The sequence below is a fragment of the Phalangium opilio genome, unplaced genomic scaffold (assembly GCF_054372755.1).
Source record: "Phalangium opilio isolate 3A_F unplaced genomic scaffold, DU_Popi_V2 ptg000009l_1, whole genome shotgun sequence".
Lineage (NCBI taxonomy): Eukaryota > Metazoa > Arthropoda > Arachnida > Opiliones > Phalangiidae > Phalangium > Phalangium opilio.
In genome coordinates, this window is record NW_028324146.1 from 8,350,718 (window position 1) to 8,422,806 (window position 72,089).

At 37.8% G+C, this 72,089-nt stretch overlaps 1 protein-coding gene and 3 long non-coding RNA genes across 11 annotated transcripts; 1 reads left to right on the forward strand and 3 right to left on the reverse strand.

Annotated features, from left to right (window-relative positions):
• Nucleotides 1-3,880: 3,880 nt before the first annotated feature.
• On the reverse strand, nt 3,881-4,777 carry LOC149713669 (uncharacterized). Of its 8 annotated transcripts, XR_016371478.1 has the most exons (4): nt 4,608-4,777; nt 4,358-4,529; nt 4,195-4,247; nt 3,881-4,109 (listed from the first exon to the last, which is right to left on the reverse strand). It is a non-coding gene; the product is annotated as an uncharacterized LOC149713669 (long non-coding RNA). The 8 variants fall into 8 exon arrangements; XR_016371481.1 differs by having other exon boundaries at nt 4,207-4,247; nt 4,358-4,777; XR_016371484.1 differs by having other exon boundaries at nt 3,881-4,112; nt 4,207-4,247; nt 4,358-4,777.
• Nucleotides 4,778-16,709: 11,932 nt separating this feature from the next.
• Nucleotides 16,710-17,308, reverse strand: LOC149713670 (uncharacterized). Its single transcript, XR_016371485.1, has 2 exons — nt 17,029-17,308; nt 16,710-16,960 (listed from the first exon to the last, which is right to left on the reverse strand). It is a non-coding gene; the product is annotated as an uncharacterized LOC149713670 (long non-coding RNA).
• A 6,593-nt stretch (nt 17,309-23,901) lies between these two features.
• LOC149713671 (uncharacterized) lies at nt 23,902-24,353 on the reverse strand. Its single transcript, XR_016371486.1, has 2 exons — nt 24,181-24,353; nt 23,902-24,115 (listed from the first exon to the last, which is right to left on the reverse strand). It is a non-coding gene; the product is annotated as an uncharacterized LOC149713671 (long non-coding RNA).
• A 16,337-nt stretch (nt 24,354-40,690) lies between these two features.
• On the forward strand, nt 40,691-41,149 carry LOC149713672 (uncharacterized). The gene has a single exon (XM_089844110.1). The coding sequence runs from the start codon at nt 40,691-40,693 to the stop codon at nt 41,147-41,149; it is 459 nt and encodes a 152-aa protein (XP_089700236.1).
• The last annotated feature ends 30,940 nt before the right edge of the window (nt 41,150-72,089 follow it).

The following is a 72,089-nucleotide window of genomic DNA, read 5'->3' on the forward strand; positions in this document are numbered from 1 at the left end:
GGGAGCATCTAATGGCGCTTTTTTAATCTAAACCCCACCAGTTATTTGCTTTTCAATCTAAGAAAAATTAATTATGTTAGGAAGGAAATGATTAACGCAAGTTGATAAAAAAAAGATAATCGTTTAATAGATAGTTTTCACACATGGAGGATTCATACCATGAACACCAGGAGGCCGGGCTATTTGGCGGACAAAAACCCGTCTGCTTTTGTCCTTCAGATAGCCCGGCTTCCTGGTGTAAATGGTATGAATCCTCCATGTGTGAAAACTATCTATAGATAATATCGGTAGAATATAATACTTTTATTTTTCAAGTATATTAGTTGTTTTTAGTTTAAGCAGATTAGTTGTTTTTAGTTTGGGTCTAAAAAGGTCGTGGAAAAACTAAGAAAAAGGTCAGGGAAAACCTGGAACGGTCAGGGAATTTGGTTCTGAAAAATCCGTGGCAACCCTGTTAAGTAAAAATTCCAATTAAATGGAAATGAAAGACACCCAAACATATTGACATTATGGAATGCTAGTAAATACTAAAGGAAAGTGTTAGAAATTAGAAGATAGGAAACTTCAACGTTGGCATCTTTACACTTTTTAAGGATTAACAAATTTTAAAAGTCAAGCCAGATGTTTACACAAAATTGATGTTCTTAATATTGATAAACGCACTTTTGCTGGCTATTTTTATGCAATAAAACTTAGCCCTATTCTTGCTTTATTGATAAAAAACTCCCAACTTCTACAATAATTATTAAAAATACGATTCAAGTTCAAAAAAAAAATTTATTTCAGAACTTAAATCATTCAGTTTATTATTAATAAAAAATGTCTTCGTGGACAAAGACTTGAAAAAGTAAATGATAAGAGAACAAAATGGAATGACCGAAGTAACAGATATTAAACTTTTTCTTTAAAGACATGATTATAAAACATCAATAATTTGAAAAAAAATACTTATCTTCGTTTTTTTCACCAGAATTACATTTGCATTGTTTTCGAAAGACAGATTATTCATTCTATATATCCTTTGTGGTATTTACAGTTTTCGAATGAAAAGGATTAGAATAAATATCCGAGTATGGATATGGGTTATTTTTAAAGGTTTCTCTTTTCGAACTATAAGGCAAAACGTTGTTTAAAACGACTAAATTCAACCGAAGGAAGAAATTTTATCTTTCATCATGATTGACATTTTAAACGTCGCTTTAGGGTGCTTTGGTTTTGCGCCTGCATTTATACGACCACGATTCAATTTGGGTCCCATTTTTTGGGTCGATGATTTAAAATGTTTTATAAATCAATCATTAAAATTTGGATAAAAGATATTATTAACAAAAAAACGTTTGGTATATTATTGAGTGCGTGAGAACTGTTTTAAAAGTTGTGATTGAATTAGTTTGGTATGACTTCGACTTGCTATTTATGAGCAAACGTATAACACGAAACACGTAAATGGACACCGACAAATGGTGGGCTGTGTATTTATTTCACTATTGGGCTTAGTTCCAGTATTATAACGTATTGTAGTTCAAATTAAAAGCTGCAATCCTTTTAAATATCACTAACGAGGAACTGATTCTATCATGGTCTACACTGGAAATCTAGCTGTAAATATAAACGATATCGCATGTTTCTGTTATATAGTAAATCTTTGACACGAACCATTTTGAAAAGAATGGAAAATTTAATGATACAAAATTTTTGGGCAAATGTAATTTTGGTGAAAAAAACGAAGATAAGTATTTTTTTTTCAAATAATTGATGTTTTATAATCATGTCTTTAAAGAAAAAGTTTAATATCTGTTACTTCGGTCATTCCATTTTGTTCTCTTATCATTTACTTTTTCAAGTCTTTGTCCACGAAGACATTTTTTATTAATATCTGTTCCTTCAGTCTTCATTTTAATTAAGATTGTTAAGAAACTGTGGCATTTTTAAAATCTGCACTAAGCACAAACATAAATATAGGGGAGCGTAAGCATAAGGGACCTAATATTGCTAGTTAGTTACTAATGCTTTCAGGTACCAGTTAATCAGTTATCACCAATGAGATTAATTTATCACTGAAAACATCAAATTTTCATAATAAAATTATTTTGGCCTTTCCTTATCCCCTGGCTTTGAGCATTAAAATATTTAAAATAACTCTGAGGATTATCTAGAATCATTTTTACTGATATTTCAAATTCAGAAGAATCAGAGTCATCGTTTTGAGTCTTTCAGATGACTGGCTTGGACTTATGTTGCTGGTATTTGGTTTTCGTTGTAGCAGTGTAACCAGGGATAAGGGAATTGAGATGGATTGCAAATGAAGATGGGCGACCTACGGCACCGTATCTCTCCCAATGTACCTCGCGCACGCCCCTACCCTTCAGTAGGCGATTGCTAAGTGCTGCCGCGTAGCGCCATTTTATTTGTATGAGAGCTAGCTTCTAATTTTAAGATAGAGGGGGCGCCCTTTACAATTTCATCCAGTACGACCCTACCTAACCGCTGAGGATGCTGGGAGGACTACGGTGCCGTAGGCGGGGGTACACAGGCAACGCTATAGGTATGGGGGTTTCCAATACAAGGTGTAACCAAAGAGAATATAGGGGAGGAGTGGAAAGAGGGGAAAATCTTGTTGCTCTTTTCTACCGCGCATCTTCAATGCGCAGTACCGAGGCATTTCCGTTTGAGACAATTAACGGTATCGTAGGTGGCGCGACTGAGCCGGAAACTCCCTCGTACCTCTAGTATAATTTAGGGGCAACAATGTAATTTAGCCTTGTGGAGCGGGGGATCTTCAACTCCTCCCCTATATTCTCTTTGGTGTAACTGAGACAAGTTTCTTCCTGGAAGCATAGCCCACTCGATCCGCGCTCATGGACGCAAGCTGCTCGCGCTATATAATAATATTTGACCACGTCGTCTGCTAAACTTAGGAATTGAACAATTAAACTTTTTGAGTTAATGTCTGGACTCTGGTTACCTTTGCATTTTCTTTGTGGTCCCATGGTTTTATTTTTAAACAAGTCATTTGCCCTGTATCATTATTGTGTAAGAGACAGCCTGGCAGCCCCGTATTTGTTTACCCTTCCCATAGCCCACTCGAACACGCGTAACACTACGCAAGATGCAGAGCAGCGTCCGTGAGCATGGATCGAGTGGGCTATGCCCTGCCTGGCCAAGTCAGCTGACTTAGGTGAAATATTCATTACTTCTATGCGACTTATTTCTAGACATTCTTGAACGAATCATCTTGTGAAAATTTTATAAGCCAGGCTTCTGGCGCTGGGTTTTTTCCGAGCCAAATTTGCTTTTTAAATTTAAAAAAATTAATTTCAACCTTTTTTCCTCTCTTCAGAAATTTAATAATGATAGTGTGTTACATATTTATCCAATATTTATATTAATTAATTAACACACTGTAATTTGTAATTTCGCGCTTGGAAGAGCCTGAATTAAAAATATTGATTTGGAGACAGGGATTAGTGATAGTGTGATTGAATTGAATCTATCATTTATTTTACCAGCAAAAAACATATCTTCGTAGCGGTAACCCTTGTCTAGAAACCAGGGAATGAACTCTTCTGCGTAGTTTGAATTAATCTACTTTAAACAACAAAAATGTATCTAATTTAAACAAAAAGGTTTATTCCAAATAGCGGTTATAAATAGTACTTAAAAACGCAACTGTTACCTAATAAAAATGATTGCAAGAGCCGGGATAAAAAACATTGGTTGGTTTGTTGACAGGGTTTAGTGATCGTGTGTTTTATTATTCAATTATATTACCATTAATTTAAACCAATAAAATGATCTACATAGTGGTTATCGGTGGCACCAAATATAATCTGCACAGTTATCGTTGGAAAAATGGCCATTGTTTACTGTTTTCAGGTTATGTTAGAATAAGCACTAAATAATTAAAATTTAAATTGTTAACCTATAAGAATTATTGGAAAAGCGTCATTTAAAAATATTGTATGATTTGGTGACAGGGTTTAGTGATAGTGTGATTGAATCTATCATTTATTTTACCAGTAAAAAAGGTATGTTCGTAGCGGTAACTGTTGGCTGGTGGCAACAGTCAAAAACCAGGGAACGAACCCTTGTGCGTCTTTTGCATTAATCTACTTTAAACAACAAAAATTGATTTAATTTAAGCAAATTACCTAATTAGCGGCTATCGTGGGCCGATGGCACCAGGTGAAACACCTTAAAACGTACGCTACACGGCCAATTGGTCTCTAGTCTCTACATACAATCAGCTGTATTTAAATTTTGACCGAGGCTTAGTGAAATCAGTCAATTTAAAAATTATCGGCTAAATCCTAAATTTAAATTCTTTTGTATTAAATTATAATAACGTTTAACTTACGAAATTAAAATAAAATGAGGACGAACTAACCCCTTCTTTTATGTGAAAAGTTAAAAAATTCGCCTTAAGCTCGGCATAGCCACACGCGTTGTCTAAACAAAAATCTTCGCTCAGTCGCTCTATTAGCGGTAAAACAGCGTAAGTCCAACAGTACGTTTCTCTATGATTTTAGCTAGGATTAAACCACGTAAGTCCAACAGAATAAAAGGTCGTAAGTTTAAGTATGTGCTTAAAATACAAAAAGTAATACTTAATATTAATTGTTTTCAATAAAACTTCGAAAGGCACCAGAAAAATGTTCAACCTTTCATTTAAAACCATTTTCAGACCTATCGAATAAATAGTCTTCAAAAAATGCTCGAGTCAATTTGGCCATCACAGCAAACATTTCCCATGTTATTCCTATGGGAAAATTTCCCTTTTTTTGCCAACATGTCTTAATTTTTTTATGGAAATGAAAACCACCCTTAGCAACTTTATTTTCTATGAAGAAAACTAATAGAGGGATCTCTTTGAAATTTTAACCACATATTAAGGGTCCGAATTTTAGTTCAGTGGAATTTTTTCAAAGCAGTAACCATGATAGGAAAAAAGTTACATCGAATCAAAAAACCACCCTTATACATTAAACGCAGTATGAGGTCTTATCTAAGAGAGCAACCGCTCTCTCAGAATATACATTTAAAAAAAAATTAATTGCTAATAAATTACGAATAATTGCTAATTAGTTTTAAAGTTAGAAAATTTTGATGGTAAATAGTTTATAAATTTTAATGTTAAATGATAAATAGCTAATATGAAATTTTGGTAAAATTTAATTAGAAAAGTTAACATATTTTTTAGTAAATTTTGATGATGAAAAGTTAATAACAAGTTTTTTTAGTAAATTTTGATGATGAAAAGTTAACAAGTTTTTTTAGTAAATTTTGATGATACATTTAATTAATTAAAGGATGACTAGTTAATAAAATTTTACGTGGATGACTGTTAGTTTAAATGATGACGTTAAATGATGATGATGCTACATAAAAACCATAGAACAATGTTATATTTACTGGTACTAAAAAATGTTAATTGGAACACAGGAAAGTAATCGATCATATTAATAAAAAAACTGTCAAAAGTTAATATTGGTTGAGTCTCAGTTAAATTTTTAAAAATTTATTTAAATTTAGGAAGGATGATGTCTAACACATTTTAAAGTTAATTCTATTTTCCAGTGTCACAATTTAATATAAGGTTATATTTTAATGATACTTACAATAAATTGTTAAACTGGAATTGTGTCCATTTTTTGGACTACCACTTCTTTAAGTTGGGTTTGATCTTTTTCTTTTTCAACCACAATTGTTTCATCTTCTTTCGGCCCCTGATTTTCTTCCCCTTCAGGAACCTTTTTTCCAACCCCCTCACGCCCTTTTTTATAAAATATCAAAATTATGAAATATTGTCTTATGATTGTGGCTGATCTATTCAAAAGTTAATTAAATGTTGCATTTCAAGTTGATCAAATATCTAATTTAAGCATTATTTGGGTATTAGTTTTATGACAGTGAAATTTATCATTTTCAAGTCTAGAATAGAGATTTTAAATTAAAGGCATACTATTATAAGATAAAAACTTTTTATAAAGGTACATAGAGCTAAAACTATCTTTGTCAAGCTTTTTGGGTCAGCCAACCAGTCTGGGAAATAGCACACTTCCTCTGGTCCAAAACCAGCTTATTAATAGCTTGACCTAGTTTAAAGTAGGGGTTACTGGTCCTCGGGACCAGTTTATTTTTTGCAAATCTACAGGAGAGCAAATGGTGGGAGCATTTTATAGGAATTATATTACCTTTGGGGATCCTGCAATATTAATAAAGTCAACTTGGCTGACTATTTTTATGCAAAAAAAAAAAAAAAAAAAGACAGAAAAAACTTATGCCTAATTTTCCTGTATTGGAAAAAGAACTCCTATTTCTTTTTTGATTCTATAGACTAGTTAGTGTCCCTTGGGATAGGAGTAGACTATATCCATCCCTGTGGGTCTTCTCTTATAAGTGACAAGCTCAGAATAACCTAGAATAGTTAGCAAAAATGCCCATCTCTGTCTAAAAGGTTAGTAATATATGTTTGTTCGTTTTTTTTAAAAAAATTAGGAAATTATATTAAAAAAATCAGCGACTTCAAAAAATACAATCTATTAGCATGGATGAAGAATGCGCGTGAGGAAATTTGTTTTCACGCTACAGGATCGGCAACTCCCCTATCTCGAACGACAGCTTATTCTGTATACACTCTGTTGCAACATCGGTTGTCAGCACGCGCAAAGCTAGGTCTCTATGTAATCTAGCCTTGCGCGTGCTGACAAGAGACAAAAAACTCGCGGATATTAAAATCCTGAAGATCCTGAAGTTTTTTGGTCTCTTGACAGCACGTATAAGGCTACGTTACATAGAGACTTAGCTTTACGCGTGCTGCCAACCGATGCTGTAACAGAGTATATACAGAATAAGCTGTCGTTCAAGATAGGGAGTTGCCAATCCTGTAGAGTGAAAACAAATTTCCTCACGCGCATTCTTCATCCATGCTATTAGCATTAGATAACAAAAAATCCGGGGCAAATTTATTGTACCTTTAAGGTTTGGGCAATCCCGGGCCAGGTGGCCTGGCTTACGGCATTCATAACAGGTCCTTTCATAAGGTTTACCATTCTTCCCGCCTCTCCATAAGCGTCCACCGCGACCGCGACGCCCACCTCGTCCTCGACCGCGACCTCCCTCAATCACGTTAAGAGTAACTTTACCATGAAAATGGGCTCCCTTCAAAGCTTCCATTTTGCTAAGCCTAGGCCAATTAACCAGAAATTTCAATAACTTAGTATATTACCGTTAATTAATTTGCAAACACTCTATTTTTAAACTTGGCAATAAATCAAACTATTGTGTTTTCAAATATATGCCTTTCCCATAAAAATATATGTAAAATTATAAACTTTTCATAAAACTTGGCATAAAACTTACGTGATTTCTTGTTGATGTCAAATGAAATTTGAATTTGACGTTCGACAGTTAAACTTATAACACGGCCAACTTGGGTGAACTTATTTTCCTAAGATCCTAATACAAGTTGGCCGTCTCAAACCCTATACAAAATTTTGCTAAATTTAAGCAGGGTTGCCAACCAAACATTTTCCCGTCCGATCTTTAATTTAAGACCTGGGGTAATTTGCTTTGCGACACTTAATAATAATATTTATTTCGTAACCCAAAGCCACCGGCAACTTAGTATCATTTTCCTTTCTGATTAAACTGGGAAAGGTTTATAAGGTAAATAATAACTATTAACTCATTTCTTTTTACATTTTTTCTTAAATCTTTTATTTCGTTTTCATATCAATTCTATAAACCTACCTTAAGCCTACTTCTTTCAATTCCTTTTAAGTTTATGTTCTCTTTGTTTAAGTGTATTTTTTTCAAACTTTTCTACGTTATTAAAATCTACTTTTGCTTTGAACTACATATATTTTCTGTGTGCACCTTTACAAATACAAAAGTTTCTAAGTGTGCCTTTACAAATACAGAGGGGCTCTGTGTGTACCTTTGCAAATCTAACAGGATCTGTGTGTACCTTTGCAAATCCAACAGGATCTGTGTGTACCTTTGCAAATCCAACAGGATCTGTGTGTACCTTTGCAAATCCAACAGGATCTGTGTGTACCTTTGCAAATCCAACAGGATCTGTGTGTACCTTTGCAAATCCAACAGGATCTGCGTGTACCTTTGCAAATCCAACAGGATCTGCGTGTACCTTTTGCAAGTACAAAGGCGTTCTGTGTATACCTATAACATATACAGTACAAAAGTTCCACTCAATTTTGAAAAATTGAAATGTTTTCTCGAGAAAAACGAAACAAAGTAAATAAACGTTTACTATTGCAAAAAAGAAGAGCGCAAGCCAAGCTAAAATTGCAAGTTCAGAGTAAATCATTGAAACGTGATCAAACTAACAAACTTAAGTGTAAACGGTACTATCTTAAGAACAAGGGGTTCTTTTAAAGAAATAATGCAAAAAACTATGTGGAGCGTAAATCTCTACTTGAGAGAGGGAAAAAAACGAAGAGAACTATTCCGCCAGGTGGAGCTGCTAATTTGCGTTCAAAAAATACAAAACCAAATAGACGAGATAAATTTGTCTTTGCGAAAAAACTCCTCAATGCGGGGATTTTCAAAACGAAAAACAAAAAAATTATAGCCGAAAGCTATAAAAGATTTCTAGTCAAACGCCTCACTGAAAGACTGGCGCCGTCAAAGTCTTTTGACACTGAGACTAAAAATAGACGCACGAAGTCTATCTCTCACAAGCTAAAATGCCAAGTGCTAGCTGGTAGAATATTGCATTTAAAAAGGCAATTGTATTCGGCTTACCACGCCCAACTAACAACTGTTGTTAGTGAATTTAAGGATTTTGTCGAGAAAATCAAAGAAATTGGGTCCATTGATCCTGACAATTTGGCAGAAGTTGTGGGTGGGAAAAGGCTTCACAGTAGCATGAAAGAGGCCTATTTCCATGAAACTTCCTATCATCTGATTGGAAATAATGGAAAAATATTGAAAACTGGCGATGAGTCACATTACGCCAAAATTTTTCAATTGGATTCTAATGGTCGTGTACGAAAAGTTCTGAGAGACCGTGTTACGAGTTCGACTAAAGAATTGTTTGTTGACGAAATGGGAAATTTCGTTGACATAAAAAACAATAACGAGACTAGTAACGTAGAACGAGTTTTGCAAGTTAATGAGTCGGGAATTGTTACAAATCTTTTCAAAATTGTTGAAACTGAAGAGAAGAATCCAAAAGCAAATTTTGTGATCAATGAAGGGGGGTTTATTGAAACCCAAAACAAAACTGTATACTGGGAATGCAGTGACATTTGTAATGTTCGAACTCGAGCCATTGCAAAAGTACTAGCTTTCATAAACACAGTTGCCAATGCTAATGAAAAATCTTTGACTAAAATTTTTGAGTCTGATTTGGACCTTTGCGAACTAAGAAAAGAATTTTGCAAAAAATCAAACGTGTTAATACCACCAGATGGGGACGAAGTAGTGGTGAGAATAGTTCCGTTCCTAGGACACACTGCTTACTGCGCTGATAGCGAAGAGTGCCAAAGTCATTTGCGTGCTTTAGCTGAACTGGCTCCTCACTATTCGGGAATTAGAAATATTCTGAATAATATTTATCACGTCAAAGCGTTACTCAACGCGTTAACTAAAATCTCAACTGAAATTGAAAGTGGTGATTACGAGTCTGTGACGAATGTCATGGCGGAATTAAGGAAAACCCTTGCTACACGTGGGAAAAATTTAAATAACGAACAAAACAATGCTCCCACAGGAAGCATTAACGCTCCTCGGCCGACTCTCGATGAAAGTGAAATCTTGAGTCTTTACGAGAATCAATTCGCTCGGGCAATGCTAAACAGCAACGAGTTTCATGACACGCCCTGCGACTGCTGTTTAAGATTATTGAAAAAATCTGATTTAAGAGCAGTAGAAAAACTGGTAAACAGAGCTGTTTTTGAGAACGAGGCCTATCTGATTTTAAGAGCTGGCTGGATAATGAATAATTCCGACACGAGAGAAGCAGACATGCTACTATGTCGTTACTGCGCTACGGATTTGGGAAAGGGTAAAGTTCCCATCAGATGTTTTCTGAACAACTTGGCGGTTGACAATCCTCCACCAGATGTCACCAGTTTAAACATGTTTGAGAAAGTTTTAATTCAGCTTGTGAAGGCCTTCCACACTGTGGTGCGGTTAGGCACCAAAACCAACTCCAACATGCAGTTTGGCACTGTTAAAGCTTTAAAGGGAAGAGTAATTTATCTTCCAATTCCCGTGGAGAAAAATTTGAAGATGATTCCCAAGACGTTGCCCAAAAATCACGAACTGCATATCTTGGTCAATGGCGTTCCCACAGCGGACAAAAAAGTTTGGCAACAGGTTGTTTGCCTCGAAAAAGTGTTGAAAGCTTTCAGTGTGCTGAAAAGGATAAACCCTTTTTACAAAGACATTGATATTTCGACAATGAATGAGGAATATATTTGTGGCACGCATGAAATTGATGGAAATGAAAATTCATTGACTCCCGAAGAATTACTGAGCGTAACAGATCCACTTGCGTTAATTAATGATGGATCTGATGCGTTGACACGCGCTTCCGCTGCGCTTCAAACAGAAGGGCCAGCGGATAGTAGTCACGACGTCCAAGGTGACCAAAACGCTTCGAACATGCAGGAGCAGGATGAAAATCAGTCTAGGCTTGCACCAGGCAACGCCTACAAAATTTTAACACAGCCCGAGGCTTTGTTGCGAAAACTATCTGAGGGTGAAGCCAATGATCTGTACGATCATTACTCTATTCATCCAGTGAACGTCCAACCGCCGAAGGATTTATTGGGTGCTTACCAAATGAAGCGCGTCGAGGCCGAGCCGGTTAGCACTTGGGACAAAAAACTAGAATACGTGAGCTTCGTTCATTTGTTCCCTCGGGGTCGCTTTGGCAAGCACGATGATAGACCTTTTGGGAAAATAACGGAAACCGAGTATCGTTTATCCCGTATTTTGAACAAAAGTCCCATTTTTAGACGAGATTACGCCTATCTCTTCCACTCTTATCAAGAATGCGAAATGAAAGCGATTTCTAGCAGTTTGAACTACGTTCTTCGTGTTAAGAAACCCATGCCAATTGGTGTTGAAAATTTGCTCAATCGAGTTAAATCTGGCGATAAAGAACTCGAGAGTAATTTAGCTACTTTCTTGGGTCATATTCGAGGAACGAAGGACTACTGGTATAAGGTTCTTAGAAACGTTTTAGCGATGATTCGGGAATTTGGTCCTCCCACCTGGCTTTTAACTTTTAATCCGGCCGAGTACGATGATATGGAACTGCACGATCACTTGAGAAAAGTGAATTCAGACGTTCCAGGAGTAGAGTCGATGAGGGTGGCTGAATTGTTGAATTTCGACCCGCTTAGCGTCAATTTGCACTTTCACAACAAAGTGCGGTCGCTGTTAAACAACTTTGTTTTGTGTAAGCAAAATCCAGTTCTTGGCATGATAGAACATCATTTTTGGCGGGTTGAATACCAATCTCGAGGTTTGCCTCACTACCACATGCTATTGTGGGCCAAGGACGCTCCAAAGATTGGAACTTCTTCGACCGAGACTATTTTGGATTACGTGCAAAAACACGTCACGTGTTCGATGCCAAGAGCATCGGTAAGTCCGGAACTGCACCGGCTGGTAAAAAAATTCCAAACTCACAAATGCACTTCCAGTTGTTATAAGAAGGTGAAAAATTCTAAAAAAGGATTGAAAGTGTGTCGTTACGGTTTCCCTCGAAACGTAACAAACATTGCTACTATGAATTCTGTTAGATCAGTTACTCGTCACCGTAAAATGAACAAGTTGGGAAAGCCAAAATATTACCTCTCCGAGTGGAGATGACTATCACTACCCCTTAAACAACCTAAATATATGCATCTATCGCTTTTTTTAATTCTTTGCAAGCGCAGGAATTGAATTTTAAAATAGTCTATTGTTCAAGCCTTTTCAATATCTCTCAATTGCTGTGGAAACTCTACTCTCTCGCTATACCTCAACCGCATTCTTAGTCTACCAGTATGATTTGTAACATTTGTCCATATCAAAGCTGAATCATACCTCGCCACACAAAAAGCAAATGTGCCCAAATCATGGAAGCCACAACCCAATCACACATAAGCTAGGCTCCCACTTAACCAAAATAATTATTAAACAGTTAAATACTCACAAAGGTTGGCAAAATCAATCTCCTTCAGTAATACGTAAGGCTTAATTATATTATTTGCCGAACAAAATTAATCGAGCAAATCTAACACTTAACTTCTTCCTTCGAAATTCTATCAAAGAATGATTCAACTGTTTAAAAAAAGGTTTTTTTCGCAAATAGGGCGCTATCATATCAACCGCAATTCCGTCATATTTAAAAAATATACATGGCCAACACTTTTTTAGACACAATAGTGGAAGTTTTAGTCTCATTTAAAACATGTAAAACAATTATCTCATCTACAAATAGCTTACACATGTCTTTTTTTACCAATATCTAGCCGTTTGGATTTTTCTAAAGCAATCTTACCACCAAAATATTTTTTGATATAGAATAAATGTTCTATGTTCTTCATTTTTGAAAATATATTTTTTAGCGTTTGTAATGATTACTCTCTACACCTACACTAATCTAACAAGGAGTATAAATCCACTAGTGGAAGCGGTGTTTTTATTGAAAATATATTTTTTAAGCATTAAATCTAACTGGGAGTAATATGAAAGGAGTAGAAGCTTATCTGTCTTAGGAAATATGAAATTTTATCTTAACAGTTCGTTAAATCATAAGTTTATAACGAAAAAACGCGGAAGGGGAAAACGAGCAGACAACAACGATTTTTGGGGGTAGAAGTTTAAGAGCGCCATCTGTCGTCCGTGCCAAAGTTGAACTTCCACTCGAAGGCAATAGGAAAGTGGATAAAATAATGCCATCAGCTATTTAACTGCGTCGATATATTTAACGACTTGACCCATGACATGCCCTTAACACTGGCTTCTATGAATCCTATTTATTCTTGGATGCTAGGAAACTTGGTAGACGTAACAGTCTGTACCAAGTACCCAAGCATCCTTTAATAAACGCCTGGCAACATTGTGGTACGCATGGTACAACTACAAAATAGGATGTGTATTTATCTTTCGACCTACTCCAAGCCTTTAAGCCCTCAATACAGAGGATTTGAAACACTATCGTAATTCCTAGTGTCTCGAATCTCTACGTTCCTGTCCATTATGAACAGTGCTGAGAGGATGATACATCAGAAAGAGCCATTCAAATCGAATTGCCGAAAATATTATCCATATTTTCATTTCATATAACTGAGAAAACAAATTATTATGGTTCTGAGAGGAGCTTCCCATTTTGGTTGTTGTTCTCAAAAATATATCGCAATGCACGGGCCTCGATAGATATTGGAGGCAATGAAGGAAATATATCACAATGCATGGGCGTTGATAGATACAGGAGGCAATGTAGGAAATATAACGCAATGCACGGGCCTTGATAGATATAGGAGGCAATGATTTAACGACTTCGGTACTTGGGTTTATCTTTAATATTTAAATAAATATAATTATTTTTAATTATTTTAATCGCCAGTAAATAACTTTAAAAATAGTTAAATCGTTTAAAATAAAGTTGTTCCTATTATCTTTCGAAACTTTGCTAATATTGACGTTTAAAGTGAAGGGTACCCCTCTTGCCCGCTTTTTTCAAATTTTGGGGTATATATACGTTTCGTTTCCATTATAATCTATATCTATATAAATCAAAGTCCTGACTGACTGACTGACTGACAGACTGACAGATAATCAACGCCCAGCCCAAACCGCTTGCCCTAGAAGGCTGAAAATTTGCAGGAACGTTACTCATAAGTAGTAGGCGCGTACTAAGAAAGATTTTTCCAATCCGCCGCCATCTTAAAAAATGGCGCCCAGAAATGTAAAAAATCTTCTCTATGCAATTAAGTACGCGCGTTTCAACCGATTTCACAAATATTTAGTACACTGGTTTGCTTTAACCTTAAGACGGGGTGAATGGTCTTTCGGGTTCGATTTTTCGCCATCTTTTAAAATGGCGCCCAGAAATGTAAAAAATATTCTCTATGCAATAAAGTCCGCGCGTTCCAACCGATTTCACAAATATTTAGTACAATGGTTTCCTTAAACCTATAGACGGGCTGAATGGTATTTTGGGTTCGATTTGTTGCCATCTTTTTAAATGGCGGCCAAAAACTTAAAAACCCTTAATGTCCGCCTGAAAAGTAATAAAAAATATCCCGACGGGCTGACGGACTGTGCCGAGTGCATTCGCTTCTAGGGTGCCACAAAAATATTAGTCATCAGTAAAATCTACACATTCTTTATATCATTTTAGATGGAAGTTCTTATTACACGCGAGCGACGCCGCGGGTAACGGCTAGTAATAGATAAAAACGCATTCGCGTGAACCGATGGTGGAAGCCCTGCCATTGGGAGGCTAGACGTTTCTCGTAACCCTAGCCGCTCGCCGCGTAAATCTTAAAACCAAATAAAAACGCATTCGCGTGAACCGATGGTGGAAGCCCTGCCATTGGGAGGCTAGACGTTTCTCGTAACCCTAGCCGATCGCCGCGTATATCTTGAAACCAAACGATGACGGAGGAAAAGAAGCCAGAATGTACTGACTGGCGTCCATGTGGAATGGACAAAAGACCTGAAGATGGTGGTGCATTGAAGCTGGTGTCAATGTGGAATTGACGAAGAACAGAAGATGGTGGTGCATAGAAGCTGGTGTCAATGTGGAATTGACGAAGAACAGAAGATGGTGGTGCATAGAAGCTGATGTCAATGTGGAATTGACGAAGAACAGAAGATGGTGGTGCATAGAAGCTGGAGTCAAGGTGAAATTGACGAAGAACAGAAGTTGGTGGTGCTTGGAAGCAAGCACGTACAGACTAGTGTCCATGTGGGATGGACAAAGACTAGCAGATTGTGGTCCTTAGAAGCCAGTTAGTAAAGACTGGTGTTGGTAGATGAATGACCAAATTTCCGTGAACCGCGAACGCGTTCCGGAAATCGGGTATTTGTTTGCTCCGATTTGTAAACTGCGAACGCGGTCACGTGGGGTCTGACAGACAGACACACACACAGACAGACAGACACACACACAGACAGACACGGCCGGTGTAATACCTCTCCGTGACATACGTCACTCGGAGAGGTAAAAAGGTGCAGAAACGACTGTACGACTTGCCGAGAAAACAGCACGAAGTTTTAATCAATGATTACAATCCCACGCTACTTTTGGCTTCCAAAGCCAACATGGATTTGCAATTTGTCGCTGACAAATCGGAAATAGTGGCAAACTATGTCACGGCTTACGTGACAAAGGGAGACCGGGCTGACATGGACCAAACTTTTGCCGAGTTAGGCAACGAAAGTTTGTCCAAAAAATTATTTGCCTATAGATTGAAATCTTTGACGTGCAAGCAAATAGGAATTTATGAAGCTCTCGATATGATGCTGGGCCAAGACCTTTTCAACAAGTCTGACAGCACTAAATTTATAAACACTAACTTGAAAGAAAACCGATCGAGAATTTTGAAAGGTTACAAGGAACTCGCTCGTTTGAGGGAAACTGACCCCGAAAGCAAGGACACTTGCCAAAAAGGGTTCGTCGACGACAAATATCCGAATCGTCCTGACAGCTTGGAAAATATAAGTTTGCGGGAATTTGGTCAGTTTTACGATTATGCGATGCGCTCTGAGGGTGTGGAGAAAAATGCGAATGTAATCCAGTTGAAAAACAATCTGGGTTTCATGAGAAAGAGAATTAAGCCGCACATAATAGAGCACTTTATTCACGACCCGATAGAGGAGAAAGAACAGTATTGTCACGCTCTACTGATCCTCTTCAAACCGTGGCGTGACGAAACTGAGCTATTGGGCGATTTTGAAACATACGCCGATGCTTTCGAAAACTCGCTTTCAGTGTTAAAAGATATGAGAGAATATCACGAGAAACTCTCGGTTTCCAAAGAAGTTGAAAAGAAACGGAAGGCTTCTAAAAAGGCGAAAGAGCCAGAAACCATAGTCTCGGAGACTGAAAGTGACGACGATGAAAATGCGCTGCAAGGGAAGGAAATTGTTATCGAAACCGAACACGCGATGGCTGATGTGGAAGCTGCCATGGAAATGAATTTCGAGACTGATGTTGACAATGTGGCGTTACTAAACTCGGATCAAAGGCGAATTTATGATCACATCATGGATCACTTCTCCCAAGAGGGAGAAAAATCTAGAAACAAGTGCCTTTTTGTGTCGGGACCTGGTGGCACTGGCAAATCGTTTCTTATCGACACTCTCGCCAACGCCGTAAGGCGACACTTTCAAAATCCTGCTAGCGTGGCAATTGCCGCGCCAACGGGTTTGGCAGCGTTGAATGTTAATGGCGTAACATTACACAGATTACTAATGCCAGGGGTAAATAACGAAAGGAGTTAGAGACGCTAGCTTCCGTAGTGTAGAATACAGTGGGACTTTCAAACGTAGACACAGAAAAGAGAAAACGCCTCGGTCGCGCCGTCTATAATTCAAAATAAGTATGATATTTTCCAACCAATAGCGTGGCAGCAAAGTTTCGAAAGTCATGCTGGGATATCGATTTCCTCCTGTCTGCTAGTTTTCGTCTGCTACTTTCGTCTGCTAGTGTTCGTCTGCTTACGACTAAGTGACAATTAGGCTTAGAGTAAAGTTTATTCATTAAGGTGCACTTGAATTAGAAACATGCAATCTTAAAGTTGGTAAATTCCTTTTTCGATAATGAAATGGAATTAAAGTCGTTTTTGCATCCTTCAATACAGTTTTAGTTGTTTTAATTTCTTTAGTCACAGATACAGTCGATGATCCTGATCCCACAGTTCCCACTGGCACTGACTCGGAAAAATCACTAAGCCTTAGCTCACTGGGCCGACTCTGTAACCGCGCACTTACGGCAAAATGTTTGAACACATTTTGAGGATTTCCCCGGCTTCAAATTGCAAATTGTTGACTTACCTTTCTTCTTTAAATCGCTGTTTACTCGCGATTGAATATAATAACTATATTGGGTTGATTTATGAGACGACTTCACAACATCGACACCCGCCATTTTACTTTACCCAGAATACCTTGCGGTGCGAGATTTTAAGGCAAAACTTTTAAGGTTCTGGTCTTATTTACAATACAGTTCCAAAGATGGCACTACGTTAGTTACAAATTCTATGACGTTTCAAGGTCCCACTGTATTCTACACTACGGAAGCTAGCGTCTCTAACTCCTTTCGTTATTTACCCCTGCTAATGCTGCCGGTAGATCATGGGCGTATTGCCGAATACCATTCCCTAAGTTCTGACAATATGAGCATTATGAAAGAAACTTTGGGTAATTTAAAACTGTTAATTATTGATGAAATTTCTATGGTCTCATCGGTTTTACTGACACACGTTCACTTGAGGCTGAACGAATTTTGGGAAATGAACCAACCATTTGGTGGAGTTGTATTTATTCTTGTTTTGGGAGACTTTTTCCAATTGCCTCCGGTTCAAGGAAATCCCGCGTTCATCAAAATCACTTCCGAAGAAGCCAGACTTAGATTCAATTGCATCGGAGGTAGTGATCTTTGGAAGTTTTTTAAATACGATGAATTAACGCAAAATGTTAGACAAGCCAACGACCGAAGTTACGGCGACATTTTAAGCAGAGTTAGAATTGGAAATATTTCCAAAGCTGATGTTGTAACCTTAGAAAGTAGATTGGTTGCTGGAGGAGAAAACATCAAGGTGGCTATGGACCTTTTCATTAAGCTGTCCAATGAAGGGTTTCACCCAATTTGTTTGATGCCTAAATTAGCCATGTGCGAAAAATTCAACGGCGAAATGTTGCGAAAAAACGGCGAGAAAGTTGAAGTCATTCCTTGCCAGGATAGACTCGCTGACTATGGCAAAAAAATGAATAAAAACATTTTGAGGAGACTTCAAAGTCTAAAAAACGAACCGTCCAAAACGGGCGGTTTGGAGAGCGAGTTAATTCTTTGCGTTGGCTGCCGTATAATGGTCAGAAGGAATATCAGTTTTGAAAAAGGCGTTGTAAATGGTACGATGGGTTTCGTAACTGGATTCAAGAAGGACGAACAAGGAAACGTTGTTGGTATTTTTCTCAGAGTAGATCGCGAACCGAATAACGACAACGACAACGACAACGCTAACACTGACTTTTTAGTTGAGAAAATTTGCGTCAAATTTTTGCTCATGACAAACATTTACGTTAAGCGCTCCCAGTTTCCCGTCATCCTGGCATACGCAATTACGATACACAAAAGCCAAGGCATGAGTTTAAAATGCGCCATTATGGATTTGGGTCCGAATTTATTTGGAACGGGCATGGCGTACGTCGCTTTATCGAGAGTGACGTCCTTAGCCGGACTCCATCTATTACAGTTCGATCCGACTAAAATTAAGGCGGATGGACGAGCCATAATGGAATATAACAGGCTTCGCATAAAATATAGGCCAGATCTGCCTCTTTTGGAAATAACGGAGTCGAAAGAAAGTAGAGGTGGGAAAAGAAGTGCGCCTACACTATCTAAAAGCCTTTTAGAAGGCGAGGAAGTGAGATGTGAAGAAACACCGAAGAAGAAAAGGAAAGCCCAACAGAGTTTGGATAGTTTTCCCTTGAAAGGTTTAGCTAACGATGATCAAGTAACGTGCTATTCTAATAGCGTTTTGCAACTACTCTTATTAGTGCCGGAATTAAGGGAATTGGTTAAATCTTACAATGGATCATTCGTTGAAAAACCAGTTTTACGTTGCCTCCATGACACAATAAACGACATCGAGAGTTCTCAAGGAAGTTTCAGTCGTAAAGGGTTGGAACTGAGAATGGCTGTCGGAAATCATTTTACGCAAAACGTTCAACAAGACGCCAGTGAATTTTTGATGGTACTCTTGACGACACTAAGCCAAGAAATGGAAGGCGATTACTCTAAGGCTCTAAAAGATCTTTTTTGGTCAAAGTCGCGAAATGTTACCAAATGCCCCAAATGTCAAGTTGAACAAAATTCGGAAAATATTGTTGAAAGCAACATTTTCAATCTTCCACTAGAAAACCGAGATAAAATTGATTGGAAATCTCTAGAAAAAAGGATGAGATTAACAGAGGTGCCATGCGTATTTTGTAACAACCCAAAAATACAAGAGCGTGATGTATTGATATCCAGCGGGAAGTACGTATTTTTGTGTCTTCTCCGTGGCGATTACAAAGATGGTCGTCCCGTTAAGATTTCGACCAAAATATCAAGTTTTGAAAATCAAAATGTCACTTTGAGCAAGATGCTTTTTAAAACTAAAGGGGTGATTATTCACAAAGGTCAATCGTTGGCCGAGGGACATTATGTGAACTTTGTGAGAAAAGACAACGGCTGGTACGAGGTCAGTGATGCAATGCTCAGAAAAAGGGAGAGATTCGTCAGTAACTTGACTGACGTCACTGTTCTGCTCTTGGAAAGAGTCCAGATACATTAAAGGATCTAACGTGATTGAAGAATCCATATCAAATTTACCCCGGGTAAAGCTTAAAATTTCAATATTCGTACCAGAAAGGAGCATCATATCTGTCAAAGATATACTAATAGTTTCATATTCCCTTTAAAGTAATTTATGCTTGGGTAAGATTGGTGGCCCTAGAGCATGTGTAAGGTTTACAATGGTTTGAGATTAATTTTGATGTTGCCCAGACTATAATAACCGTGAATGGGAGAGGAGGGAGGATTGTAGGGCCATGCTATTGTTATGAAAAAGGGCGATGATTCTTGCATTAATTTGTAAATTTTCTAGTGAAGGGTTTTTAATACTCTGTATTAGTCTTGCCCCAATGGTATTTTATGTAAAAACAAGTTAAAAACATAGCCCCTGTTGGTAATGCTACGTGATTAAATATAATTCTTTAATAAGCTGGTGATACTATTGAGACAAACTCATATTATTTGTTAACATTGAACAGATTTTTAGAACTGAGATTTAGACACTCGTATCCAAATTTTAAATAAATACTGATTAAACTTAATATATTCGAAGAGTTTTCTAAATATCAGTTTCGCATCTTCCATTTTTTTCTCTTTTAAGCGCGCTATATTTTTTTACATTAAGACGCCCATAAATTTTTTGCATTAACAATTTCAAACCGTTCAAAATAATCCACGAGATTTTATAAACTAAATTAATTTAATCTAATATTATACTGTTTTAATTTAAACCCCCTGTAGCGAAGATTTTGTGTTTAAATATTATTTATTAATATAACCTTTTCTTTGTATAACTTATCAATAATGTGTACCCGACCCAATCTAATACCACTTACAAAAATCCATTTTTAAACTATTTAATGGCCATATGAACTAATTAATTTGTCCCACTAACTAATACCCTACTATTGTTGGAGAATTTGTTTTTATAAAGTTTGAGAATTATTTCCCCAATTGCGTTTACCAATATATATATATATATTACATTACCCTTGTAAATAAAATAACTAAACCATTTTTTTTTTAAATTAATATTCCAGGAAGTTTTGCATATTCTCTATGTGTTTCTCACCAGCTGGAGTAGTCTGAGTGACGGGTGCCATTGAGTAAAACCAACAGGGGTAGAATTTGCAAAACTTCTCGAATAGCTTTTTTTTCTTCAAAATTTAATAACCTTTTCATTGTCCCTTTGGTAACCCGCGCGCAAAACAATAATTCTCATGTTCTAGCAGCACTGTTTCCAAACTTAAAGCTAAGAGTTGCCTAACAAAATTTTAAAAAATTGACCCTCAAAATCTATTTTTAAATGAACATATAATAGCCAGCATAAGTTTATAAGATATGTTCCATAAGTGTGTCACTCGTTAATGAGAGCTTGTCATGAAGTGACGTAGGTGAAACGTCATAGATTCTCGTAAAGCGACGCCTAGTGAGGCCCTGTCAAAGGCTTAGTACAGACTAAAGAGGAGGATGGACTGCAAAACCGAGTGTAGTCAATTCTCACGTCGTTCTTGAACTAGCTCTCATTAAGCCTCTAACATTACGAAGTATGGGTAGTGACATACTTATGGAACATATCTTATAAACTTATGTAGCCAGTAAATAGTAAAGTTTTCTTTCGCCTCCTCCCCCTCCGCCCCTTTACATAACTAATATAACGAAGAACAAAATTATTTCGACATAGATGCTACAAGCAGTGCATATTTTCAACTTTGAAACATGCAATTTAAAGACTATTTTCGTACAATTATAAGCGTATTGTATCAACACGTGCCAGCTGCTAAGCTTCAACAAAAAGATAATTCATCATAGCCTTTACCAGTATAATAAAAGGTTAAAACTACACAACTAAAAAATATGATCATCATCATTATAAAAAACAACACCACAAGGCTTCGATAGACAGATCAAGAAATATAAATATTCAACTTCTATGCCGAAACAACAGACACTTTAGACTGGCGTGTTCAAAGAATGAGAGCGACTTTGGATTAAAAAAACCAAAGATATCAAAGAAATAACCTTCGTATTGGTTGAGCGAGTGTCTATAGAACGTCAAGCTGTACCAAGGCCAATGTACATGTCAATTATTTGGTTTCCCTGCATAATTATATAACGGCTTGGCAAGCCTTGCCTTCAAGTTCATCAACACAATAGAAGTTCATAACAGATATGAATTCGCTAAAAAAAACTTTTTTGAACAAAAGTTGCTTCAACGTTATTAAAATTTAGAACAGCAATGGTTTGTTACTAAAATTATGTACTTTACTATGTTGGGAGTTTGGGCGCACTCCTGTAAGCCAAGCTTCTGGGCGACAAAGTTTTGAGGGAATAAGGGACTTGTCAGCATGCCTACCCTACAGGAACTGACTACCCCGTGTCCGCGGGTGGTGAAATACCCCAAATCCCCCCTCCTTCACCACCCGATTAAACCTCAAGTACTTCACTCGTAACTCTAAAAAACCCAACTGTGATTAACCGCATAATCATCTTGGACTCCATCGAAACGCCTTATGAACGTTATTTTACGGACGTTTACCAAACAAAACAAGCTCGATGGAATTAGTAAAATAAAGCTGCCAATTAATGACGTTAAGCAGTAATGCTATCTGAGTTCAAAAGGAAAAAATATATAAAAAAAAATAAAATGGACTGGAGATGTCGCTAACAAAACAAAATCACGCGCGATGGAGCTAGTAAAAAGCTACCGATTAATGACATTAACCACTAACGCCATCTTAGTTCAATAGTGAAGCACAAGGCTCCTCATTAACTGTGAATTAAACTGCAGACTCTACATCAATAAAACAAAACCAAGCACGATGGAACCAGCAAAAAAAGCTACCAATTTATGACATTAACCACTAACGTCATCTTAGTTCAATAGTATTAAATGTTGAAAAAATAAAAATCAACTGGATTGAAGATGTCACTAACGAAATACAAGACGCTTCATTAACTCTCTGAGCTAAACTGCAGATTCTACACCAACAAATCACTACCCTTTTTAAAAAGCATCTTTGAGTATATTAGCAGTATTTTAACAAACTCCCCCTTCCCTTTTTTATACCTAAAATAATTTAACATTAAAACCCATGCTTACTATTTTTCTGGCTTTTATATATTCTCAATTTTACAGTCCTAGGATTAAATGTGTATAAATATTTTTTCATCATTGAATTATTCACGTGACTTGAGAGATTAACAAAATGATTATTGGTGCTCTAACGTTTATGTTGAACTTTTCACACTTTTTATGTCCAACCTTCACGTATGACTGTCTTTGAACATTTTTTTAATCCCTCTCATGTATTCATAGTGAAACTTACATTTTAGATTCAGTTAAAATTAATTATAGTTATTCATAGCTTTTCCCTGTTAAGGTCTATTTTTTGCCAGCCAGGACGCAATCACTAATTATTCTCAAAAGCCTTTCTGGTGTCAAAAATAATTTTCCTTCTAAAGCTATGAATGAAACCCTTTAAAAAAACGCAACTATTAGCTTTGAACGTGAAAAACAAAATTTTTATTTACTGGAAAATAATTATAATGAATACCATAAATAAATAACAACCAGGGAAATTCAATTCCAAATTGCGTGCTATAAATAAACGTAGCAATTATCAATCCAAATGTGTTTTTAAAATAAATCTTTAGCACATTCCAATAAAATAATCATGCGTTTAACCAAAATATTCTTAAACCAATTTATTGTTTTAATGATTTGAAAGTAATTATTGAACAGCCATAACCTTAAAAAGTTACAATTTATATTTTATAAAATAAATAATACTATTATTTGACATCAATAAACTACTGTAACTCTCATTTGACTTTATTTATCAAAGGTAAAATAGTTACCATTAGTTTCATAAATACTAGTAAATAATTTGTTGGTCCTGGTATTTCCTATATTCAATGATAAATCTAAGCGCAGTTCCATTGCCAGACTCCCCTAGTATGCTGGCTAATCATTTATCATCTATCCCAATGGCTAAATCCAATAGGCCTTTACATAAAATCCGTATGTTGCCGGGGGAAAAAGCAGAGACGAAGGCTATTCTTCCCTCCCGCGAAAAGAAAATGTTGCCGGGGGAAAAAGCAGAGATGAAGGGCGTTCGTACCCTCCCGCGAAATAATTTATAGAAAGGCCTATTAAGATTGTACTTAAGGACAGAGCTAAAAATAAAATATGCCAAACTACCACACTATACAGAAGAGAAAATCTTTTTAAGACGCGCCAAAGGAGGGGCCCTTTGCATTAAAACTGAATGGCTAAATGTATTCCTGTTATTGTATATCAAATTATTATGAAATTGCCATCTTTTCCAAAATACTACAAAATATTATATTGCCAAATTATTGCTAGTTGTCTTATTTTATCATGTCATTTTTAACAAAAAAATTTACCATTTTATTTTCTTAAATTAGGTTAAAGTTAAAGCACCACAAAAGATGGTATTCTATATGTTGAATCTTGTGTAAAGGTTAAGAGAAATATCCGTTCTGAATAAGATGTTGTTGACACAATGACATTGGAAATGGGGTTCAAAATTTGCCTGAAAGCAACTGGTATATTCTGGTCTGGGTTCATCACAAATAGTCAAACTAAAATCTTTGTCATGACATCACACCCTCGTATATCTTACTTCATCAGCTCAAATTAAGACTAAAAATATTGATGTGACGTCCCCTTCGCTACTAGCTCTCAGTCTATTGAATGACAAACTATTTCCTTTTCTGCAGCATGCGGGAATGAGCACTGAAATAAATTTACCACCACATGTACGCAAAATTAATAAAAATTAAGACCGAAGTAACAGATATTAATCAAAATGCGTCTTGGATTTAACCAAGACCTAAAAAGTATCGATAAGAACAAGGTTAATCACTTGACTGAATGCGCAGATATTGAAACTTTTTTTTTAATTAAAACTTACGTGCTTAAGAAAGTATGTTCCATCACCCTATTCCATTGAATAAACTTACTTTACTGGTAGTAAATTTTTTCCCTCTCAATAATTTTAAAAATTTACTTATCTCGGGTTTTCGAGCACAATTCCATTCCCCGAAAACATTTTATAACTACATTTATTATCACTTTTAAGAGTTTTCGTGTGGAAAAATACCTTATAACTAGTAACTACACGTAACAATGACAAAACGATTTAGGGTAGTCTGCTTTAGCTTCTGCTGCGCCCGATACGAACAAGGAGGATGTATAGTTGTATACCCCCCTTGATTGAAGTACGCCTTGTGCCATTCTCATGCCTTGTCTTTCGCTGGCCTCGTCACCAAGGCAATAGCCCACTCAATTACGCGTTAAGCTGCTCGAGTATTCTGTGTGAATTACTTTTTAAGGTATTCGTCAGCAAATAGTAATTGTTTTTGAGAGCATTCCTCGCCTTGAAATAGGACAACTACGAAATAATTCGACCAAATTGAAGTTTAAATATTCGAACAAATCTTATTTTATAAATATCTTCTACCATTTCAATTTCTATAAAACTGTTCTACCAAATGCATAAAGAGTGCCACCAGAAGTCTCTGAGGCTACTAGAAATACAACATTTACTATAGGAAGATTCGCAGCGACAAGTTTAAAAATCCCATATTCCTTTAAAAACCGTTAATGCATTATCCTTATTCCTGAAGATATACAGACTAAGTGGCAGAGTCGAGCCACAGCGTCGTAGATCACGCGACTCGGTGAACGCGGGCTATTTTTAAAAATAACCAAGTCATAATTTTCAGGCTACGACCACGCTTAAGTTAACAATTACAACAAAGAAAATCAAAAAATTACGAATATCATGCACGCCCCTACTGCTTGCGAACCATAGAAACGCCATGGCAGAACCGTTTGACCATTGTCTCTCGTACCGTTGCTATAGACCCTTTTTACGTAAAAAAGAGATGTCAATCCTTAGTATCGAGACATATGGGAGGGGGGGGGGTTTCACCCCTCGCCGTCTCTGCTCTATTTATGATCTTTCCATCGACTCGACTCACTCGAGCGAGATGGAAGGCAAAGTTTTACCCCCGTGTCTTTCCATGTCGAAGTGGTCTATTAACATAAGTCAGTTTAACCAAGAGTAAAAATCATAACGTCCATGTTGAATGTGCTGCCATTGTTGAAATTTGCACTAAAATTAACAAAAGGTTTCACTATGGAGCGTTCAGGGCATGAACGGGGATATGTTAGCAACCTATTAACGACACAATGTCATACACGTACTCTCTTAAAAGTGATAATAAATGTAGTTATAAAATGTTTTCGGGGAATGGAATTGTGCTCGAAAACCCGAGATAAGTAAATTTTTAAAATTATTGAGAGGGAAAAAATTTACTACCAGTAAAGTAAGTTTATTCAATGGAATAGGGTGATGGAACATACTTTCTTAAGCACGTAAGTTTTAATTAAAAAAAAGTTTCAATATCTGCGCATTCAGTCAAGTGATTAACCTTGTTCTTATCGATACTTTTTAGGTCTTGGTTAAATCCAAGACGCGTTTTGATTAATTTAAAAAAATACATGGAATTATTGCTCATTTTACCTAACCACTCAACCTTCATTAGATAATCAGATTATCTCGGGTATAGAGTCTTCGTGTTCCCGAGAATTACTGTATTTCCATCGGGAACTTTTAATCATAATATACCGAATCCAAAATCCGCCAAATTGCGGGGTTTTTCAGCCGAATGGAAGACAATCTGTTAATTGCCGTTGTAAAAGCAACTTGGATTGGGTTGAACAGGGGCTTGAAATTGTTAAAAGGGGACTTGAAATGGAGTAAATAGGAGTTTGAAACGGTGTAAATATGGGTTTGAAATGGTGTAAATATGGATTTGAAATGGAGTAAATTGGGGTTTGAAATGGAGTAAATTGAGGTGTGAAATGGATTAAATATGGAGTAAATTGGGCTATGAAATGGAGTAAATAGTCGCTTTGAAATGGAGTAAATAGTCGCTTTGAAATGGAGTAAATAGTCGCTTTGAAATGGAGTAAATAGTCGCTCTGAAATGGAGTAAATAGTCGCTTTGAAATGGAGTAAATAGTCGCTTTGAAATGGAGTAAATAGTCGCTTTGAAATGGAGTAAATAGTCGCTTTGAAATGGAGTAAATAGTCGCTTTGAAATGGAGTAAATAGTCGCTTTGAAATGGAGTAAATAGGGCTTTGAAATGGAGTAAATAGGGCTTTGAAATGGAGTGAACAGAGACTTGAAATGGTGTATTAATGGCTTTGTTTTACACCTTAAACGTGGTGCTAAATATAGAAAAAATATTTAACACCTTCACTTCATTTGGTGTAGTAATGTGATATACGTGGCGCAACTTTGCCTACATTTAACACCATTAAACTAAGTAGTAATATTAGAGTTCAAAAGATTTCCTGAAAAAGATGTTAAAAAGCACTATAAATGGTGCATAAATGCCTAATATTTCGTTCATACTTGCAAATAATATTTGTAAAAGGCGTGAATTTATCATAAAAATGGTGTAGAAGTACACCTTAAATGGTGTCAATTTTGGCACCGAAAAAAACAGCATATATGGTGTAAGAATGCACCATTATTTTTTACAGTGTATAGTATGTGTAAATAGATTTTAAGTACGCGCGCGGACTGGGGTTCACCCCACGGTAATTCACCGAAAACGCGAACGGCCCGAGAACGGGGATACCCCGCCAACGCTAAGCTACCAAGCCGTCGCCACGACGTTCGAGGGTGAAAACCCCGAACTCTACCTAAGAGCGCCACGCCGTGTCATTCTTCGTGACACGAGAGGAAAACCTACCGCCTGCCGGCTATAAAAGCTCGACCATGGCTTCATGAAAACAAGACTCGTATCGTGACCTTCCTGAGGAAGCGCTGCCCGACCAGAATCGCCAGCTGAAGTTCGAGCTACTGGAGATGCTGCCCTTTGGAGTTCCCGAGAATCCATGAGGCCCTAACCAGCATTAATTGTTAAGTTCGGGCGCGCTATTTTATGGTTAAAACTTAAATAAACCGTCGGAAATCTCGACGCTCGCGCGTAGCGAGTCGCGCCTTCCGTTGTTTTTGCGGACGCGTCATGGACAATTAAAAACTCTTCGTTCGTGTTCATCAACTTCGGTGCACCCCACCTCGAACTGTGGCAAAACCGTAACGTCACCAAATGCATGCTTTTATTTATCTATTTACGAAGTCGTATAGTGTATCTCGCCTAACGAGATACATTTAATATATCTCCCTTAATGAGAAATAAGAGAATGGGTCATGACCATTTTATTTTTGTAAATATTATTATTGCGTATGTTTTATTTTATTAGTATTTTCTTTATCGCGTGCATGCTTTTTATTTTAGTTTATTGATTCTCCATTTGTTAGTGATTTTGTTAAGATTAAACATTATGACCTTGGTAGCTCTCAATGTCGTTCAATTATACCCTCTATAAAAATCCCCTAGACATACTGACCATTAGTATTTTAATTCTTATACGCTACCCCGCTAGAGAAGGTAGGGGTAACGAGCTCGGACCACGTATTTATGTTTATTCCTCTTTGTAGTGTGGTTTCACCCTTAACCATTTTAATCGTGATCTTAGCAATATGCTAAGCGAATATTTTATCGTCGCACAACTTCGCTACAATAGTAACGTTAGCCTATTAATTTTCGACAATATAAGGCAGCGCCTAGACATGGCGCAAAACTGTACTGCTCTTACAATCTCCGTGATAGCACTTTTTGGTGCCACCGCAGAAACACAGAAATGGATGTATATTTCTCAAATAATCCCAAAGTTAGGAAACGATGTTTAAACTTATCGGTGGACCAAGCAATGATACCTTAAAAGGATAATAACGGCACTTCCGACTTTTGCAAGGTAATGTCTTGTTCTATCAATGAAAGAATAATAGGTTTCTAATAGCCACTTCGTTTGCATTTTTATGATGTATATCAAATACATCATTAACATATACAGTATATGTAATACATGAATTTAAGGTATTTATTTACAAAAATCTAAACGTTTCTACGAATAATAATTTAAGATTAAATATAGAATAAATTTTGCAGCGAATATTTCCTTACTAAGTATGCTAGGTCATAATCACCGTATAAATCTAAATTCCTAAACTCTTAATAACGTGAATGAATTCATATAATTCTATATTAGAAGAGGCCCTGTTAATTATCATTGCACCTACGATGGCGACTCACTCATTTTCGCGAAATTTACATTAAATTTTCTTTTATGGGTTAAATCAGGAGTAAGACAAGAAGTATCGAGGTAACCAAATTCTTCACTTGGTGAAAGTGAATATTCTACATCAGGCACCAACTGTTGGCCCTCTAGTAGCGGTTTCTGAATTTTCCCTCCAAAACGTGAGACGCTCGCGGTGGTAGACGACCGAACTAGATTCTAGCACCCGCGTCCGTGTTCCGCCGCTTTAGGTTGAGGGGAAGGGGTAAGAAATTTTATTGGAACTCGACCATTTTTTTTCATTCTAGTGTAGGCGCGATGGAAGTGGCATAAAGTCCTCACATTGGTTCGCTAGTGCCAGGATCTACTACCAATGCTAGAGCTCTTTACTTCTAGTCCCTTATCCTACTTCTGGTTAAATCACATCTAAATTAGCAAAGACACTAAACCATTGCATTTGGTTTTATCATAAATTTATTCATTAACATGAATATATATGTGTATCATTAGCCTTTCTATCATGTTATTCAGGGATGGGAGGGACCTTTCTATTACAAACGCGTCGCGGTATCCAATCAAAATCGAGACACCTGGAAGTTCGAACAGCAGACGACCAGTTGAACAAAATTCTATGAGGGATACAATTTTCGGTCAGGTTTACCAAACTGCGACAACTGACAACTGAATATTAAAAATGATCGCCGATACGTGAATAAATATCTCAACACGATGTCTGAAGGTGATTTGATCTTTTAAATTAAATTATATTAAGTGCGTGCAATGTTTATCCTAATCTAAAACTAAAAACTGGTAGTAAAGGGCTAAGCCTTGGCTATAAAGAAAGTGAAACGGTTGAAAATTAACTACCAACATCTGAAATTATGAGAATTGATCTTGCTGGTTTTCTTCCCTGCTGATGGAGGTAAAAATAATGCGGTAGTTGATCAATTTCTAAGCATAATTAGCCTTTCGTATGACAAGAGCTTTAGCTTTAAAAACAAACCGCCGGCAATTCTCTGGCGTCACTCAAACTAAGCCCCTCCCATCCTTGAATATGTAGTTTAACTAGTGAATGCAGATGTATATTCATGTTAAATGAATAAATTCATGGTTTTATTTTTTATTAGTCGCTAAAGTTGAAGAATACACTACTTATTTACTAAAGACAAATAAACTTAATGGAAATTATGGAATATAGAATTTAGAAGAATATTTTATCTATGTATCTTTAAATATAATCTCACTTATAACTCCATTTTGTCCCCAAGAAAAATGTTACATATTTTAACAAGAAACGTTTTTTAAACTTAATAGAAAAGTGTCTGTTCAAGATGATTTTTATGCAGATAGTCCTTTAACCGTAATAGTTATTTGGTTACTAATTGTGCCCATTTCTGCTTTCTAATATAATGAAAAAATGTAGCTATTCATGCCATAAATTTCAGTTATCAAAGTGTACAAGAATATATTTTGAACATTTATTAATTTCTTCAAAGGATAATATTTCCTCTCCCAGTGACGATGCCGTCAAGGAGAGGTATTACACTGGACGTTTCTGTCCGTGTGTGTTTGTTACGGTGTTCCCAGTTGGAAAATCGGAGCAAACGTATTAGCAATATCCGGACCGCGTTCGCAGTCCACAGAAAGCAATATTGTCACGGCAGTAAATAAGAGGCGGAGTACGGCGGAACGGGACATTTGGGCGCCGACAATTAGGTGCCGGTCATTTAGGCACCGCCACTTAGGCGCCGGGACAGTTAGGCGCCGCGACATTTCGGCTCCGCGACAATTTGGCGCCGCGACATTTAGGCTCCGCGACAATTTGGCACCGAGACATTTAGACGCCGAGACAATTAGACGTCGCGACATTGCCGTAAAATTTTCGTGGAAGATTTGAGGTATTTAATAAATGATCATGACTAGTACTTTTAGGCTTATATTCTTTTTATTCAACTGACATCAGTGTTCAACCATGTAGTTGTTTACCTTCATTGTCTTCCCAAAATGATATGCCTTTTCCGAAATATTTTTGTTTCTCTTCATTGACTTCTCAAAATAATATGCCTTTTCCAAGATATTGTTGTTTATCATCATTGACTTCCCAGAATAATATGCCTTTTCCTAAGTATTGTTTTTATCTTCAATGACTTAACAAAATAATATGCCTTTTTCCAAATGTTCTTGTTTATCTATATTGACTTCCCAAAATAATATGCCTTTTTCCAAATGTTCTTGTTTATCTATATTGACTTCCCAAAATAATATGCTCCCCATGCCTTGGCCGTAACGAAGGGCTGAGCTTTTCCAGCTTTACCCTCTTCGGGGAGAGAAGCGCGCGTTAGCACGGGACGAGGCGCCTTTTATAGGGCTCGTCGCTCGGCTGAGACTCAGGGTTTTTGGGGAGCTAACTTATATTTGGCTTGATGTCTGTCGGTAGGGTGCGACAATATTGACTCTTTTCCATTATTAGGATAAGATGTACGCGGCGATAGGCTTGGGTTAGGAGAAACGTCTAACTTCCCAATGACGGGGCTTCCACCAAAAAATCCCGCAATTGCGGCATTTCTGATCATTTCTTGTGAATTTAGGAATAACTATATTTTGTGCTACAATAAAGCCATTGGAAATATCAAAGCACAGAGTAAGAGTAGGCTCTGTAACTTTGACTCTTCTAAATTGATTACGAAGAATCTTTAAAAGCCCTGCCCTTAACAGTGCTAAAATGATTACACGTAATCCGTGTACTAAAACTTTCACAGTGATTAGCCCCTCGCCTAGAATCCTGATCTCTCTATACTCGTTCATTACGTGGTTTTTGTACCGACAAAGCGTCCATATATTCTATAGGGTTATTAAATGCCGTCGTACAAATGACAAGTAAGTCATTAGATAAAGTTTGTATCTACATTTTTACACAGACAAAATAAATTCATTATTTTTCATGAGATTTTTATTTTATTCAAGCTCTCGAAAACCATTGACAAACTTATAGAACATAACTTACGGACTTATGGTAATATATCATTCCCGTGTACCAATTTAATTTGATTTACCTTGTACTTTTCGGAATTCCTCGGTAACACTTCATCGTTAGGTCCAAGCCATTTCGTTTCTTTTGTCTCGCCGTTACTGAAACGACATTCAATTACGAGGTCCTGACCCTGTAGTTCGAAAACGGCCTTTGTTCGTGAAAAGACAGTGGGTACTGCCAAAAAAGATTCTGAAAGTAAAAACAAATATCCGCATTAATGGTCTGAGACAAACATAAATCTCCTCTACCACGTAGCCGCTTTAACACTAGACCATTTCCAACGGCTTTTAACAGATTTAGAAGATAGAAATGTATCCCCTTACAAAAATCTTCTTAAGAACTCTTAAGAAAATTCCTTGGGAAATTTCTTTGGAAATCCTTAAGGCGTTCTTTAGGAAATTGGGGAATATTGGCCTTTTTCTTTGGAAATTACTTGGAAATATCTTTGGAATTTTCTTGGGAAATATCTTTGGAATTTTCTTTGGAAATATCTTTGGAATTTTCTTTGGAAATATCTTTGAAATTTTCTTGGGAAATATCCTTGGAATTTTCTTGGGAAATATCTTTCGAATTTTCTTCGGAAATATCTTTGGAATTTTCTTGGGAAATATCTTTGGAATTTTCTTGGGAAATATCTTTGGAATTTTCTTGGGATATATCTTTGGGATATATCTTTGGTATTTTCTTGGGAAATGTCTTTGGAATTTACTTGGGAAATGTCTTTGGAAATATCTTGGGAAATATCTTTTCAATTTACTTGGGAAATATCTATAGAATTTTCTTGGGGAACATATAGAGAAGGTTATGGGGTAAATTAATTTGGCCACTAGAAACGAGGATAGTTCTCACATGTGGAACCATATCCCAATACAGGAAGTGCAGTTCTTATATGCTGAACTACACCCCTTATAGCGAGGGAAGTTCTCGCATGCAGTGTGAAATTGTTTATAAAGTCAGACATTTAATCGACTTTAAAACATCCGTAAACGGCAGAAAGTTTTAACCTTGTGCAATTGTATGGGGTACTAAGTGGGTTTTGGAGGCTTTAATGGCCAAGCAGTAGATATAGACGTTGTTGTTAAATTTAATAATGTATTTTCATTGTGAGTTTTTCGAGTATCAGAGACGCGTTTAACCTAATTTTTTCTACAATATTTTTTAAAAAATATTTATTTGGGACTCTAATTACGCTCCGACTGCCAGATTAGATTCCCTGTAAATCGAAACATAACTATTTTAATTACTCTTATTTTACTTTTAATCTATTTCATCCTTTGCATAAACACCTCACGGATTATTAAAGGCAAAAAAAAAAATAGGAAAATATAACATTCCATTTCAGCGCTTGCTGAGCCTTAGCTACGGGACAAGCTTTCGTGAAACGTTTTTAAATTTTTTAACCATCAAGTTAATGGATTTACTCCCATTTAACCCAAACCGTTTCTCCCAATTCCCATATCTCCCAATCCCATTTAACCCAACACTATGTCTTTTCCCCCAATTTCTTTTGTCCCAATTCAGCATAAAACATATGTTAATAAGTTCAAAGAGAATTTTTTTGTTTTATTAACAATGATATGTTTCACATATTCAGTAGGAGAATGTTTAGGAAAAGGTGGCAGCTAACTGTTAGGAGAATATTTTGGAAAAGGTGGCAGCTAATTAATAGGAGAATATTTAGAAAAAGATGGCAGCTAATTAATAGGAGAATATTTAGAAAAAGGTGGCAGCTAATTAATATGAGAATATTTAGAAAAAGGTGGCAACTAATTAATAGGAGAATATTTTGGAAAAGGTGGCAACTAATTAATAGGAGAATATTTTGGAAAAGGTGGCAACTAATTAATAGGAGAATATTTTGGAAAAGGTGGCAACTAATTAATAGGAGAATATTTAGAAAAAGGTGGCAGCTAATTAATAGGAGAATATTTAGAAAAAGGTGGCAGCTAATTAATGGGAGAATATATAGAAAAAGGTGGCAACTAATTAATAGGGGAAAATTTTGGAAAAGGTGGCAACGAATTAAAGGAACCATGGTTTTGGAAAAGGTGGCAGCTAAATATTAGGAAAATATTTTGGAAAAGGTGGCAGCTAATTAGTAGGAGAATTTATTTATTTATGTATTTATTGGAGGGATAGGGTTGCTAAGCAAATTGACTTATGTGCAACCCCCCCAAAAGCATTAAGGTACATAAAGTGAACCGAAAAATATTAAATTCAGGCGTTGTTGATTGTTTTGGAAAAGGTGGCAGCTAATTAATAGGAGAATATTTAGGAAAAGGTGGCAACTAATCAATAGGAGAATATTTAGGAAAAGGTGGCAACTAATTAATAGGAGAATATTTTGGAAAAGGTGGCAACTAATTAATAGGAGAATATTTTGGAAAAGGTGGCAACTAATTAATAGGAGAATATTTTGGAAAAGGTGGCAACTAATTAATAGAAGAATATTTTGGAAAAGGTGGCAAGTACTTAATAGGAGAATATTTTGGAAAAGGTGGCAACTAATTAATAGGAGAATATTTTGGAAAAGGTGGCAACTAATTAATAGGAGAATATTTTGGAAAAGGTGGCAACTAATTAATAGGAGAATATTTTGGAAGAGGTGGCAAAGAATTATTGGAACCATTGTTTTGGAAAAGGTGGCAAAGAATTATTGGAACCATTGTTTTGGAAAAGGTGGCAAAGAATTATTGGAACCATTGTTTTGGAAAAGGTGGCAAAGAATTATTGGAACCATTGTTTTGGAAAAGGTGGCAGCTAATTAGTAGGAGAATTTATTTATTTATGTATTTATTGGAGGGATAGGGTTGCTAAGCAAATTGACTTATGTGCAACCCCCCCAAAAGCATTAAGGTACATCAAGTGAACCGAAAAATATTAAATTCAGGCGTTGTTGATTGTTTTGGAAAAGGTGGCAGCTAATTAATAGGAGAATATTTAGGAAAAGGTGGCAACTAATCAATAGGAGAATATTTAGGAAAAGGTGGCAACTAATTAATAGGAGAATATTTTGGAAAAGGTGGCAACTAATTAATAGGAGAATATTTTGGAAAAGGTGGCAACTAATTAATAGGAGAATATTTTGGAAAAGGTGGCAACTAATTAATAGAAGAATATTTTGGAAAAGGTGGCAAGTACTTAATAGGAGAATATTTTGGAAAAGGTGGCAACTAATTAATAGGAGAATATTTTGGAAAAGGTGGCAACTAATTAATAGGAGAATATTTTGGAAAAGGTGGCAACTAATTAATAGGAGAATATTTTGGAAAAGGTGGCAAAGAATTATTGGAACCATTGTTTTGGAAAAGGTGGCAAAGAATTATTGGAACCATTGTTTTGGAAAAGGTGGCAAAGAATTATTGGAACCATTGTTTTGGAAAAGGTGGCAAAGAATTATTGGAACCATTGTTTTGGAAAAGGTGGCAGCTAATTAATAGGATAATAACCTAACCTAACCTAACGTTTTGAAAGCAACCCTTTGCAGCATAAAATATTAGACGAAACCATTCGATTGGGAGAAATGAGAATTGAATAGTTTGGGATAAAAATTCCAATTGGGAAATATAAGATTGGGAGAACTGGGAATCGGAAAGTTTGGGATAAAAATGTATTTTGGGAAACACAGAATTGGGAGAAATGGGACCATACCAGTTAATGTCTATCTAGAAAAACTTTAGCTAAACAATTTGGGTAAAAATGTTTTGAGATAACTATATGTAAAGCATATATATATCAGGCCATTTGAAATTCATCTCTAAAATTCTTAACTAATTTCGTTGTAAAATAAACCCTAGACCTTCTTTGGAAATATATCTCTTGAATTCCAAACAAATTTCTTTGGAAAATAAACCCTACATCTTCTTTTGAAATTTATCTCTAGAATTCTTATTGAATTTCTTTGGAAATTAAACCCTAGAGATTTTTTGGACATTTATCTCAATAATCCCTATCGAATTTCTTCGGAAAACAACCCCAAGCCATTCTTTGGAAATTTAGCTCTAGAATTCCTAAAGAATTTCTTTAGAAAACAACCCCAAGCCATTCTTTGGAAATTTAGCTCTAGAATTCCTAAAGAATTTCTTTAGAAAATAATCCCTAGACCTTCTTTAGAAATTTATCTCTAGAATTCCTAAAGAATTTCTTTGGAAAATAATCCCAAGACATTCTTAGGAAATTTATCTCTAGAATTCCTAAAGAATGTCTTCAGAAATTAATCCCATGACATTCTTTGGAAATTTGTCTCTAGAATTCCAAAAGAATTTCTTTTGAAAATAATCCCAAGACATTCGTTGGAAATTTATCTCAAGAATTCTTTTGGAAATTCCAAGGAAGTCTTTGGAAATAGTTTCTTTAGAAAATGATCCCAAGGGCTCCGTAGGGTTCCAAAGAAATTCCTTTAGAACTCTTAAGAAGATTTTTGTAAGGGTAAGTTTTTTCAGTCGAAATCAACTGGTCCTTCATTTCGTCACTGTAATTTTTGTAAGTATCGTAAACAAAGAGGAGAGAGAGAGAGAGGGAGATAGAAACGCGCTTTATAAAATTCGCCGAAAAATGGGAAAAAAGGGGGTAGTAAAAACAATTTTCGGTACGTTTAGTTTTAGGACGTACATCCTTTGCGCATGGGGGATTGACCTCCTCGCCTTATCTCTGTCATCCCCTACGTCAACTGTGCGCGAGAAAGCTGCGCTCAGGCGCCGCGGTGTACCGTAGAACTACCCCCCTTTCACTACGCATGGATCACGGCTGCCTATAATGATTTTCTCTCCTCTCTGGCGTAAATTGAAAATTCTCAATCAAGCTCAGCCAATACTGAGAAGTAGCCTTTTGGATAACGCTCCTCAATGGTTGAGATTGAACCTTATGAATTCGACCGGGAGAGGGGGGAGCGAATGTGAAAAATCGCGAGGGAGACCTTGACACACCGCAACGAGGCTAATGTTCACAATTATAAGACGTAAAAAAGAAACGAAAAGGAATATGCTTAAAGCATGGAAGAAGAAGGGTATGGAATGGTGAGGTGAATAGGCTGACGGCTACGCGAAATGTAGGGTCACGTGGGAAAACTCTCCTCTCCTCTCGGCACTAGCTGTAACGCGATTACTGCTCTGCCCAATATTGGCGCGCAAGCAGAGAGAGGGATACACTGTTTAGATCCGCTCTCTACCGCCTCTGCTACTGCGCGCCTGCGCGGAAGCTTTCAACGTTGGTGATAAACTCGGGAAGGAGGGAATGAAAAGGGGGAAGTTACGATTTTTCAACGCGCTCTCTTTAACACTATAAGACCCTTCCATACCCTTCTTCTTCCATGCTTAAAGTTACAGAAAAAAATCCCTCCTTTTTAAATTAAGCAGAGGCTAGTTGGCGCCGTATAAAGAGGTACAACGAGAAAGGCTTGTGGTGTTTAAGTTCGTCTTTACAGACAATACGTTTGGCCTCGACTTATAGCTGTACAATTTTATATTCATTCGAAAATAGACCATAAGGTTATAAGTTATGTTCCATAAGCATGACACTACCTATACTTCGCAACGATAGAGACTTACTGAGAGCTAGTTCGAGAACGACAAGCGAGAATTGACTACAGGCGGTTTTGCAGTCCGTCTTCCTATTTAGTCTGTCCTATAGAATTTTCGAGAGTGGAGATTTTTCAACTTTATTACATACAACAGAGACCCTCAAAATGCTGTCTCTTTTAAATCGAAGTTTTAGTGATGTAATAAAATTTTTACTTTTCCCTAAGTGAGCTCTCAAACATTGAGCAAAGGGCTAGTTTCCAAACTCGCCACAGAGCAACAATCTACTTGTTTTACGATGTGTTACCGCTTGTGTCAAAGTGACAGAGATCGGTTAATCCACCACTTACCAATAACACAGATTATATTTTAACAATTTGTGATCTGCTTCTATCTGAACGCAACCATAAACCACTAAAATCCGTTTGAAATGTTAAGCGTGAAGTTACCATATTCTTCCATTCTAAGGGATTTGTTTTGCTTGTAATAAGAGCATTAGTTTTAAATATTTTCAATTTTGTAATAATAGTAAGAATCCATATAAAATGGAACCGAAGCCGCCTAACTTCATAGGAGAATAACCCTAAAACCGTGTGTACCCGACTTATTACTTCGTCATATTATAAACTTACAATAGAGTACGGTTTACCCCACCACCATGCTATAGACAGTAATTATAGGCAAGGGAAATGGACTTTGGAGGCCGATCTACGTTTGGGATTTATTACTGAATGAAATTGGAGTGTGCAGGGCTATAATGTTAAACGAGGATTTATATTTCGCTCGGGGAGTCGGGGCAAACTTTACTTTCTTTGAAATTAGAATCCCCAGGCTGACCGACCAACCAAGAAGCTCCTGCACGAGGGACAAGATACTCCGTTCCTATGCAACAAAACTGGGTGACTAATTGAACAGTGCACGCGTTGGATTAAAGGTCAAATTCAATTCAATTTCATTTTAGGAAAGAACGATAACGTGTTCTCGTTGTGAGTTACACCTCGGTCTCTTATCGGAAGCCAGACGGCTTAAAAATCAATAGTGTGTCCAAGGAAAGGATGTAGGATGACCAAGAAAAAGCTGTCTTCGGGGATCAATGAATACTCACCAAAGCTCTCTCTGACCCCTTGCCCTTTTTATAGTTACACCGCGTCCCCGACTTCGTCTATCATAGCCAAAGGCCGAACAACCCTCACACTAATCTCCTCTCATAGCTCCCCAACCTTGGGTCCGCGCTTACAGGAAAGAAGAAACCATGATAGAAGTACAGTAATACCTACTAGTATGACAGAGAATACTTCACAGAATTAGAAAAAGTCAGGTAATTAGAAGTCATTATATACTCCATAAACTTTATAATTTTAAAGAGGACCAGAAAGAAGTAATTGTTTGCGACCCGATCATATGAGGTGAACTTAAAGGAATAAATCTCATTTTCTTTCCCGCCAGTAAACAGTTATCACTTTGAAAAGAGTTGCCTTGATATACCAAAAAAATATAGGTTCAGTTTTTAAGTCGCGCTCGCAATAATGCTGAAATAAAATTTAGAATGTCATTAACATACTGCAATCTATATCTCCCCTTGTTCGTGATCCCGTGGTATTTGTACCGAAAAGTTCTCAGTTTACCCATATCCCATATATAAGACCCATATATAGAAGAAATATAAATTCGTTAGTAAGAGAGATTCCACAAACGCAATAAATCACATTTGCACACATGTAATTTCTCACGTGCTTATTTTTTTGGGAAGATGATTGTAGTTGGATTTCGTTGCTCTAAAGCAAGTGAAAAATATAAGAGTTTGAAAAGTAGGCATTAGAGACTATGCGTATGGCTATTATGAGAAACACTTAATTATCTCTTTGAACCCCATTCATTGTCGGATCTAACGGGTAAGATCAAACCTGTATAGGACTAGGGTGCGAGGTCGTCTTCTAGGAATTCTTGCCTCTTGCATGTATCTGGAGGCATATCCACGTCAAAAAATTTATTATCCTGTCTTGAGGATCGTTAAACTGGCCTCTCCAAGTACTTCTCAGCCCCCGTAGTAAATACTCCCAAAATTTAATACTAAAAACTGACAGCGTTAAAACTTTAAGTTGAAGCCAAGAAGAGCTTCTTGGCCTAAATTGAACATCTCCCTTGTTTACGAGACTAATATCGGCTGGAAAATATATATTGCTTTCTTCATGCTGGTGTTGTACTTTAAAATTCTTGGGGGTCTTTAACAAAAGTATGTTGACCTACTCGTATTACGAGGGAAAATTAATGGGAACCGTCATTTCTTCTTAGTAAGTTGTTTTTCTTGTCGCTCGCAGTAAAGCGTTAAAAGTCTTCATGCGATTTTCCTCTCATTTATTCCATTCAGGGTCCAAAGGAAGGAAATACAAATTAAAGCATCATTTGAAATTTTGATTTTCTCAGTGATTTCCAGTTTCAACGCGACTTTCATGGAACTACATTAAGTGTTGAAAAGAGATAGTCATTGTGTGTGATCCTTATCTTTGAAATACCTTCTTTAAATGTTAATACCTTTGTGTAGGAAGATCGAAATTATTCTGTTGGTATATTGTTTGGCAGTTTCTAGAGAAACAAAATTGATAAACTATGAATGTTAACCATTATCTGTCAGCATTCCTGAAACAGCCTGTCCCAGTACCTACTAGTTAGCCTAAAGGGAAAACCCGGTCCTTATCTACCCTAATCTCGTTAAAGACTTTATAGGTCATTTAATTTTTACTTGGTGGGAAACTAACAGTAGTAGACTGAGAAAGTGTTGAAATCTTCGCTTCTCCAGGGGACGATATACAATGGGAGCGCGTTCAGAGGGTCTTACCTTTATAGTTCTCGCGGGAAATGGTAGCCGTCGGCCAAATTAAATGAGTTTCTACCAAGCTCTATATCAAAACCCAGATAGTGTCCACAAGCCCACCCCCCCCCCCACACACAAGAAATCAATTTTGAGCTCTACGTAAGGGGAGAATGAAACCAATTTTTTTTAATGGTGATTTAAATTCGTATTATCGAAACGCAAGTACATGGTTTTCGAAGATTTATTAACAATAAGTATGACAGCATACTTTTGGAGCTAATTTATGTGATTTTCGAAATCAGCGGTGTCAATTTATATTTGGAGTGTCTTGGATTTCTGTTGTATGTATAAATAGATTAGGCTTGTCAGTAGACCATAATAGACGAATTAGTTTTTTAATAGACAATCTCTCATGTATATACGTATATGGCAGTATTAATTCAGAACGACCACTCGACGATACGCGGTGTACATGTAATTAGCCGACACAATAAATACTTTTATTACCCAAAGTCTTGCGCGTTACTTTCGTACTTAAACACTACAAATTGGCGACGGAGGCGAGATCCGGTAATTACTTAGTACGCGTCAAGTCGTGAGTAAATAGTAACGATGGCCACCGCTCTTTTCGGACAAATCGGGCCGTTCGACAGCAGTTCAGAAATTTGGACACTATACGCGGAAAGATTAGATGAATTCTTTGCTTCCAACGACATCGTTAACGACACGAAAAAGAAGTCCATGCTACTGACGGTGATAGGAGCTGACGCATACGCAATTCTACGCAGTCTGGTCAGTCCTGCTAAACCCACCACAAAGACCTACGACGAATTGGTCGCCGCACTGAGTCAACATTTCAGTCCCACACCTTCGGAGATCGTAGAGAGATACAAATTCAACAGCCGCATTAGAAAGGACGGGGAATCCATAGCAACTTACGTATCAGAGATGAGGAAGATGAGCGAATTTTGCAATTATCAGACCACTTTGGACACCATGCTCAGAGACAGGCTAGTTTGTGGATGTCGCGACGACGCATTGCAAGCTAGACTTTGGCCGAAACACAATTAACTTTGGCAAAAGCCATCTCAATTGCCCAAACGATGGAATCTGCTGCCAGAAATGTCGTGGACATTAAATTGCAGAACAATGACAACCCAGAAGGTGTGCACGCTGTTTCCGTTCTATCCAAACAACGACGTAACGCAAGCATCACGAGAGAATGCGACACCAATCGAACAAAGAATGCTCTCGATGCACAGATACTCAGCACCCTGCAACAAGTTGCCCGTTTCTAAATTCCATATGCTACAATTGCAACACGGAAGGTCATCTGGCTTGAGCATGTCGCCTACCTAAAATGAACCCACCATCTGCAACGGCCAACCAAATTACAGTTCAGGACCACTACAGTTCCGATGAGCACATCTCTTACGTCACAACAATACCCTTATCACAAGATTTGAACGGTATCTACCATCTGGCAATACGAAAAACCCAAGAGCACATACCCGCGCCATATAAAATCATGTGCTGCATCAATGGAAAGCCCAACACGAGATCAGCCTTCACTCTCATGCCAAGCAGCGAAGCTGACCACATAAAGAAAGCAGACATTCAGCCTTTTAATGTACGCCTTTCCTCAATTTCCGGTCAACAGATCGTAGTCGAAGGCCTTTCCATGACTCAAGTCCGGTTCAACGGCCAGGAAGAGTTACTGCCTCTCGTCACCTTTAGAGGTCATGGCCCGATTCTCTGTGGCCGCACTTGGATATCCTCCGATTTGCCGATATGGAAGGAAGGGGTTTTACCGCAAGTCAATAGTACTATCTCGCACATATCATCTCAGCAGTCCGCGCTGGATCGCATACTCACAAAACACGACAACCTCTTCGGACCAGAATTAGGATGCCTCAAGGACGTCAAAGTGCACCTATATCGGAAACCAGAAGTATCCGCAAAATTCTTCAAGGCGAGATCCGTTCCATATGCCCTGAAGGAAAAAGTAGAACACGAAATACAGAGACTCGAGCAGTTACGAATTATTTCACCAATCCCATTTGCCGAATCAGCCGCACCAATCGTGCCCGTAATGAAAAAGAACAAGACGGTCAGAATTTGCGGAGATATCAAAGTAACCAGTAACCAAGTCATCGATCGGGAACAATACCTTTACCACGCACGGAAGACATATTCGCCAAACTAGCTGGATGTACCGTGTTTTCTCGTATCGATCTACGCTACGCGTACTGCCAATTGGAATTGGATGAAGAATCCAAAAACCTAGTAGTAATCAATACCACAAAAGGACTGTACAAGTACAATCGGCTCCCATTCTTGATATCAAGACGATGTCGTTCTCGGGGGGAAGTCAACCGAGGATCATTTACAAAGATTGGACAAACTACTTACCACATTAGAAGACGCAGGCCTGAAACTAAGGAAAGACAAATGTCTGTTCCTGCAGTCATCGATCGACTTTCTGGCACATCGTTTGGACGGAAAAAGCGAAGATGGACGCTATCATGAAAGCTCCGGAGCCCAACAATATCGTAGAATTAAGATCATTCCTTGGCCTGATAAATTACTACTCCAAATTCATTCCGAACCATGCTACGCATCTATCACCACTGTATTCACTCCTCGTCAAAACAGCATCGTGGAGTTGGGGTCCAGATCAGCAAGAAGCGTTCCTCAAGGCGAAGAAATTCCTAGCCAATTCCAAAGTCCTCGCCCAATTTGACCAAAAGAAAGAAGTTCGGTTAGCTTGCGATGCGTCACCCATCGGCATCGGAGCAGTGATATCACACCATGCAAACGGCATTGAACAAACGATCGCTTTTGCGTCACGAACCCTATCCTCAGCTGAAAGAAATTATTCACAGATGGAGAGAGAGGCCTTGGCAATCATATATGGCGTAACCAAATTCCGGGACTACTTATTGGGACGACGTTTCAAGTTAATGACTGATCACCAGCCACTGGTCACGTTGTTGTCAGAAAAGAAGCCAGTTCCTCAGATGGCAGCCGCACGTCTCCAAAGATGGGCTTTACAATTGTCGGCGTACGATTACGTCATAGAATACAAGAAGGGATCTCACAATGCACTAAGCAGACTACCACTCCAAATGCAGGATAGCGACTCGCCTCTCCCGGCAGAATACGTTTTTCAAATCCAATCTCTTAACGATGGTCCCGTAAAAGTCAAGCAACTGGAGGAAGCAACCAGAAACGACGCACTACTCTCATCAATCATAAATCAAGTCAAACACGGATGGTTGCTGTTATGAAATTACGACACTCTGAGTAAGTTAAGGATAAAGTATTTATTATAGCTCCATGATAAGCTAAAGTCAAAAAACCTATATCGATTACTCCGTGCTCTAGTATATATATAGAATGAATATATTTTTATGCTAGGCCTTATCTTTAAGTTAGGTCTATTATTATTTTAAAGCTAGGCCTATTATGACATCTTTCCTTTTCCCGAAGTAATTATACAAAAGTAAATTACTGAATTATAGTCTATGCATCTATTTACATTGAAATTGGTTGCGTTTTATATCTATACAATGCTGCTAAATTAAGTTGACAGAAACTGTTTGATTTTTTTCGAGTCGATGCTGTAGTCTTCTGGATTGAATCTCTTGGGTGGAATATTAGGTCGTCCACTCCTTGTTCTGGCCTGACTTTGAGTTGTGTTCGTTTCCAGGCGTTCCTCTCGCCGACTGAATGCTGGTGGGAGATTTGAGGGTGCTATTATGCTGCCCGGTGTTGGTCGTTGCGGTGATGTTTGATGAGCTGCGCTGGCTTCGTGGTTAGGCAATGTCGGCAATGTCAGGTTTTGGCTTGGCCTGGAATTTGCGTTTTGTGGCCGATTTGGAGGACGCCCTGCTCTCGAGAAGGCTTTTGGGCTGCTGTCAGAGATTCTTGGGTTGCCGTAGGTAACTGTCGTTCGCTTTTGGATCGCAGGATTGTCCTCTTTGATGTGATGAGGGTTTTGTCTGAAGTCTTCACGCAGGTGCACTCTTGTGCGACGGAAGCTCTGTCCCTCTCTGGTCTTTATTTGATAAGATCTTGGCTCTGGGCCTGAGCTGATAACTGTTGCGGGTATCCAGTTGCGGCGACCTGCTTGATAATATATGGCTTGTCCTGGTCGAAATGGTGCTAGTGTCTTCGATGTGGAAGTTTGTTTATTGTTGAAACGGGTGGTCATGTCTCTTTGCTGTTGAGCTATGGCCTTCCTTTCGTTGTGTACAGGATAGTTCGGTTCCAGAACTTTATTCGAAGCTGTTAGTGGTGTTCTTATTCTACGTCCCATTGCGAGTTCTGCCGGTGATGGCCGGTTGCCCTTTGGGGTAGCTCGGTATTCTAGTAATACGTGTGATAAGTCTTTCCCATTCTCTCTGGCTTTGATGATGGAGTTCTTCAGCGTTTGGATGGTCCTTTCCGTTAGCCCGTTGGACTGGGGGTAGTACGGCGAGGAGGTGACATGCTTGATTCCCCATTCCTCCATGAAGGCTTGGAATGCGGCCGAGTTGAATGGTGGGCCATTGTCGGAGATCAGACGCTGCGGTGGACCGTGTCTAGCGAAATGTGGCTTCAGAAATTCGATTACCGAATGGGCGGTGGTATTAGTTAACTCTTTAGCCTCGATGAAATGTGAGAAGTAGTCGACTAATATTATGTAGTTATGGGTGTCGATTTTGAAGAGGTCAGTTCCAGCCAATTCCCATGGAAGTAATGGTAACGGGTGTGGCTTCATCTCAATGGGTGGATTTGCTCGTTCTCGCCTAGCACAAGTTGAGCACATGCGGATATAGTCGGTTAGGTCTCGTGTGATGTTAGGCCAGAAGACGTTAACTCTAGCTTTAGCCATACAAGAGTTAATGCCCTGATGCGTTGCGTGTAGTTGCTCCATTACTTCCTTCTGCATTGCTTTCGGTACGACCAGACGTGTTCCCCGAAAGAGTAGGTTGTTCACGATGTGGAGCTCATCCTGATACTGCCAGAAGGACTTAAGCTCAGGGGAAAGTGTTCTGTATTGTCTTGGCCAGCCCTCCTGTACGAATGACATGACTGTTTGTATAGTGGGATCACTGCTTGAAGCTTGTTTATATCGGGTGTGCGTTTGCTCAGGTAGAGCAGTGATGGCATGTACTGCGGCGTTGGGACCTTCCAAGTTGTCGGTGTCTATCTTGGTTTGTTTTTGAGGGGCTCTTGAGAGCATGTCCGCAATCAGTAGCTGTTTGCCCGGTACATAGACGAGGTTTATCTGATATCGAAACAAACGCATCATAGTCTGTCAAACGAAAGAAGAGCCCTGAGAAATTTGTCCAAATTGGTGTCGCCACCATCGACCCCATAGTACTTTATCAACTTGTTTGGTTTTGTCAATAGTCGTCTGTAATATAGTCTGCTATATACAGATGGCTTAATTGCAATAGAACCAATACATTTTGCAATATATATTTAATACGTTATGTTTTTTACGATCATCGAGTATTAAAGAATATAAAACAAAATTAACGACAAGACACCAGTTTTATCTTTGTTGAACTAGCATTGCAATATATTTTAATGACATAAGTTAAAGTATCTGTATATAGCAGACTATATTACAGACGACTATTGACAAAACAAAACAAGTTGATAAAGTACTATGGGGTCGATGGTGGCGACACCAATTTGGACAAATTTCTCAGGGCTCTTCTTTCGTTTGACAGACTATAGTAGTCTTTGTAGGCGAGGCGATATAATGTGCAAGGGTTTCTCTACTAGTCCGATGAGAGGGTTATGGTCCGTCTGTACTGTTATTCGGGTTCCGGCTATGTAGTGATGAAACTGCTCACAAGCGTAGACTATAGCCCACATTTCCTTCTCTATTTGCGCATATCTGCACTGAGTAGGTGTGAATGACGTAGACGCGTATTCTATAGGATGTCCTTCCTGTATGAGAACCGCTCCAACTCCATGCTGGCTTGCGTCGACAGAGAGGGTGATGTGCTTTGTGGGATTGAAGAAGGCTAGCACTGGGGCTGTCGATGCTAGTGTCTTCAGACGATCGTAATGGGTCTGATGTGTTGGTACCCACTTGAAGACGGCGTCTTTCTTCAAAAGTTCTCTTAGGGGTGCAGTGTCTTCATTTGCGTGTGGTATGAACTTAATGATGTAGTTCACCATGCCGAGGAAGCTCTGTAGCGCGGCTTTATTTGGTGGCGGTGGAAGCGAGGTGATGGCTTGAACTTTGCGTGGATCGACAGAAACCCCATCCGGGCTTAAAATGTGACCGACGTATTCCGTTCTGGTTACCGCTAGTTGAAGCTTATTTTGACTGAAACAGAGGCCTGAAGTCCAAGCTCTCTCTAATATCCTGCTCAAGGCCTCCGTGTGCGAGGTCATATCTGGGGTTGCGATGAGGAAGTCGTCTGTCGATATGTGGACCTCGGGAAACTCAGCCTTCGGGAAGATTCTACGCATGACGCTTTGACATATCTCAGACCCAGTTGAAATTCCCATCGGTAGCCTCGTGAATCTGAACTGTCCCTCCGGTGTGGCAAAGGTACATAGCCTTGAGCTGGCGTCGTCTAGTTGAATTTGCCAAAAGGCGCTTTGAACATCCAGTACTGTGAAGACGCTGGTACCACTCAATTCGGCAAAGATTTCTTGCGTTGTAGGAATGGGAAACGGGTTGCGTTTGATAGCCTTGTTCAGTCGTCTCGGGTCAATACAAATTCTCACGGACTGTGGACCTTGAGAGCCTTTGTTTTTGGGTACGACCACCATAGGATGAACCCAGTCGCTGGCTTCCGTCACCGGAACAATTACCCCATATTGAAGCATCCTATCGAGTTCTGCTTTGACGGGCTGTAGTAGAGCGAATGGTATTCGGTGGGCTGTTGCGGCCGATGGTGTGGCATGCGGTTTTAGTTCTATCGAGTGTTTGCCCGGGATTTTACCGATGTTTCCAAATACGGAGTGATATTGCTGGATGACGAGCTCCGGTGTGATGGCGAACTCTGGTGCGTCATCGGTACGCTGGACGGTGAGGATGGTATGTTGAGCGTTGCGGCGGTGGTCCTAATTGGTTTCGATGATGCTCGATAAGCCCCAGCTGGAGGGCTGCCGCAGCCCCCAAAATTGGAGTTCGGTCCTCTATGGTGACGTAAAACGGGTGCGTCGTCTGTGCGTTACTGGACGTGCAGGGAATATCTATGATACCAGCGATCGGGACGGTATGACCAGTGTATGCGGTAATGACGTGTTCAGGATGTCGTAGTGGTTGGTCGGTTGGGAGAGCCTTGTACATCTTGTTGGTGATGATATTCACCTGGGAACCCGTGTCTACTTTGAATATCACGGGCTGGTCGAAGAGGTATATTTGGTCGAGGATTTCGTCTTCTCGAGGCCGTGAATTTTGCAGGATCGTTTCATTCAGTAGGCAAGTGGCAACGGAGCTGTCTTGTGATATTGCCTGAAGTGTGAGGCTGTAGGTGAAGTATTCTTGGTTTCGTGTTTGAAACTGTTCGTCGTAATAAGGAGCATCAGAGTCAAATTCGTGTGTGTCCCCATTAAAACGGGCGCTGTCGTCGTGATGATGGCGTGACTCGGAGAGAGAGAGCGTTCGTGCTGCGACATTTAATTCTCCAATGTCCTCGGTTATGGCAGCCCAAGCATTTGGCGTTACGAGCAGGGCAAGGTCGTGTATCATGATAGGTGCCACAGTTACGGCACTCGTTCGGTAGTCGCTGAGTGTTGCGAGAGTATTGATGGTTTTGCTGGGGCCGCTGCTGGTTACTATGGAACTGTGTCGTGTTCTCGTAGGGTAAGCGAGCGTGGTGGCTGCGTGATGTCATAATGCTCGTTGTAATGGTTGCTGCCCGAATAGGTGACGGTGGTAGTTAAGCGTGAATGAGGAGCGTGGGCTTAATCTATCCCACCTCTATCACCATGTTATGAAATTACGATTTACGACACTCTGAGTAAGTTAAGGATAAAGTATTTATTATAGCTCCATGATAAGCTAAAGTCAAAAAACCTATATCGATTACTCCGTGCTCTAGTATATATATAGAATGAATATATTTTTTATGCTAGGCCTTATCTTTAAGTTAGGTCTATTATTATTTTAAAGCTAGGCCTATTATGACAGTTGCCAAGGCATAAAGTCGCCGAAAATGAGTTGCCGTACTTTCGAAGACGAGATGAACTCGCAACAATGAACAAACTACTAATGATAGGTCAAAGGGTAGTAATTCCAATGAGCCTAAGGAGAACAATGATGGAATACCTGCATGAGACTCATCAAGGAATAGTGAAGATGAAGTTATTGGTAAGATCTACCTTCTGGTGGCCAGGCATCGACAATGAAATTGCAAACTGCGTCGCAACCTGCACTTCGTGCCATCGGCAAGCTGATGATCCAAAGAAGAGTTATTCAGCATGGCCCGTTTCAAAGTCACCATGGCATAGGGTGCACATCGACTTTGCCGGACCAGTAGAAGGAAAACTGCTGCTGATCATCGTCGATGCGTTTAGCAAGTGGATCGAGGTCGACATAGTCAACACAGCCTCAACACAAAACGTTATCCGATCTCTACGGACAAAAATGGCTCGCTTCGGAATTATGGACACTTTAGTATCCGACAACGCGACGTGTTTCACCAGCGCGGAGTTTTCCGAATTCATCAAGAGAAATGGAATCCGGCACATCACCAGTCCTCCTTACCACCCCGAGTCAAACGGTCAGGCAGAACGGACCGTGAGAACTATAAAAGGATCAATCAAAAAGCTCTCAACTGGCACATGCTTGGAGTACTCAACTCTGGCCTGCACACATACACCAGTGGCACATTGGAACATCGCATTTCACGTATATTGATGCGGCAGAGGCGAACGCCTCTCTCAACAGGACGGTCGCCTGCAGAATTAATGTTGGGTCGCAACATCATTAAAAAATGGATTTATGCCATCCCAGAAACCAGACGGAAACATCAGAGAAAAATGACAAACATCAGCATCAAGTTGAAGATCCCATATACATACGTAACTACTCGAGGGGACCAAAATGGATTCCGGGAGTCATCAAAGGTCTAATAGGAACCAACATGTACCAAGTGCTAGCGGAAGGCCGAAGTCATAGGAGACACGAAAATCAAGTTCGTTCAAGCACGTCCACCGAGGACAGATTATCAAACAACACTTCTGTGCAGAACGAGAGTGTTTCCGCAAAGACCAACACCAGTACAGAAAACTTAATCTCAAATTTTCCCTTCGAGTACGCACATTTCGACACGATACCGCCAGTCGATATCACGAACCTCGACGCAGGAAATGGCATCGTTCCAATCAACATCAGCGACAACCATCAGCCTGCAGTTCACGACCACCCAGCGAACAATCGCGACCAGCACGAAGCACATGCCAGTAATCAAGAAGTTTCCGGACCACAAACCAAAGATGCCGTACCGAAACCGCTGAGGAGATCCGGCAGAGCTATCAAACCTGTAGAAAGACTGGGCCTCTAACTTAAAAAAAAAAATGTGGAAATAGTGTTGTATAAATAGATTAGGAGTAGGGTTCATAAGAGTCTCCCAGGCCAAGCACTGTGGAAGGCAGGGGCGGTGCACGCACCGCGTGCGGTGCAAGCGGTGCGTGCGGTGCAAGCGGTGCGAGGGGTGCGAGCGGTGCGAGGGGGGAGTCGATGGCGCCAGTGGAACTTTCGAGAAGTTTAATTTTATCGCAAACACTAAGATAAGATAAGGGATAAGAAAAATAAAAAGTGGGAATAAGAAAATCAGGCGTCATGTTAACTTTTGGCGTTGTGGTCGGTGATGAAATATACATGATAGGACGTGTAAAATAATTGTTAACTCCAATTTAAAGTGCTGTTTTTATTTGTTGGTAGGTCTTACATATATACATTTTAAATTTAAATTAGTTAAATTAGTAATTCCCATGTGGGCGGGTTGATGCGTGGACGGTTCGTCTACGTCAGTTGTCCTCCACCCTCCCGATGATCCATGAAGCGATGGATGTCACGTTCCTCCTGACTTGACAGTACCGGAAAGTCCTCCACTTCCTCGTGGTCCATGAAACGATGAATGGCTCGTTCCTCCTGGCTTGTTAGATCCGGAAAGTCCTCCTCTACATCCTCCTCCTCCTCCTCCTCTCGGGCCAATACGTCAACACCTTGGAAATGTTCACGCATGTGTAAAATGGTCTCATTCTGACCATTGAACCATTTATCGCAGATGTGACATGCGACCTGAGGATGTGGGGGAGTGTCATCCAGCGTGATTACTTCGACACTCTCCATGGGCTCGTTCAGCGCACGATTCCCATCGTCAGACAGTTCGCTTAGATCATCAGAGAAATTAAGGGATAACCTGTCAGGGTACTCGGTAAAGTATGGAGTCGGGGGGATAAGGGCGGAGGTTGAGGGAATAGGGGTGGGGGTTGGTGGAAGTGTAGCGTCCGTAAGGGAAGGGGTGTCGGAGCTAGAGCTAGATTCAGAGCTAAATCTAAATCTCAGCATTGTACGCTTTTTAGGAGAAGTTTTCAAGTGCCGGACTGTCACGTGGGCAGTTAACGCGAAAAAAATAACTATCAAAGACAGAACTTCTAACAGATGTTAGGGAACAGTTGGAAAGTCGTCCAGAGTCAGGAATAGAAAATGATTATTTCAAGTGCACGCCGAAGTTTTTATACCCTTGGCGTGATAAAATGACCTAATGAAATTTCTCCATCTTTGGGTATGAGGGGCTATGACTAAATAAATATTTTACTCTATTTGAGAGATACGGAATGATGTATGCTCTAAGTGTTTCCCCAACAATTATTTCCGCAATTATCTGATACACATTAAACTTTAAAGGGTTTAATAACCTTCATTTGCTCACACATTTCCCACCATAAATTGGAAATACATTTTTCCCCGTTTGAAATGTTTGCATTTAGAAATGTGGTTGCCATATTTTCTATTCACTATCAAATTAGAACGTTCAAACATTTGTTGTTCATTTTCCCGGAAAGTATGTGAAAGAAACCAAATTTTATCTCAAAATCGATACTTTTATCAGATCGAAAGTTCGACTTTTCAGAAAGTTCGGAGTTATAATTTCAAAATCTACTTTTATTATTTATATACTTTAAAATTATATACATTTACTTTTAATTAATTTAACATTATTTTTTGAAGCATTCGAATAGAGGGTTTATCACCCACCCACGGCCCCTTACAAACACCTCCCATTTGGATGGTTGAAGTGCTGGAGGGAAGGCATATCCATCCTCCCCTCTACACCACTTGACGATGGACTCATCCTCCGCCCCACTCCTCCTCCTCCGCTTACTTCCAACGACGTCACCGTCCAGCTCCCGGTTCCCGAACAGATATCCAATCGTGTGGTCCGTACCCCTCGGTTCCACCATCACACCTTCAAGTTCACCGCCCGGGATTACTTCCAAGGTGTCGAAGTAAATCTCCGGGCGGAGAACATCCATAACGGGGAGTCCATTTCGAATTCTGGTAATACAAATAAACGGAAATTTATGTTAGAAAATGTGAAGTATTATTACTTTATATGCAATTATATCATAACCAAATTCACCACCTTATGCTGTCTGTTCTTATAAACTCTAACTTAAAATTAGTTATACTCGGGATATAGAAACTTTACGCACCTCTTAACCACAACACGACCAATCATCTCCTCGCGGCTTCGTAAATTTGTTCTTGGATGATACTATAAGAATATTATAATTATTTGTTATTACTATGTATGTCTATACTAATCTTGAATTTTATTCACCCCTCATATCCTCACATTTATATGATATAATCGTATTATATTCATGTAAATCATACAAATTTAATAGTAAAGAATAGTGAAACCTCAGGGGATGATAACTAGAACTTAGAAATATATACAACCAGGTACTTACATGAGAGGTGGTGTCCATTTTCCCTCGTGGTCGTTTTTCTTTCAAGGACAGAACTAATAGATGTTAGGGAACAATCGGAAAGTCGTCCAGAGTCAGGAATAGATAATGATTATTTCAAGTGCACGCCGAAGTTTTTATACCCTTGGCGTGATAAAATGACCTAATGAAATTTCTCCATCTTTGGGTATGATGGGCTATGACTAAATAAATATTTTACTCTATTTGGGAGATACGGTATGTAGTGTTTCCCCAACAATTATTTTCGCAATTATCTGATACACATTAAACTTTAAAGGGTTTAATAAGCTTCATTTGCACACACAATGTTTGTGTTTAGAAATGTGGTTGCCATATTTTCTATTCACTATCAAATTAGAACGTTCAAACATTTGTTGTTCATTTTCCCGGAAAGTATGTGAAAGAAAGCAAATTTTATTTCAAAATCGGTACTCTTATCAGATCGAAAGTTCGACTTTTCAGAAAGTTGGGAGTTTTAATTTCCATATTATTTCAAAATCGTGATATATTTTGATAAGGCTGATTTTAACTCATTTCACTACTTTAATATTACTCTTAGTGTTTCCCCAACAATTATTTCCGCAATTATCTGAATCACATTAAATTTTAAAGGGTTTAATAAGCTTAATTTGCTCACACATTTCCCAACATAAATTGGAAATGTTTGAAATGTTTGCCGTTTCTTGTTTTAGTTCAAACTTTTCTCCTAATTTCTGTTCAAACGTCTCTAGAGAATATGCAGCCAGTATAGGCCAATTCAAGATGGCGGCCACTCAAGGGGGAGGAGTCGGTTTTTCCCGGTCTCTCTCTCTCTTTACCTGTCAAGATTTGATTGATTGATTGTATAGGCTTATAACAAAAGATGGTTTTGTAGGAATAAAGACCATAATATAAAGTAAAAAAGTTATTTTATTTTCTTTAAAAGTATAGGTTCTAATATTAAAGACATTTTTTCAATTTTCATTTTAAAATGCATTTGATTTATTCTAAAATAATTCCTTCTATCTTCGTAAGGAAGAAGATAAATTTTAATATTATTTTTAAATCTTACGTAAGTCATTAAGCCTTTCTTTGATATACAACGCGTTAAGTTGTTTTCTAACGTAGAGTTCCAAAACTAATCTTTCGAGATCTTTAGTTTTGACTTTAAAGGTATGATAAGTTTCTTCCGTGTTTTTCAGACGTTTTTTTCTTCAGTCTTGACTTTTATATTTTTGGTGTACGTCTCTGTTTCATCAATGGTAAAGGGTATGTTTTTAGTAGGCCCACCTCGGATAAAATTACACTTAGGGAAATGTTTTAAATGTTCTTCGTAAGGATTATCGGTCGGTTTCCAGGCTAGTAAAATCCCAGTTAAGGGGCAAGCCCTATTTACAGCTAGTTCGTCCAAATTCCAGCGAAGTGATTTAGGATCCATCTTGATGTTACGAGATCTAAAGTTCGAATGCGATATTCTGTTTTTTTATCTCGTTATTTTATACTAAATTTCTCTACACCCTTGCAGCTCGGAGTTCATGATGCTGAATGAATATGATGAAAGGATTATTTGAGTTATATCCCCCTAAATTTACTACCCCCTTTTTTACCTTCCCCCCTCAAATTCCTTAATATACGAAATAAAAGTCTTTATAAATTTATTCTTACATTTAAGCATACAAAATCAAATATTGACAGGTGTTCCTCCAAAAAAAAAAAAAAAAAAGAGGGAAAACGCAAAAACTAGGCTCCCCCGCCTTAACAGTGGCCGCCATCTTTGTGGGTTTTCCAGGTTTTTCGTCACGAATCCCATCTTGCCCAGACCGTTTTGAACAGAATTAGGGACTCATTTGCTCCATCTCATATTCAACCACCTACTCCACAACCAAATCTCAACAATCAACTGCAAGTGAAAACACCGAATAACTTTATCATACCTTCAAAGTCAAAACTAAAGATCTCGAAAAATTAGTTTTAGAACTCTACGCGAGAAAACGACTTAACGCGTTGTATATCAAAGAACAACTTAATGCCTTGCGTAAGATTTAAAAATAATATCTCACGCGGTAATCTAAAACACGATCTCCGACATTGGTGGGCATTCTTTGCGACAGGTCTTTACGGCTTGCGAGGTGATGACCTAATCATCTTTATCGAGAGATTTTCTTGGAAGCCTGGGGTTGATATTTAGCCTGAGGGTATATTGACTGATGCTTATTTTATTGTCCTTTCTTCAATTGGCTACATACCAAGGTGGTTTAGGACCTTAAAAGGGGGCGTGGCTAAACCATTTGTATTGTTATCAATGGAATCTGTATTTGGAGTGATTTATGACTCACACAAACGTGTTAAGACATTCCATCGGCTTTTTTATTTATACGTAACCATGTTCAGACGTTCTATGGTAGATCGTGAAAGATAGGCTTATGCTATTTTAGGCTTATTCTATGGTAGATCCTGGTAGGCCTATATGCTGTATTAGTTCTTGAAAGATAGGCTTTTGCTAGGTATATTCTTTGGTAAATGCTGACAAAATATAGTCTTATGCTAGGTTATTCTTAAAGTTTCGGCAAACACTAAAAATTGGTTAAAGTTTCGCTAAATGTTTAGTAAACGTTTCGTTGTTCAACTTAAATATATCCGATAATGTTAATATATGACTATTATAAAACAGATAATGAAGTTGAATGACGAAAAAGTGATCGAAAGTGTTGTTAATCTACTAAAATCCGGATGAAACTGATGTGAAATGAAAGCTTTCGATTGAAAGCGAACTAATACAACTAAGAAAGTGGATCAAAGTTTTGTTAAACTACTAAAATGTGGTTCAAATCACATTCAAAGGAACTAAGAAGCAGTTGAACGTTCAAGAAATGACAAAAGTACATGGAAAGTGTCATGAAATGTCTATAATTCAATTAAAAACACTAAAAATTGGTTAAAGTTTCACTAAATGTTTCGTAAACGTTTCGTTATTCGACTTATATTGTTAATATATGACTATTATAATGGAAAGTGCGAAAATGCGATTTTAAGTTATGACTGAAACACAATTGAGAATGAAGTTAAATGACTATAAAGTGGGCGGAAATGTTGTTAAATTACAAAAGTGTGGATAAACCTGATGTAAAATGAAAACAAATCGATTGAAAGTAATCTAAATCGACTAAGAAAATGGATCAAAGTTCTTAAAAACTTTATCAAATGGTCAAATTTAAATTTAAAGTGACGTGAAATGATTAGCAATGCAAATAAAAGTTAGGTTTTACTGTTAAAATACACTTGAAAGCGATGTTGAATAACTTAAGTGTAATTGGTATTACTGTTAAGAGACTAAAAATTAAATTCCATTTACGATATTGTTAAGTTTACCTTCGTTTCTAGAAAGTGTGTCACGGAGATCTTATATTTTTCGGATAAAAGCAATAAATCCGCAAGTCGAACATTTTGTTAATAAATGTCTAAAACACAATTGAGAACGAAGTTCAATGACTAAAATCAAAACGTGGACGAAAGTGTTGTTATATTAATAAGATACGGATCAACCTGTTATAAAATTAAAAAAAAAATTCGATTGAAAGTAATCTTAAATGACTAAGGAAATGGATCAAAGTGTGGTTAAACTACTAAAATGCTGTTGAAGACGTTTACAAATGACTAAATTTCAATTAAAGACGACGTCGAATGACTAGCAATGCAAGTAAAGTTAGGTTTTTCGGTTAATTAACGTTTATTTAAATTCCATTACGATAATGTTAAGTTTTTCTTCAGTTTTAGGAGATCTTGGATTTTAGGTTAAAAGTAATAAATTTGCAAGTCGAAAATTTCCAAAATCCGGGAAAATAACCGCTTCGAATTGCAAGGTGAAATAACTATCGCTAATCAGAAAGCAATCAGTGAACGATAAAACCAATTTTATTCTAATTATGAACTAACGAATTTGTGTGATTTAGTGAGAAATTTCAATATATCAAAGAAAAAATTACAAATTATTTGAAACCAATGGAAATACTCGGACTCGCTAAAGTGAATCATCGTCAGCCCTGGATGGATACGTCAAGGCTTCGAACCTCAGGATCGAGGCGGGCCGCGTAATGAAACACGCGCCGGGAAATAATACGCGCGTGGCGGCCCGCCTCGATCCTGAGGTTCGAAGCCTTGACGTATCCATCCAGGGCTGACGATGATTCACTTTAGCGAGTCCGAGTATTTCCATTGGTTTCAAATAATTTGTAATTTTTTCTTTGATATATTGAAATTTCTCACTAAATCACACAAATTCGTTAGTTCATAATTAGAATAAAATTGGTTTTATCGTTCACTGATTGCTTTCTGATTAGCGATAGTTATTTCACCTTGCAATTCGAAGCGGTTATTTTCCCGGATTTTGGAAATTTTCGACTTGCAAATTTATTACTTTTAACCTAAAATCCAAGATCTCCTAAAACTGAAGAAAAACTTAACATTATCGTAATGGAATTTAAATAAACGTTAATTAACCGAAAAACCTAACTTTACTTGCATTGCTAGTCATTCGACGTCGTCTTTAATTGAAATTTAGTCATTTGTAAACGTCTTCAACAGCATTTTAGTAGTTTAACCACACTTTGATCCATTTCCTTAGTCATTTAAGATTACTTTCAATCGAATTTTTTTTTTAATTTTATAACAGGTTGATCCGTATCTTATTAATATAACAACACTTTCGTCCACGTTTTGATTTTAGTCATTGAACTTCGTTCTCAATTGTGTTTTAGACATTTATTAACAAAATGTTCGACTTGCGGATTTATTGCTTTTATCCGAAAAATATAAGATCTCCGTGACACACTTTCTAGAAACGAAGGTAAACTTAACAATATCGTAAATGGAATTTAATTTTTAGTCTCTTAACAGTAATACCAATTACACTTAAGTTATTCAACATCGCTTTCAAGTGTATTTTAACAGTAAAACCTAACTTTTATTTGCATTGCTAATCATTTCACGTCACTTTAAATTTAAATTTGACCATTTGATAAAGTTTTTAAGAACTTTGATCCATTTTCTTAGTCGATTTAGATTACTTTCAATCGATTTGTTTTCATTTTACATCAGGTTTATCCACACTTTTGTAATTTAACAACATTTCCGCCCACTTTATAGTCATTTAACTTCATTCTCAATTGTGTTTCAGTCATAACTTAAAATCGCATTTTCGCACTTTCCATTATAATAGTCATATATTAACAATATAAGTCGAATAACGAAACGTTTACGAAACATTTAGTGAAACTTTAACCAATTTTTAGTGTTTTTAATTGAATTATAGACATTTCATGACACTTTCCATGTACTTTTGTCATTTCTTGAACGTTCAACTGCTTCTTAGTTCCTTTGAATGTGATTTGAACCACATTTTAGTAGTTTAACAAAACTTTGATCCACTTTCTTAGTTGTATTAGTTCGCTTTCAATCGAAAGCTTTCATTTCACATCAGTTTCATCCGGATTTTAGTAGATTAACAACACTTTCGATCACTTTTTCGTCATTCAACTTCATTATCTGTTTTATAATAGTCATATATTAACATTATCGGATATATTTAAGTTGAACAACGAAACGTTTACTAAACATTTAGCGAAACTTTAACCAATTTTTAGTGTTTGCCGAAACTTTAAGAATAACCTAGCATAAGACTATATTTTGTCAGCATTTACCAAAGAATATACCTAGCAAAAGCCTATCTTTCAAGAACTAATACAGCATATAGGCCTACCAGGATCTACCATAGAATAAGCCTAAAATAGCATAAGCCTATCTTTCACGATCTACCATAGAACGTCTGAACATGGTTACGTATAAATAAAAAAGCCGATGGAATGTCTTAACACGTTTGTGTGAGTCATAAATCACTCCAAATACAGATTCCATTGATAACAATACAAATGGTTTAGCCACGCCCCCTTTTAAGGTCCTAAACCACCTTGGTATGTAGCCAATTGAAGAAAGGACAATAAAATAAGCATCAGTCAATATACCCTCAGGCTAAATATCAACCCCAGGCTTCCAAGAAAATCTCTCGATAAAGATGATTAGGTCATCACCTCGCAAGCCGTAAAGACCTGTCGCAAAGAATGCCCACCAATGTCGGAGATCGTGTTTTAGATTACCGCGTGAGATATTATTTTTAAATCTTACGCAAGGCATTAAGTTGTTCTTTGATATACAACGCGTTAAGTCGTTTTCTCGCGTAGAGTTCTAAAACTAATTTTTCGAGATCTTTAGTTTTGACTTTGAAGGTATGATAAAGTTATTCGGTGTTTTCACTTGCAGTTGATTGTTGAGATTTGGTTGTGGAGTAGGTGGTTGAATATGAGATGGAGCAAATGAGTCCCTAATTCTGTTCAAAACGGTCTGGGCAAGATGGGATTCGTGACGAAAAACCTGGAAAACCCACAAAGATGGCGGCCACTGTTAAGGCGGGGGAGCCTAGTTTTTGCGTTTTCCCTCTTTTTTTTTTTTTTTTTGGAGGAACACCTGTCAATATTTGATTTTGTATGCTTAAATGTAAGAATAAATTTATAAAGACTTTTATTTCGTATATTAAGGAATTTGAGGGGGGAAGGTAAAAAAGGGGGTAGTAAATTTAGGGGGATATAACTCAAATAATCCTTTCATCATATTCATTCAGCATCATGAACTCCGAGCTGCAAGGGTGTAGAGAAATTTAGTATAAAATAACGAGATAAAAAAACAGAATATCGCATTCGAACTTTAGATCTCGTAACATCAAGATGGATCCTAAATCACTTCGCTGGAATTTGGACGAACTAGCTGTAAATAGGGCTTGCCCCTTAACTGGGATTTTACTAGCCTGGAAACCGACCGATAATCCTTACGAAGAACATTTAAAACATTTCCCTAAGTGTAATTTTATCCGAGGTGGGCCTACTAAAAACATACCCTTTACCATTGATGAAACAGAGACGTACACCAAAAATATAAAAGTCAAGACTGAAGAAAAAAACGTCTGAAAAACACGGAAGAAACTTATCATACCTTTAAAGTCAAAACTAAAGATCTCGAAAGATTAGTTTTGGAACTCTACGTTAGAAAACAACTTAACGCGTTGTATATCAAAGAAAGGCTTAATGACTTACGTAAGATTTAAAAATAATATTAAAATTTATCTTCTTCCTTACGAAGATAGAAGGAATTATTTTAGAATAAATCAAATGCATTTTAAAATGAAAATTGAAAAAATGTCTTTAATATTAGAACCTATACTTTTAAAGAAAATAAAATAACTTTTTTACTTTATATTATGGTCTTTATTCCTACAAAACCATCTTTTGTTATAAGCCTATACAATCAATCAATCAAATCTTGACAGGTAAAGAGAGAGAGACCGGGAAAAACCGACTCCTCCCCCTTGAGTGGCCGCCATCTTGAATTGGCCTATACTGGCTGCATATTCTCTAGAGACGTTTGAACAGAAATTAGGAGAAAAGTTTGAACTAAAACAAGAAACGGCAAACATTTCAAACATTTCCAATTTATGTTGGGAAATGTGTGAGCAAATTAAGCTTATTAAACCCTTTAAAATTTAATGTGATTCAGATAATTGCGGAAATAATTGTTGGGGAAACACTAAGAGTAATATTAAAGTAGTGAAATGAGTTAAAATCAGCCTTATCAAAATATATCACGATTTTGAAATAATATGGAAATTAAAACTCCCAACTTTCTGAAAAGTCGAACTTTCGATCTGATAAGAGTACCGATTTTGAAATAAAATTTGCTTTCTTTCACATACTTTCCGGGAAAATGAACAACAAATGTTTGAACGTTCTAATTTGATAGTGAATAGAAAATATGGCAACCACATTTCTAAACACAAACATTGTGTGTGCAAATGAAGCTTATTAAACCCTTTAAAGTTTAATGTGTATCAGATAATTGCGAAAATAATTGTTGGGGAAACACTACATACCGTATCTCCCAAATAGAGTAAAATATTTATTTAGTCATAGCCCATCATACCCAAAGATGGAGAAATTTCATTAGGTCATTTTATCACGCCAAGGGTATAAAAACTTCGGCGTGCACTTGAAATAATCATTATCTATTCCTGACTCTGGACGACTTTCCGATTGTTCCCTAACATCTATTAGTTCTGTCCTTGAAAGAAAAACGACCACGAGGGAAAATGGACACCACCTCTCATGTAAGTACCTGGTTGTATATATTTCTAAGTTCTAGTTATCATCCCCTGAGGTTTCACTATTCTTTACTATTAAATTTGTATGATTTACATGAATATAATACGATTATATCATATAAATGTGAGGATATGAGGGGTGAATAAAATTCAAGATTAGTATAGACATACATAGTAATAACAAATAATTATAATATTCTTATAGTATCATCCAAGAACAAATTTACGAAGCCGCGAGGAGATGATTGGTCGTGTTGTGGTTAAGAGGTGCGTAAAGTTTCTATATCCCGAGTATAACTAATTTTAAGTTAGAGTTTATAAGAACAGACAGCATAAGGTGGTGAATTTGGTTATGATATAATTGCATATAAAGTAATAATACTTCACATTTTCTAACATAAATTTCCGTTTATTTGTATTACCAGAATTCGAAATGGACTCCCCGTTATGGATGTTCTCCGCCCGGAGATTTACTTCGACACCTTGGAAGTAATCCCGGGCGGTGAACTTGAAGGTGTGATGGTGGAACCGAGGGGTACGGACCACACGATTGGATATCTGTTCGGGAACCGGGAGCTGGACGGTGACGTCGTTGGAAGTAAGCGGAGGAGGAGGAGTGGGGCGGAGGATGAGTCCATCGTCAAGTGGTGTAGAGGGGAGGATGGATATGCCTTCCCTCCAGCACTTCAACCATCCAAATGGGAGGTGTTTGTAAGGGGCCGTGGGTGGGTGATAAACCCTCTATTCGAATGCTTCAAAAAATAATGTTAAATTAATTAAAAGTAAATGTATATAATTTTAAAGTATATAAATAATAAAAGTAGATTTTGAAATTATAACTCCGAACTTTCTGAAAAGTCGAACTTTCGATCTGATAAAAGTATCGATTTTGAGATAAAATTTGGTTTCTTTCACATACTTTCCGGGAAAATGAACAACAAATGTTTGAACGTTCTAATTTGATAGTGAATAGAAAATATGGCAACCACATTTCTAAATGCAAACATTTCAAACGGGGAAAAATGTATTTCCAATTTATGGTGGGAAATGTGTGAGCAAATGAAGGTTATTAAACCCTTTAAAGTTTAATGTGTATCAGATAATTGCGGAAATAATTGTTGGGGAAACACTTAGAGCATACATCATTCCGTATCTCTCAAATAGAGTAAAATATTTATTTAGTCATAGCCCCTCATACCCAAAGATGGAGAAATTTCATTAGGTCATTTTATCACGCCAAGGGTATAAAAACTTCGGCGTGCACTTGAAATAATCATTTTCTATTCCTGACTCTGGACGACTTTCCAACTGTTCCCTAACATCTGTTAGAAGTTCTGTCTTTGATAGTTATTTTTTTCGCGTTAACTGCCCACGTGACAGTCCGGCACTTGAAAACTTCTCCTAAAAAGCGTACAATGCTGAGATTTAGATTTAGCTCTGAATCTAGCTCTAGCTCCGACACCCCTTCCCTTACGGACGCTACACTTCCACCAACCCCCACCCCTATTCCCTCAACCTCCGCCCTTATCCCCCCGACTCCATACTTTACCGAGTACCCTGACAGGTTATCCCTTAATTTCTCTGATGATCTAAGCGAACTGTCTGACGATGGGAATCGTGCGCTGAACGAGCCCATGGAGAGTGTCGAAGTAATCACGCTGGATGACACTCCCCCACATCCTCAGGTCGCATGTCACATCTGCGATAAATGGTTCAATGGTCAGAATGAGACCATTTTACACATGCGTGAACATTTCCAAGGTGTTGACGTATTGGCCCGAGAGGAGGAGGAGGAGGAGGATGTAGAGGAGGACTTTCCGGATCTAACAAGCCAGGAGGAACGAGCCATTCATCGTTTCATGGACCACGAGGAAGTGGAGGACTTTCCGGTACTGTCAAGTCAGGAGGAACGTGACATCCATCGCTTCATGGATCATCGGGAGGGTGGAGGACAACTGACGTAGACGAACCGTCCACGCATCAACCCGCCCACATGGGAATTACTAATTTAACTAATTTAAATTTAAAATGTATATATGTAAGACCTACCAACAAATAAAAACAGCACTTTAAATTGGAGTTAACAATTATTTTACACGTCCTATCATGTATATTTCATCACCGACCACAACGCCAAAAGTTAACATGACGCCTGATTTTCTTATTCCCACTTTTTATTTTTCTTATCCCTTATCTTATCTTAGTGTTTGCGATAAAATTAAACTTCTCGAAAGTTCCACTGGCGCCATCGACTCCCCCCTCGCACCGCTCGCACCCCTCGCACCGCTTGCACCGCACGCACCGCTTGCACCGCACGCGGTGCGTGCACCGCCCCTGCCTTCCACAGTGCTTGGCCTGGGAGACTCTTATGAACCCTACTATTAGGCTTATCAGTAGACCATAATAGACGAATTAGTTTTTTAATAGACAATCTCTCATGTATATATATGGCAGTATTAACTCAGAACGACCACTCGACGATACGCGGTGTACATGTAATTAACCGACACAATAAATACATTTATTACCCAAAGTCTTGCGCGTTACTTTCGTACTTAAACACTACAATTTCTTTGTATCTTTAATACTTTACGAGATATTTCAGTTAGTATAAATTTATAAAATTGAGAATCATCTAAGATCCACCAGGAATGTATGGAGGGGGGTTGGAATGGCTAAAGGGGCTCCCGGTGTTCCCTTGATACTGGAAACATATGGCGAGGCCTTATTTTTTTTTTTTTTTTTGAAAAGTGTAGCTCTTTCCCAATCGTCTGCTTAGTAAATTCTGAAGGCGGTAAATGTCTAGCTGTTTCAAACTACGGACTGAGCGGATAGAGGGTGGAGTTAGCAGAAGAATTTTCGCTTCTTTGGCAGCCAATGAAAATATTTAAGCGGGAAATAATCGTATTTCGTCAGTCTATGACGTCGCTATCATAAAATAAGCCATGCCAGATGTTTACAAGATCATTTCACGCCTATTATGATTTGATCTTAGCCATTCCAACTCCCCTCCATTCATTCCTGGTTCCACCTAAAGAATTAAAATTAAATTGTTTACCCAGATACGTAGAATATCGCATGAAGGGTGTTTCTTCCTATACTTTTATTCATATGTGGAATTTGAAATTTCCCTGGTACTTTTCATTAAGTTTAAAGGGACACATTAATGTTCCAGATTGGATGTTTTTAGTTTCGAACTTATAATATTGTTTGGTCATCTTGAAATATAATCTTAAAATGCGAAGACTTCTTTCTCAGTGGTTAAATTATGCTCAAAATGTCGTAGGAATGCTAGATTTAGTCGTGCACTTTCAAGTCAAATATAACCCACCAAAACCAGAGACTCCGAGATGGTCTAGGGCCGTGGCTATGGCGAAGCGAGAATATATTTTTTTAACTAATTTAACTCGTTTGGGGGCGCTTTTAGTATCGTAAAATAAAAATAAGTTCAGCCTCGTGACCCCGTCGACTGCTACAATATTAGGGCAAGGCATAGACGTAGAGCGGTGAAGCCGAGGTCGCGGATAGTAAAAAATGATTTAGAAAATTTCCGAAGACCTTTATTTAAGGTTAAAAAAATTAAAGGTTACGAAGGAGTTAAAAAATTCATCTTATGGTATAATAAAACTGTGAATTAGCAACTTCAAGACGTTTTTTTTTGCCAGAGATGTATAGAGGGGGGTTGGAATGGCTAAAGGGGTTCCCGGTGTTCCCTTGATGGTGGAAACATATGGCAAGGCCTTATTTTATTATTTTTTTTTTGAAAAGTGTAGCTCCTCCCTCATCGTCTGCTTAGCCATCTCCTGAAGGCGGTAAATGTCTAATCGTTTCAGACTAGGGACCGAGCGGATAGAGGGTGGAGTTTGCAGAAGAATTTTCACTTTTTGGCAGCCAATGAAAATATTTAAGCGGGAAATAATCGTATTTCGTCAGTCTATCACGTCGCTAACATAAAATAAGCCACGTAAGATGTTTCCAAGATCATTTCACGCCTATTATGATTTGATCTTAGCCATTCCAACTCCCCTCCATTCATTCCTGGTTTTACTAAAAAAACACAATGTTAAAATCTAATAATTAATTTTGTTGTCTACACAATCTAACCAAAAGATTCAATAAAAAGTAAATAGTCCCTAGAACAATTACGTTAATTCAAAGGGTGAAACCTTTCTCTTTCATGGTCCCAAAAATATCAACGAAAATTTATGGAAGACCCCCTTCGTATCTGTAATAAAAGCGCCACCTAGTACACATATTGGGTGAAAATGTTTCCTCTATGAAACTGGATATTTCCCCACATAAACATCGACACGCACGGGCCTAGATCATCTCGGAGGCTCAGGCAAAGCCCATATCTTCTTAAGTAATTGTGATATCATATTGTATTTCAGAAAGTGGTAGGTTGGTTTGTTTGTTACGTACACTCGCAGTTCCTTAGCCAATTTGACTCATTAACCTGAAAGGAAAGTAAGTTTCTCATGATTGGGTAAAAATTTGGGTTCACTAATAATATGAAATTTTCATCAGTGTGAAGAACTTACAAGCAGTTAAATATAAAATTCGAGAACTACCAAGAAGAAAAAGAAGTAGTAAGCCCCATATGTGACAGCATAAGAGCAGTAGACACAGCCAATACATCCCCAATCGTAATGTAGCTTTAAAGAGTAGCGCCCTCTATGAAGCGATTTTTAACTAGACTCCTTCCATTTGCTTTAGCATCGACCGGCCACCCCCAACCCAAACCAAAATCAATATCGCTTCTAAAGTCTCCGTGAGTAAGTAACGACATCTATCCAAGGCAAATAGAAATAAAAGAAAGAGAGGAAAGGCCTCGTGTAGTTTATTCGCAGTTTCTTTATGGTGCACACCAACCAAATTTTGATTTCCCTATTTGTAGTTTTCTCTCAAAAACAAGCAACCATCGCTCTATTTTAATATTGCTTTTTTAATTTTTCACCTACAAAGAGCCAAATACTAGTGCTAAAAAGTATGAATTGTTTCTTCATATATGTCAAATGATTGCGATATCTTCCCATAAAATAGGCAACAGTTCATCAGACATCGTATTTACTGTCAGTTATTAAATGTGATCTGATGAGAGTGATATCAGTAGCGTTGCTAGGGTTAGGTAATTGGGGGGGGGATTAATATGGCCAAACGATTTAGAAGTTATAATAAGAAATTATCTAAATCACGCATTAATTGGTACGTTGGAATGTGTAGACTTTTATCCGAAAATTTCTGTGATCGTGAAACTCTACTGAGACTCCCTTCGAAAGAACGGGAAACATTTTACATGTCTCCATCTGTTGAGTGGTCTCTAGTTATAGGTTTTTCGTTCATTTAGTTGTTCTTACTTGAAAATTGTACTTTTTGATATTGAAATTCATTTCTACAAAGATGAAACTTAACAAATCCATCAATATAATTTTATATATATATTGCTACAGAGTTTTAGGGGGCTAGTAACAACTTTTTGGTAGAGTTTGAGGAGGGTAAGTTTGAATTTTGGGAGGCAATAGCCCCCCCCCTCAAAAAGTACTAGCGACGCCACTTAGGGATATTATATATCCATCTTGCGGTATCTGAACGATTTGCAAGCTAAAATCTGTACAGATTTCCTTATAAAGTTACATATGCGTTTCATTTTATACACTGATTATGTTTACAAACCATCAATTATTTAGTGTTGTGTTTGGATTCATCATAGGCACCCTGCCGCATTAACGCTTATTAAATCGGTTTATGTAGTGATTTTCACCAAGTTAATGAAAGTTAATCATTTTCCTTCACTCCTTGAGACAAAAATAAACACCGCCTACAAGGAGCAAATCGCTTACCTCTTCCAAGTCACTTGTTAAGGAAAATATTCTCCATAGCTTTCATCGTCATCCAAAGTTCAACAAGTATACAATTTTCCTGGGTGTTTTTTAAGGAAATGCGTCCATATGTTACGAGATTAATGTGTATCAGTCTTAAAAAGGCAACTGAATAACTGATCGGCTCAGAAAATGTCTCTCATTAGCTAATGTGAAGGAAACATTGTGATGTATTTGGATGACAAATTTGGTATCCGTGTTCAGTTTAAAGCAATTAGCCTTTGCGGCTCATTGGAATTTTTGAGGGACTGCGAGAAACCGTTAGATATTATCATATATATTAAGTAGAGTTATCTTGGAACACTTTCTTGGTCCGCATTTGTGGAGTGTGACTTGGGGGGAGTTTTGGCGTTAGTATCTTATGTATTGGGATGCTTATCGTCGCTTATCTTTAAAGAAGAATTCGCTGAAGTCATCGCTTTTCTAAGCGTTGCCTCCTCATTATGGGGCTCGAAAAAGTAATAAGCCCCAAGGCAAACTTGATCCCCCATTCAACACTCGCTCTCCACCATATTAAGGGCTCTCGTTTCTAAAGGATTGAACGCCCGCCAATAACACCAGGCACTGTTCCGTGTATGTACGGACATGTAAAGCTCATTATATCAACGATACGGGTTTCGAAAGTTTTCAGTTCACGTCCTTTTTCTTAACAATTTACATTTATATCTGCGAAAGTACTGCCTGAGTCACGTGACTTAAAATCAAAATGAACCCAATCAAATTTACCTAGAAAATTTAAAATAGTTTAACTTTTGAGTTGTAAGAACACACTATAAGAAATATTTTTGCAATCTACGACAAAATAGAAATTCAAATCTTAAATTTTTGTGCAAACCCTGGACACAAGTACCAAACATTAGGTTGTGCGATTTTGTCTAGAAGCTTGTGGAAGGGGTGCTTCCTGTGATAGGCTGAGATTAATAGACGGATCTAGTACGAGGAGGACTAAAGCGGAGAGAGATTATAATATTTCCCGTCTGGAGCTTAGCTTAAAAATCGATGAAGCGTTTAGTCGCTTCTCCTACTGGCAGGGAGATATACACACCGAGATTTCAAGAGATATGATACAAGTTGTCCCTTCACAGCGATACTTGAACACCTGATTAGTAGAATAGTAGGCAAAACATGTTTCCGATATCATCGGAGAAACCAAACCGACCACAATAGACAAATTAAACTAACACACAGGGGCGAGACCGCCATTGGGGTATCCTCCCTCTCGAAATGAAACAACGCCAGATGGAGTCCGACTTCACTAAACGAGGGAGGTTAAACTAATCCCACTGCCTCCGGCGGAGCTTCTTGGCGAGAGGGAGGATACCCCAATGGTGGTCTCGACCCTGTGTGTTGGTTTCTCTGTTTGTAATAAAATAATTTGTCTGTAATATTAACTTATATAAAATCCTATATTTTGAACCTATCCTATTTAAACCTATAACAGAACAGAACTTACATTTTATACAACCAAAAACGGATTTATGTACTAAGAACGTCGGATCATAGCTTTAGGCTCTAGTACCATCCTCGCCTACTTTATTGAGAAACTTCGTCTGCTTATATTTTAACTTCACCCACAATTGTATATAGTGGTCGAAAATATCATTCTTATCTCTATTTTCGTGGTTTGATAACTTTTTATTTTTTTTTTTTTTCGAAATTGCGCCAGTGGTAAAATAGCAAATTCGATAACAATGGGATAATAGTGGAATTAAGTTAAAGAATACATATATAATTGATGTTTCTTTAAATATTTACTTTAAGTATCTGGTTGTTCTTTCTTTGTACTAAAATTATTATTGTAGTACATTTATAAGTTATTATTATAATTATGTACTTGCCTTATGCAGTATCTATATTTAAAGCCCAAAATATAAGAGAATAAGGCCGATAGATGGAGAGCGCCAGTTTTGAAATTATAAGCCACTCCCATCAACACATAAAAAGTAGTCGAGAATGGGTAGGGAATTTGCTACGTTCAACGTTCTTATTACATAAATCCGTTTTTGATACAACCGATAAATATGTAAGCTGACCAATGTTGTTATTAGCCAAGTATTCTTGTCTGGGAACCTTGTTGAGCTCAGGCTATAAAATCATATTTTCACGAATCATTTAGCCGTGTAGAGCAAATCAAAGAATATAGTTCTTCAAAATATAGGCCTTAGTTTTGTGAAATCCGAACACGCAATGGTGTGAATGTTTTTATGTAGTCAGGCTAAAGATGCGTTTCAACTTGAACTTTGAGAAACACCAACCATTTTAGTTAGATACGTGTGGCGTCTGCGTGAAACTAGAAACGGGATCATGAATCCCCCAAAGTTTCGGAAGATGCTTATCCAAGAGATATAGACTCGAGTACATTATAGATTCTTCCCTTGTTGTACTGCTATCAATAAATTACCTTTAAAACTCTGTATCGTGTTATAATGCCAACAAGTAATCACGGTACACGCACCATCCTCAATTGATCATCACTACTTCACTTCCAAAGTGTTATTAACGCCTTTTAACCACCAATACACTTCACATAGTTATTAGCATAAGTGTGTATAGTACTCTACATAAATATGAATAGAACTGGTTGGTGTTACCTGCAGGCATGGTTAATACGGAAACTGCAATAAGTCAGGAAAAGGTCTAGGACAAGTCGGGTTTTAAAATATTTTGTAAATATCAGGAGTTTTGTGATTGGCTAAACACGATCACGTGGAACTTCGAAAACCTAAAAACTTTCAGGGATATTTGCAAAAATATGTCAATGATAACTTGGAAAAGTCGTTGATTTCCATCCGAAAATGTCTTAAAAACCTTGGGCGCCTCCTGCTGGCAGATGTTACGGAAACACACACCAATTCTAGTCTCGATCAAGGAAGAATATATTCCTGCTTGTAATGGAAACTCTGCATTAAAGATTTCGCAACAGTTTTATTTCCTAATAACGATGTAAAGGGTCCTACGATGGGTGCAAACTTAATGAGAGTGGGATAAGGTTATGATAGAAACTTCTTGAATAAAAAAGAAATTAAAATGATTTATTTGAATATTATTTAGGTAATAGTGCCATAAACGTATTGTTTGGGTGTAAACGTTTGCTGGCATCCCCCTCTAGAAATTTCTCGTGAAGCGTTGGTTTTATGCGGGAAAAAATTGGAACCTAATAATTTAAAATTTGACTAGCTCTAATAAAGTAGTCTTTTGCTTTAAAAACATTTAGCGTGGGAAATGTTCAGTGAAATGCTTTTAGGTACGAAACAATGTTCTTAAAAGGTTTTTATGCGAGGGGTCGGACGTGATTTCGTCGGGTTTTTTTGATTACTTATGATTTTGGATTTCGTGAATTTTTTAATGGATTTCACGATTTCTTTACTAATTTCGTGATTTTGCTTCTCATTTCGTGATTTCTTTGTTAATTTCATGGTTTCTTTGTTGATTTTGTGATTTTTTTACTGATTTTATGATTTCTTTCCTGATTTTGTGATTTCGTTACTTCGGATTTTTTATGGGATTTCGAAATCAGTATTAATTTCGGATTTCTTAAGTTGGATTTCGCGGGTAGCGTACGGGATTTCATGAATGACCGACCCCTCGTTTTTATATGATGTGCTCACCTGAGGAATGCTGAGATATCCACTTTATACTCTTGAGTAAAGTTTATTCTTTGCGAAGTTTGGTTTAAGTATTACATTCGCTTCGTGTTTAACCACGTGGCTTTTTCCCAAGGGAGAAATTCGTAGATTGAGATATTATTTTAGCAGACCAGGCTACTTTCCTTCAATATTTTAAAAATACTAGTGGTAATATAAGTGACAGCACATCAAAAAGTGTGAAATGCACTAAACGTCAATGATAACTATCTTTAGTTTAAACAAAGAACCGCTGTCGTAGGATGGGGAGAGCTAATAGATATAAAAACTCTCCAAAGAGTAGTAAATGGGTGGTGGTTAGAGTTGCTCATAACCCGTTTTCATGCAAAACTTACCATTATAACATGATAGGCAACAACCGTTCATTTCTTAAGAACTTGTTATGTTTGTTAGGTAGCTGATGACAATACTTGTCCGAACTTCAGTAATCATTATCTTAAAGTATTAATATAATATAAGGCTCCATTTAAGTGTTAAATTTAGCATTTGACTCACGGTTTCTGAAATAAAAAAATGAAGAGTTCTGGGTAGCTTGGGCGATATCTGTCGATGTCATAAATCAAAATTGTTACCGGAGGGTAATATTTATCCACCAGCGTAATCTAAAAATAGAAGCGAGCACGTGAAACCTATACCTCGCGCCTGCACCCAAGCCCGAGGGAACCGACATTAGAACGAAATCCCAGATGAAATTCGACATCAAATGGAACATATCAGTACCTGGGGTTTCGACAAAATTAGGAAATGTCGTGAATTCTCAATATCTTTGAGACCAAACCCACAATAAAAAAAACTGGGAAATAATTGATAAATTTTCTCGATTAAGCAAAATCCGAAATCACGCAGAGAGTATTGAAATCTTCGACAGAAAGTCACGAATTCTTTGAAATCAATATCAAAATTATGAAAGGAAGTAACTAAATATTGAATTATCCGATAAAATCCGAAATCCTGGGGAAAAAAATTGAGAAATCATGAAATTCCATTCGCATTGTTTAGTAATGTGTATCCCCTCGGCATTGCTTCTCTCCCTGAAGTTAGAGATAGGGCTGTGTGGTAGGGCAAAGGCCTAGTAGGCTTACGATGGAATACCGCAATTTCTCTGGGGAAACCAATGAGTTTTGAGGAGCTCTTTATCATCACCGAGCGCTTCACCAGGGAGATGCTAAATAGAAGGGAGTAAAACTATACTTCATTGTTCCTCAGTAGAAGCAACGGCAAATTGAAATAACCATAAGAAAACTGTAGTCAACGAAAAGATGCTACTCCCACCCCGCGGTTGCCCAAGGCGAGTAAACCGAAAATGTTACATTTCGGAACCAGGTTTGATTGCGCATTGAAATCAATGATAGCCTCGTACAAACAAAAATGTAATTTTTAAAGCAAAGCGCGGGTTTAGTGGATCCCCTACAAGTTGACTTTCCTTACGAACTCCAGTTTTGGCTTGGCTCAGGCTGGAGGCATTTGTGGGCGGGATTTATAAATGCACTTATGAATCCCGCCCACTAGCCTTCGCCAAGCTAAACCCGGAGTTCAGGAGGAAAGTCAACTTGGAGGGGAACCACTGGACCCGCGCTTTGCTTTAAGCCAAGAATTTAGAATCAAAATGTCTGATGCACCTTGATATTTTTTGTCGCAAAATCAAATTACTTAATCTCACTGTGCCTGCATTTGCAATTTGATCTTGTTAGGTCATTAGGTAACTCATATATCACTGACTATTTAAAACAATCTTCATTACGTTTAAACCATTATGCTGTGGCAGTTTACATTCGTCCTTTTACCCTCTGTTACTCGCTACCCAGCGTCGTCCAAATACCTATATTTATTATTTCCTTATCTGTACTTCTCGTTTTTTCTATTTTATTGCCTATTTATCTCTCTGATAATACAGTGCCTATATTTCTCGGATTTCTATTTGCCTTTAGTGTGTAAGTATGCTTATAATATACAAGTGTGTTTGTAAGCAATGTAGAGGTGGACTGTCGAGGGATAAAGCAAGAGAAAAAGAGGTTCGCGAATTCACAACCAGATAAGCTAAACTGCATAATCCATTTAAAATATTTCGGCGCCCGTTTAGGTTTTCTCCCTGATGCGGCGTTACCCGAGAAAAACGATCGATTCTAACGGTCGACGTCGATCTGCGTCGCTTTGACCCGCAGACCTTAAACGCGCAAAAGAAAATAGTTCCAGGAATAGAAACCGATTTTAACATCAAACTTAATTAAAGTTTATCAATAAAGGACAAGCTTTGAAACATAAAATTGGCTTAACCTAACGGTCAAGCGAGTGCTCTTGATAAACTATCCTAGTTATCAATTGGTAAAGCAGACAAACTGCACTTC

Excerpts from the sequence above, each read along its gene's own strand:
- LOC149713672 (XM_089844110.1), top strand. The coding sequence starts at position 40,691 with ATGGCCACCGCTCTTTTCGGACAAATCGGGCCGTTCGACAGCAGTTCA.